Raw genomic sequence first — 72089 nt, 5'->3', positions numbered from 1 at the left:
GTTCCCTTCGAGACAGCAGCAACTCGTGCTCCATTCCCGACTCGCAAGTCCACATCACCTTTTTCGAGAGGTATGATGTTCTTTAGGCCCTGCAAATGATTACACAGATGAGAACCACAACCAGTATCTAGTACCCAAGTTCCGAAACTTGCATGGTTAATCTCAATCATATGAATATAAGAATACATACCAACAGGAACGACGCGGCCTGCTTTGATGTCCTCACGGTACACGGGACAGTTCCTCCTCCAATGTCCAGTCTTGTGACAATGGTGGCACTCAATGTCACCGCCCTTGCTCTTTGCCTTGTCCTGTGAGCCACTAGTCTCACCAGGCGCACTCTTACCGTTTCCTGGCTTTTTAAACTTCGGCTTACCTATAGCTAGGTCGCCATGAGCCTTGCCCTTACCTTTACACTTGTTGTAAATCATGAGAACATCCTGCTTCATGCTCCCACTCAATTTCATATCCTTCTCGGTCTGTACGAGAAGGGAGTGTAGCTCATGAGGACTCTTTTTCAAGTCATTCATGTAGTAGTTCACCCTGAAAAGGGCAAAACCATCATGAAGAGAATGAAGCATTCGGTCTATGACAATGCTCTCACTGATTTTACAATCAAGTGCCTCCAGCTTCTCGACATTCTCAATCATGTGAAGAATGTGTGGGCTAACCGGTTGGCCTTTCTGGAGTTTCGCATCAAAGAAGCGACAGGTACGCTCATAAGTAACGATTCTCGGTGCTTTTGAGAACTCGTTAGTGAGCGTGGTGAAAATATTGTTTGTACTTTGAGCAATGAAGCGTCTCTGCAAATTGGTTTCCAATGCAAAGATGAGTACGTTCTTTATCGCACCCGCTTCCATAACGAAGTCACTATAAGCAATTGACTCGTTGACTCCTGCATTGGGGCCTGGGTTGACCGGTATTGGCTCAGTTAAGTACTTGAGCTTACCGTCAGCAATGGCAGCATTCCGTAGTGCCGCCTCCCATTAAGAGTGAAGACGAACCCGGACTGAGATTTTGAATCATCTCGATCCGTTTGGAAGCTAGCATCTGCGTAACCGATTGCGCATAGCTTAGTATCTCCTCCATAAGTCAATACCCAATCCTTAGTCCTCCGTAGGTACTTGAGGATATTTTTAACAGCTATCCAGTGTGTTTCACCTGGATTGCCTTGGTACCGACTCGTCATACTCAATGCATATGCCACGTCTGGACGTGTGCATATCATGGCATACATGATCGATCCTATTGCAGATGCATAAGGAATACGACTCATGCGTTCAACCCCTTCAGGCGTCGTGGGTGACTGAGACTTGCTCAACTGCATTCCAGACGTCATTGGAAGGTTCCCCTTCTTGGAGTTGGTCATGCTGAACCTCTCAAGAATCTTATCCAAATAAGACTCCTGACTAAGTGATAACGTCCGTCGTGATCTATCTCGGTAGATACGGATTTCCAAAATGCGTTGTGCCTCACCTAGATCTTTCATCTGGAAATGGTTCTTCAACCATCCTTTAACCGAAGATAGGAGAAGAATGTCATTCCCAATCAAGAGTATGTCATCGACATACAATATTAAGAATACAATCTTGCTCCCACTCGACTTGATATATAAGCATGGTTTCTCGACCGATCGAGTGAAACCATACTCTTTTATCACCTGGTCGAAACGATGATTCCAACTCCGAGAAGCTTGCTTAAGTCCATAAATGGAACGCTTAAGCTTGCATACTTTCTTAGGATGTTCAGGATCTATGAAACCTTCGGGTTGCACCATGTACAACTCTTCCTCCAAATAACTGTTTAAGAAGGCGGTTTTCACATCCATTTGCCAAATTTCATAATCATGAAAAGCGGCAATCTCTAAGATTATCCGAATGGAACGTAACATGACTACGGGTGCAAAAATTTCATCATAATGCAATCCGTGCACTTGAGTGAACCTTTTGCCACAAGTCGTGCCTTATAGGTATCTGGTTGCGCGTCTACAGAATGCTTTATTTTGTAAAGCCATTTGCACTGTAGAGGTTTTACCTTATTAGGTAAATCAACTAGATCCCATACGTTATTCTCATACATGGAGTCCATCTCGGATTGCATGGCTTCGAGCCATAGCTTTGAGTCGGAACAGGCTATAGCACCTTTATAGGTAGAGGGTTCATTACTCTCTAGGAGTAAAACGTCATTCTCCTCGACCATACCAATGTATCTGTCCGGAGGATTAGAGACTCTACCCGACCTCCTAGGTTCCTCAGGAATATTAACCGTATCATCAGTTGAAGGAACAACTTCCTCCATCCGTTCCTCGATTGTTGGTTCTGGAATCTCCGACAGCTCAAAGGTTCTATTACTCGTCTTGTTCTCGAGAAATTCTTTCTCTAAGAACGTCGCACTAGCCACAACAAAAACTCGATGTTCGGTAGGCGAATAGAACTAATGACCAAATGTTCCTTTTGGATAACCTATAAACTATATCTTGACCGATCGCGGGCCGAGCTTATCCTCGTGTCTCCACTTGACATAAGCCTCGCAGCCCCAAACCCGAATAAAGGACAAGTTAGGGACCGTTCTCTTCCACATTTCATATGGAGTCTTTGTCGACTTTAGTCGGACTTGTTAAGTATAAGAGCGGTGACAAAAGAGCAAAACCCCACAATGAATCAGGCACTACCGTGTGACTCATCATGGATCGAACCATATCAAGTAAAGTTCGATTTCTCCGTTCGGACACACCATTCAATTGAGGTGTTCCAGGCGGAGTTAACTGCAAAACGATTCCACAGTCTTTCAGGTGTTGATCAAACTCATTTGAAAGATATTCGCCACCCCGATCTGAACGGAGTGCTTTAACCTTTCTACCCAGTTGGTTCTGTACGCTGTTCTGGTATTCCTTGAATTTCTCAAAGGACTCACTTTTATGGTTCATTAAGTATACATATCCATATCTACTTAAATCGTCCGTGAAAGTGATAAAATATCTATAGCCATCTCTAGCGGTAATTGACATAGGTCCACAAACATCAGTATTTATGAGTCCTAATAGGTCACTAGCACGCATTCCAACACCTTTGAAGGAAATTCGAGTCATCTTGCCAATGAGACATGATTCACACGTGCCATATGTAGAAAAATCGAATGCGGGAATAGTCCCATTATCGACGAGTTTCTTCACGCGTTTCTCATTTATGTGTCCCATTCGACAATACCATAGATAGTTTTGATCTTTGTCACCAACCTTTATTTTCTTATTATTCACGTGTAATACTTCCGTGGTTTGATCTAAGATGTAAATTCCATTCATGGAAACTGCTTTGCCATAAATCATTTCATTAAAAGAGAAAATACAGCTATTATCCTTTATTGAAAAAGCAAAACCGTCTTTAGCAAGTACGGAAACTGAAATAATGTTCTTAGACAAACTGGGTACATAGTAATAGTTATATAAAAATAACTCAAAACCACTAGGGAGTTGGATTACGTATGTTCCCTTCGAGAGAGCAGCAACTCGTGCTCCATTCCCGACTCGCAAGTCCACATCACCTTTTTCGAGAGGTATGATGTTCTTTAGGCCCTGCAAATGATTACACAGATGAGAACCACAACCAGTATCTAGTACCCAAGTTCTGAAACTTGCATGGTTAATCTCAATCATATGAATATAAGAATACATACCAACAGGAACGACGCGGCCTGCTTTGATGTCCTCACGGTACACGGGACAGTTCCTCCTCCAATGTCCAGTCTTGTGACAATGGTGGCACTCAATGTCACCGCCCTTGCTCTTTGCCTTGTCCTGTGAGCCACTAGTCTCACCAGGCGCACTCTTACCGTTTCCTGGCTTTTTAAACTTCGGCTTACCTATAGCTAGGTCGCCATGAGCCTTGCCCTTACCTTTACACTTGTTGTAAATCATGAGAACATCCTGCTTCATGCTCCCACTCAATTTCATATCCTTCTCGGTCTGTACGAGAAGGAGTGTAGCTCATGAGGACTCTTTTTCAAGTCATTCATGTAGTAGTTCGCCCTGAAAAGGGCAAAACCATCATGAAGAGAATGAAGCATTCGGTCTATGACAATGCTCTCACTGATTTTACAATCAAGTGCCTCCAGCTTCTCGACATTCTCAATCATGTGAAGAATGTGTGGGCTAACCGGTTGGCCCTTCTGGAGTTTCGCATCAAAGAAGCGGCTGTGTACGCTCATAAGTAACGATTCTCGGTGCTTTTGAGAACTCGTTAGTGAGCGTGGTGAAAATATTGTTTGTACTTTGAGCAATGAAGCGTCTCTGCAAATTGGTTTCCATTGCAAAGATGAGTACGTTCTTTATCGCACCCGCTTCCATAACGAAGTCACTATAAGCAATTGACTCGTTGACTCCTGCATTGGGGCCTGGGTTGACCGGTATTGGCTCAGTTAAGTACTTGAGCTTACCGTCAGCAATGGCAGCATTCCGTAGTGCCGCCTCCCATTAAGAGTGAAGACGAACCCGGACTGAGATTTTGAATCATCTCGATCCGTTTGGAAGCTAGCATCTGCGTAACCGATTGCGCATAGCTTAGTATCTCCTCCATAAGTCAATACCCAATCCTTAGTCCTCCGTAGGTACTTGAGGATATTTTTAACAGCTATCCAGTGTGTTTCACCTGGATTGCCTTGGTACCGACTCGTCATACTCAATGCATATGCCACGTCTGGACGTGTGCATATCATGGCATACATGATCGATCCTATTGCAGATGCATAAGGAATACGACTCATGCGTTCAACCCCTTCAGGCGTCGTGGGTGACTGAGACTTGCTCAACTGCATTCCAGACGTCATTGGAAGGTTCCCCTTCTTGGAGTTGGTCATGCTGAACCTCTCAAGAATCTTATCCAAATAAGACTCCTGACTAAGTGATAACGTCCGTCGTGATCTATCTCGGTAGATACGGATTTTCAAAATGCGTTGTGCCTCACCTAGATCTTTCATCTGGAAATGGTTCTTCAACCATCCTTTAACCGAAGATAGGAGAGGAATGTCATTCCCAATCAAGAGTATGTCATCGACATACACTTTGCACTGCTGCAATTACCTCCTGCCCCACAATGGGCCAACATTCTTTAAAGAACTGATTGTTGTACCCATCTGGGCCAGGGGCCTTAATCCCTGGAATAGAGAAGACAACTCTCCTAATCTCTTCACTAGTTACAGGTTCCATCAATACCTCACAATGATGCTCTGTAAGGCATTTGCATGTCTTAACAATCTTCTTATTAACATAAGATATAGGAAAAGATGTGTCACAGAGGGAGATATAGTACTCCTCAAAGGCCTGCTTAATCTCATCACTCTTAGTACACATCTGTAGATACCTCATTTCTGCACCTCTCGCAAACCACCCGGTGATGATTAGGCCGCATGTTTGCTACGCGGAACGATTTGTGACAGTTCGTAAGTTTATCGTCAAGTGATTGCTCAAACACTAATGTCTACCTCTTAGTTGTCATCTACGTGCCGATACGGTCGTTTTGACAGTAATTAGAGTACATTTGGAGTCCGGGCCTAAAACCGTCTTCATTTTCTGATAACCGTTAAATCCCGAGTCAGAATGTTCTGGAATGTTCCGGATATTTCTATTCCATATTTTTATAAATATTTCACAATCTTTATTCTTTGGTAAACAATTTCCCGTAATATTCACACAAAATATTAAGGAAAACCAAATTATTCCGTCCTTCCATAACCTAAACACGGAAATCTTTCTTCCGCAAGAGGAAACCACTTGGGAACAGACGGAGCAGGTGCTGCGCCTCTTCCAAGAGACGCAGTGGCTGCTGCGCCTCTTCCCGGGTCCTTTTCTGCGTATTTCTCGTATCTTTTTCATATCTTTCCGAGATTCACTTCCAAAGACTCTCTGAAACCCTAATTCCTTCACGTGATTAGTATAAATAGGAGCCTTCGCTCCTCATATTTCTCACGCGAGTGTCCGCCCTTCTCTTCTCCCTTTGCATTCTAGACCTTTGTTCTTACTTTTTAGCGTCTACGTGCTTGAACATTCGACCACGTAAGCTCGGATCCTTCTGAGTACCAGCCTCGTTTGCATGACCGACCAATTTGACCAACTCCACAACGAATCAACTTAATTAATCTAATCGTTTTCCTCTTACGAGGGCACTTTCGTCTACATTCGAGTCGAGCATCACTAATCGTAAACTTAGTTCATCTCGTTTCGTCAAACATGTAAGTCTGAGGGTGTAAAATCTCTCTTTTATTACTGTTATTTACTTTTTGTATCACAATTATATGGTTTATGTTGAAAATACTTATTAAAACCGATTTCTAAAACCACGTTTAAAACCTCTTTTTACAGATTTCCAGAAGACAAACCGTCGAGAAAGGACGCAGCAACTGCTGCGCCTCTTCGAAGGAGCGCAGTGCCTGTTGCGCCTCTTCGTGAGGCTGCCGCAGTTCCTGCTTCCTTTCTTCTTCCTTCGTCCTCTGTAATTCGTTCGTTTTGTTTTATTTCGTTTGTTTCTTGTTAATTCTTTGATACAATAGTCTTATTAATTTCACATGTATATTATTATTCATCGTTAACACGTTTTATCCATCATAAATTCGGCTTAAATCCCTTATAATCTCATATTTGCGGGTTTTCGTCATTAAATTCAATCCGGGTTGTAGAAATTCCATTTGTTCATATTGGGTTTCTGGAATTCAACCTTTGATATATTTCCATATGTCTTTTGTCATATTCGTCATTAATTCGTCATTAATTCATCATGTTTAGCTTATTTCATTCACCCATGTCACTAATCAATCGTTCGTTCATGTAAATAATTCATCTTAATTCCGTCTCATCCATGTTTTATTGCTTTTACGACCATTAATCACATGTAAATAACCCATTAATCACTTCCATCCGAGTAAATATCATAATTAACCCATAAATTAACCGATTAATATTAACGATTTGCAGTTCCGGCTTCACAGCCAGAACTAACCCTTGGAACAGACGCGGCAACTGCTGCGCCGGCGCCAAAATTTGATACTGTCGTTTCTGTACCAAAAATAAACCTAAAAACAACTAACAGTAGCTAGCAGCAAGTAGGGTCGATCTCCACGGGGAGGCTATTTTGCTAATTATCTGTTTAATTCGGTCTGTCAGGGTGTCACAGAAATGGGGGTTTTGATTGATGACTAGACTAATGAGGCTAAGGCAAGAGGTAAAGGAATGCAAGAAATTAACAAAAAGAGAAGGGAATATGCTAGGAGTCGGTCTACCGTGGCAGCTATACTATCGAGAATACTGAGACGATTAAACTATTGATGAGAAGAGCTATGGTCGTCACCTTTCGGTCCTTAAACCACCCTAGAGCGTAAATAGCTTAGCTTTCGCCCTCACTACAATACCCTATTGTAATTAAGCAAGCCTTCCCTTCCAATCTTTCGATCCAGGTCGGGGTTAACTAGATTTATTGGTCTCCTGCATGCATTCATTCGACCTGATAACAATTAAATTGCCTAATACAATTCTTATCGCAAGACTAATCTATTCAAGTCAATTAAAACATGCTACCACGGCTTCCCTAATCCTAACATACTAAGGAAATTAGCTAGACATAAATAAGGGGGAAACGAGAAATAAAGGAAGAACAATAAACATAAATAATAATTAAAGAAGAAAAGAAAGAGAAAGAATTAATACTGAATTATTGATCCGGAAATTAAGAACAAAGTAGCAGTGTACAGTAGCCGAGTAAAGGGAGAAAAGAAGAGAATCAGAGAGAGAGTTTATAATGACATACTGACTTCCTATTTATAAGAAAATAGGATTAGCTAAACCTAATGACGGAATTAAACCTAAAAAGCCCAGCCCGTAGCAAAACCCACTCGATCGAGTGGAATAAAACCACTCGATCGAGCAAACCTAGCCAGAAACTGCTCGATCGACCGAGAAAATCACTCGATCGAGTAAAGGCATAAAAAGAACTGGTCGATCGAATGAATAAACTACTCGATCGACTGGTTATTGAATCCTAAACCACTCGATCGACTAGAAAAGCACTCGATCGAGTGGATCTTGACTTCAGCAGCTCATAATTCACGTTAGTTTGACTTTGACTTGTCCTTTTAGCTCCCGAAACAGCTTCACGCATCCCAAGACAGCTATAATTCCCACTCCAAATCTACTCTTCCTCCAAATGCATGCAAAACGGACGGCAAATGGCTTGATTTCACTCCTTTTGGGTTCATTCCTGCAATTAGGACAAAATACACCAAAGTAGCATATACGGGGCATTTCGTAGCATAAAACCACGATAAAAGCATAGAAATACGTGCATGAAATAGGCTAAAAAGACTATATAAAATGCACGTATCATAATATTAACGATTTGCAGTTCCGGCTTCACAGCCAGAACTAACTCTTGGAACAGACGCGGCAACTGCTGCGCCTCTTCCAGAGGTCGCAAGTCCTGCTGCGCCTGTTCCAGGATGAGTTCTGTATCTGAACTCCGTTGTTGCTTGACCTAGTTTAATTAGCTTACGTATAATGGACTATTAACCGTATTATCACCTACTGATCTGTTCGTTATTTCTTTCTTTTATTCGTTTTCTCAAATTGTCCGTTTTAAAGGTATTTTCGACATAAATCGCTTAATCCATTGTAATTATTGTAATTTTCGTTATTGTAATTTTATTTATTTTCTTTATCATATTTCTTGTATCATTTGTATGTTTTCACATGTAATTGAGCAAGAAATCCTATTTCGACATTAATTGTATGTTAAATTAATTGTTCACCGACTTAGCTAATTCTCGCATGCTAGGATTAAAACTTGGATGTTGCATTGCATGCATATAATCGACGATATATCGAGTATAGATGATGTCCCTAATCATTAGTAGAGGCCGCTATCGAGGCGGGCGGGATTAGGTGTTCGATCAAAAGAGCTTCCTAATACGTACCCTCACCCCTTACTCCAGATCTCTGCGAACATCCGTGTTCATTGGCATCCACGAGAGTCATTCTAGATATAGAATGCTAAGGGTAACGATTGCTTGGTGTTCATGTCTCTACTTTGTGTCTTGACATGGCACGAGGTATTCGAACGGTTCCAATTTCCCATAAAAATTGGTGGCGACTCCACAAAAATGCAAACGCTTGTTCTCTCTCCCAAGGGCCCCCGTGGGCCCCCATTGTCCACAGTTTGGCAACTCCGCTGGGGATAATACACTTACGCGTAGCCAAGGGTGAAACTTGAACAAGGTTAGGGAATAATTTGTACAAGACAATTGTCGGTTTTCATAACTTGGTCTTCCTAGACCGTTTTATTCGGCTTTCCTAGGCCCAGCCCAACCAATTTGACCAATCGTCCCGTCTAAACGGTCCTAATTCTTATTTGGGCGTAAGGATGGATAGCGATTGACGTCATCCATACCATGATGCTTACTCTTGTTTGTATCAAGGGCCTTCACTACTTGAGGAAATGGACTAGGAATCGGCCTTACTCTTGTTTGGTACGGGCCTCTCCACAGACTTCGGGTTTGATGGTTCGGTATGGCAACCCACCCTTTAAACCAAAACTCTTTAAATGCACTCAGCATCCCGTTATAATGCTTGTATAAATGTTTGTACCTTACGTGATCACCATTTCTAAACGAAATCATGACGATTTTTGTAAAAATCAAAACTCCCTTTTTAATGAAAAATTTCGAGAAAAAGAAAAGGCCTTTGATTAGCGCAAAACCCAATCGAAACTCTGTCCGTTTGTCGAGTCAAAATTCGGGCCACAAGCCCATTTCAAAACCTCACTTCGAGTCCACTCCTACAACTACACTATAGTTGACTAGGATACACATTTTCAAACCTTGTCTTTTCTTCAAAGCTCACTCAGCACAAGTGGCACACACCCACTTCACGAGTCAAAACATTTCTTCTTTTAGCAAGTGTGTTAGAATGGTCGATCGTGTTTTGATTCGTCATCGATCTCTTATCCAGTTTTCAAGATGCATGGAACCAGCGACACGAACCTCAACCAACTTCAGGATGGTAATGATCGAATCCTAGCCATGCTAGCCAAAATCCAAGTTACCCAAGACCAAGTGTATGATCGCCTTGACACCATCGAGGGTCGGATCTACGCCGTAGAGGGGAGATTGCCTCCTCACGAAAGTGAAGTAGTAGGTGACTTCGCGAGTGAATCCAAGGACGAAAATCCTCTCATGGGAATGATGTGAGCGAGAAAAGACTCCAATACTTAGAGGAGCAATTGATGTATCTTAAAGGGGATGACATTTATAGGGAGAATAATCGCAAGTATAAGGCCGTCAACTCCAAATTGCCAACCAACTTCAATATGACGGATATCCCTAAATTCAAGGGGCACGAAAACCCTTTGAACCACATCCGTGCCTTCAAGGATTACATGTCTATCAAAGGCATCAAACCCGAGATGTTCTTAAGGATCTTTCCTTCATCTCTTGACACCATCCCAAAGCAATGGTTCTACTCCTTAGAACACAAGAAGATCGCTACTTGGGAAGACGCCGCGATCGAGTTTGCTAAGCAATATGCGGATAATGCCGAGATCCAAGTTAACATGCGCACCCTAGAGGTTCTTACCCAAAATGACAAAGAAGGATTCACCGACTTCCTAAGTAGGTGGAGGAAGACTAGTACCCAACTAGTTGAACGCCCGGATGAGGCTACCCTTGTGGAGAAATTCGTGGATAATCTCAAACCTATCTATGCCAATCATTTGAGATACCAAAACATCAAAACTTTCAAGGACTTAACCGTACTAGGGACAAGGATTGAAGATGACATCCATAAAGGGCTCTTGTCCAAAACGGTAGGTCGAGGATACCAAGGCTCAACAAATCGTTCATACGGCTCCACTAGCAAGACTGATGAAGTTAACCTTCTCGAGCCATCTAAGAAAAGTACCCCACCAAGGAAATTCACAAATCTTGGAGATACTTACTCCAACGCTCTAAAAAGGTTAATGAAACAAGGCAAACTCCAACCCATAGGACCTACTCCCGAACCTGAAAAGAAATCCAAATTCTGGGACGAGAACTCGTACTGTGAATACCATAGGGGCAAGGGGCATGACACAGAAAAATGCTACAAAATGAAAAATGTGCTTCAAGACATGATTGAAGATGGTCTACTACCAATACCGCCGGGAGGTAAACCCAACAACACTCAGAACCCTCTTGGGATTCTAGTGATCACAAGTGAAGAATCTACCTTAGATTGTTCACACCTCATTTCTCCAATTGAAGATGAGATCCATGCGATCGAGAATGAAGGGTTCTACTCTACTATCTCCCCTACCATTTCCGACTTCATCACATGGGCAAGGAGTGTGGATTGGCAAGTTTGGGAATTGGAAAGCGTGGTGACAACTTTACACGACCCAAACGCAACACCCAAGGAGCATGTGCCACTAATCTTCTCTCAAAATGCTACTATGCAAGAAATAGTCGCCGTGGTCGATAAACTAGTTGACCAAATCATACGACTAGAAGACGAAATCATGAGAATGAGGGAACTAGCTACAATCAATGGAGTTTGGGCCGATGATGATGAAGACGAGTATCTCATTGGAAACTCCCTAGTCAAAGAAATAGTCCAAAATGCTGAAGACCAAGATGTGGACCACCTAACTCGTTCGGGGCGTCCATATCAAAACACTACTCAAAACGGTCCAACAAACGTTGTCACACCAAATGATAACGAAGATGACCCCACTGACCATTTGCTCAAGCAATTACAGAAGACAAAGGCTGATCTTTCAGTCTGGCAATTAGTAGCAAGCTCATTCCCACATCGCCAAGCTTTGCTGCAAGCTTTGGCCAAGCTAAATGTAGCACACAATTCCACACTCGAAGATGTAGTCAACTTGGTCTTCCAAGAATCACCGAAGCTAAGTAATCCCATTAATTTCTCAGACGAAGATTTGCCACCTTTTGGCGCTAGTCACAACTTGGCTCTTTACATCACTGTCATTTGTCTAAAGAAGAACGTGCCAATGACCTTGGTAGATGATGGCTCCGCGGTCAACGTCATACCCCTCAAAACGGCATACAAATTAGGCATGAAAGAGTCGGTTGGACCCCTACCAATCAAGGTGTTCGCGCATATGATGGTACACGACGAAAGGTAGTAGGACTTGCTAACCTAACCATAGCCACAGGGCCAATTGAGCGAAAGGTTAACTTCCAAATAGTGGACATTGAAGCTTCCTTCAACATACTTCTAGGAAGACCTTGGATTCACGCTTCCAAAGCGGTGACATCCACCCTTCATCAAAAGATCAAGATCCCACTAAATGGCAAAGTGGTGACGATCACTTCGTCACCCATCAAAGCAATAATCGAAAAGAAGTCAAACAATCAAGTCTTTGCAGACCCAGTATATGAACTTGGGGGCTTCCAAAGCATAAGTGTCATAGAAAGCGAATTGGCACCCTTATACTATAGTCCATACTCCAACTTGGTGGTCAACCACATACTCAAATCCCAGGGATACTTCTCTGGAATGGCTTTGAACCCTATCCGAAGAAACACCTTCGCACCATACAAAGAAGGCAACTCAAAAAGGATACCACTTGGACTAGGGTACAAACCCACTAAAGAGTAAGTTCTCGAGATGCTTGCTCAAGTGCAAAACCGTAAGTATGTAGGAGTCCAAATGCGACCCTATCTCCCTACCCTAAATGGGTACTTTGTTAAGGAAGGAAGTCTAGAACTCTTTCACGGATTTCTCGAGCCTTGGCATTATCTCGAGAGGAAGCTAGCCAGAATCGAGATCTTTCGCGATTGCTACTTCATCTCTCCAGAAACGGTTCCTACCGTCAAAACCCGTCAAGCACCTTGCTTAGACGAACAAGTTGTTAGTCTATTGTTCGAAGAAGATCGATTTGTTAGAGTCGCGCAGGATGAGATCATTACCATGATACTTTAAGACGATCGCTTCAACCCCACCGCGTTAATCACAGAAACTAACGCGAGTCAGCAGAAAGGATGGAGAAAATCAATTAAGTGGACCAACAATCAAGGAAGACTCTTCAAGCTCACCACTGGAAAAGGAGAGATGTTCAAAGGAGAACCAGAAGACGATGAGTTCGAGTCAGAGTCAGAGTCTAGAGAAGTCGCTAAGGAGTCAACTCCTGTCGTCATCCTTATTCCCTTTGTTTCTCCTAGCTTAGCCTCGAGTACTAACAGTAGTTCGGGAAATGTCCCAACCACTGTCCCCTTGCCGCCACTGACCACAGATCAGATGGATTCTTTGTTTCAACTTTTCTCAAACTTTAATATGAATAAATCAGGTTCTGCTTACTCTTTGTGTTATCTTGAGTGCAATTCTGTTTACAATGATACTGAGGATGACCAAGACCCAGACTCGATCGAAATACCTCCTTACATAGCCAAAGAAATACTACAGGAAGGGGAAGGGGGACCAGTAATAGAGGACACCGAACCCATCAATGTAGGAACCGAACTAGAACCCCAAGAACTTAGGATAGGGACTACCTTGAGCTCTACCGAAAGGGCCGATTTCATAGACCTCCTAAACGAGTTCAAAGACGTTTTCGTTTGGTCCTACAAAGACATGCCAGGGATCGACAGGGATATCGCCGAACATAGAATCCCAATTAAGCCAGGTTTCAAACCTGTAAAACAGAAGCTTCGTCGAATGAGAACGGAATGGGCTCTCAAGATTAAGGAAGAAGTTGATAAGCAATTCAAAGACGGGTTCATCAAAGTTTCCGAGTATTCTGACTGGGTAGCCAACATAGTACCTGTACCAAAAAAGGATGGGAGAATCCGTGTTTGTGTTGGTTTTAGGGACTTAAACAAAGCAAGTCCTAAAGATGACTTCCCTCTACCACACATCGACATATTGGTAGACAATACTGCATACCACGCATTACTATCCTTCATGGATGGGTACGCGGGTTATAACCAAATCAAGATGGCCATAGAAGACATGCATAAGACCGCCTTTGTCACTCAATGGGGAACCTATTGCTATACGGTAATGCCGTTTGGGTTAATCAATGCCGGAGCTACATATCAACGCACCGCAACTACACTCTTACATGACATGATGCATAAAGAAGTCGAGGTATACGTAGACGACATGATTGTCAAGTCCAAGGATAGAGAGGGGCATATTGCGAACCTTCACAAATTTTTCGCAAGGCTACGAAAGTACAACATGAGGCTCAATCCTCAGAAGTGCGCATTCGGAGTAACGTCTGGCAAACTCCTGGGATACGTCGTTAGCCAACGAGGTATAGAAATAGACCCTTCCAAGATCAAGGCTCTGATCGAAATGCCACAACCTCAAACAGAAAAAGAAGTCAGAGGATTCCTAAGGAAAGTGCAATATATAAGTCGATTCATATCGAAACTCACCATGATTTGTGAGCCTATCTTCAAGAAGTTCAAGAAAACGGACCACACCATGTGGGACGATGATTGTCAAAAGGCATTTGACCGAATCAAATAGATATTGGCTAAACCACCAGTGCTCATGCCACCTCAACGAGATCAACCTCTTGGTTTATATCTCACAGTAACCGAAACAGCCATGGGTGCCATGCTAGCTCAAACTGTAGGAAGTGAAGAAAGGGCTATTTACTACCTTAGTAAGAAGTTCTTGGAGTACGAGTGCAAATACTCACAACTCGAAAAGACATGCCTCGCTCTTGTGTGGGCAACGAAGAAGCTACGCCATTACATGCTTAGCTACTCCGTCAAAATATATTCCAAAATGGATCCAGTCAAATACCTCTTCGAAAAACCCGTCCTCAACGGACGCCTAGCAAGATGGACCTTGATGCTCTCAGAATTCGATCTCAAATACGTGCCTTTGAAAGTAATAAAAGGTCGCGCCGTTGCCGAATTCTTCGCAGAAAATCCCATCAATGATGCACAAACGATAGACACTTGGTCATTTCCGGACGAGGATATACTCCAAACTGATGTAGACTCCTGGGACCTTTACTTTGATGGGGCATAAAACTTAAAGAGGATTTGGAATAGGAGTGTTGGTCATTTCTCCTGAAGGCGAGCATACGCCAATCTCTGTCAAACTCGACTTCGAGGTGACAAATAACGCTGCAGAATACGAAGCTTGTCTTATTGGACTACAAGCGGCAGTGAGCTTAGGCATTAAGAACCTCCGAGTACATGGGGACTCATCCCTGATCATCAATCAAGTTACGGGATCTTGGAAAATTCGAAGCAAAAGCCTAGCACCTTATCAAGCCAGAATAGACCAAGTTGCCCAATTCTTTGATCACGTGACATATCTACACCTACCTCGGGAAGAAAATCAATTTGCAGATGCTCTTGCAAAACTCGCATCTTTGATTAATATGCCAGACGACATGGTGGAAATGCCTTTGTGCATCGAACGACGGTCAGAGCCAGCTTATGTCCACCAAATCACCGATGAAGAGGAAATCGCGCAGGAACCCTGGTTCCAAGCAATCCTGAATTTCAAGCTCAATGGTACCTATCCACCTGATATGGACAAAAGGGGTCAACGTGCTATACGCCTACTAGCTTCCCAATACGTTCTCATGCAAGGAGAGTTATACAAAAGAACACCTCTTGGTGTAATCCTACGTTGCCTTGATCATTCACAGGCACGGAAAGTGATGGAAGAAGTACACGATGGAGAATGCGGTCCTCACATGAGCGGGCCCATGATGGCAAAGAAAATCACACGTTTGGGGTATTATTGGACCACAATGGAATCCGATTGCATCAAATACGTAAGACATTGCCACAATTGCCAAATTTTCGGGAATGTACAACATGTCCCTCCTTCATTGCTCTATACAATGACGTCTCCTTGGCCATTTTCTGCCTGGGAAATTGACATAATCGGCAGGATAACCCCAGCCGGAACGGGAGGTCACTGTTTCATCCTAGTGGCAATCGACTACTTCACCAAATGGGTAGAAGCGGCTTCCTACACTAGTCTCACAGCTAAAAACGTGGCAAAGTTCATACAAAACAACATCATCTGTCGATACGGTTGCCCACATCAGATCATTAGCGATAATGGATCATATTTCCAAGCTGAGACTGAGCAATTCCTAGCCAAGTACAAAATTAGGCATCACCACTCTTCGCCCTATAGACCACAGACTAATGGGGCGGTAGAGGCAGCAAACAAGAACGTTGTCACAATTCTCAAGAAAATGATTGACAACTATCGAGATTGGCCAAGCAAGATACCCTTTGCTTTGTGGGGGTATCGCACATCTGTCAGGACGCCCACTGGGGCCACTCCTTTCTATTTGACCTACGGCATGGAAGCTGTACAACCAGTCGAGCTAGAGATACCATCCTTGCGTATTTTACTCGAAAGTCAAATCCCAAAAGCCGATTGGAAGAGGGATAGATACGAAGAACTCATCCTCCTGGATGAACGTAGGCTACGCGCCTTACATAATGTTCAAACATATCAAGCACGTATCAAACGAGCTTTCAACAAAAGGGTTAGGCCAAGAAACATCAAGGAAGGAGACTTAGTACTCAAATCGGTTAGAGCTCTTTTACCTGTCGACCCGCGGGGAAAATTCAAACCTAATTGAGCCGGACCATTTCTAGTAAAGTCCATACTTCCAGGGGGTGCGGTTAGAATCACAGACCTACATGGGAATGAGTTTTCCAACCCGACAAACCTTGACCAACTAAAACGATACTATGCCTAGAATAGAAACAAAAATGCGTCTCGCGTAACCTCACGTGTCGCTCTTGTGGCACTAAATAAACGGCCCCTGGCCAAGCTAAAATAAGCTAATGTCACTTTGCTCTTGCATTTTGACAAATTTGTCATGCTCATATCATCGAATAAACTAAACTGCACCTTCAGAGTAAGCAAAAGCTCATGCTTATTTTCTAAGTTCATTACAAGCTCTTGCTTGAACAATTATTCTTTTACATTTACTCGAACTACGCGCAAGGGTTTGATTTTATTTTCTAAATGAATACGTAGGCAATCCTTTACGGGATACAACCCATTATTTTAAAATGTAAATAGAAGGACATTTGCATTGCATTTGGAATTCGACAAGAAAAATAAATAGAAAATCGCAACGGTTTCATAACCATTTAACCTTTTTATTTCATTCATTTTCTAATAATAATAATACGCTACATAATAAAAAAATAGGCTAGGATTCTAAAAACCCCACCTTTTTATTGCAACAATAATAATAATAATAAATAATAGTAAAGACTCGGGCTATTCTTTCATCTTCCCTTTGCCCTTGTCATTCTTATCATATTTCTTATCACGACCTCGAGCCGGACGCTCTTGCACCACTTCAGACCTAATCACCAACGGTCTTTCTCGAGGCCTAGCCTTCCCATTCTTGTCAATCACTTTGTCCACGATAGGAGAGGTTTTCGGTTTCTTCGAAGGATGAACAACTCGAAACCCGACTTCTTCCTCTCCCTCAGTCAAATGCTTCTCTTTCTCCTTTTCCACCTCGCGCACCTTGTAGTCAACGGGCTCGCGCTTCCTCAATCTCTCGCGCTCTTCCGGAGTAGTAGCCTTCCTCCATCGCAGATAGGAATCCGACACTCATAAGGCATTAGCAGAAGAGTTAAAGAACCAAACGTTTCTTTGGGCCCATTTAATGGCCCACTCCCTTCGGCTCTCTCTAGTAAGCGCCACGGCAGTCTGCGGGACGGTATCAAGCTTCGGGATCGTCTGCCTTAGTTCGACCTGTCTCATCAGCCTTTCCGGGAAGATGCACACCATGAATTCCAAGCCAGGAATGCGCACTGATCGAGTAGGATCCAAAGAAGACACTCCAGTGACATATTTGAGGTGCCACCACGGTACACTCCACCTAATAAAAGGGCCATCATCACTCTTCAGTTTGTTCTCCCAATAATTGCAGACTCGGGTGAAGTCCACCATGTAAAGCCTGGTCCTCATTGCAATCGAACGAGCATGATAAAAAGGAACATGAACTGGGGGCTCGATCAATCGAAGCCGTTCCATAAGCCAAACCTACCAAAAGCGGGTATTAGACATCAAAAAAAGAAAAAAAAGAAAAAAAAACGAAAAAAAAAAGAAAAAAACGAAAAAAAAAAACGAAAAAAAAGAAAAAAAAGAAAAGAAAAGAGAAGAAGATGTTCTTTTACCTGCAAAATGGCGGGACTTCCCAAATACGGTTGGTCGCGGTTGGCTTTTCTATTATCCAAGCCCAACATGATCTCTCCTAAGCATAAGCAAGCTGGGCTCCTGCGCAGCTCCATTTGCTCAAAAAGGCCCAAAAGACGAGGATCACCTCTCAAGTCTTCATCAACATGCCCTTGGAAGACATACACATGCAACAAGCAAAACCCAAATGCCCTTCGCCTAGCAACATAAGAAACGGTGGGGTCGGCCCTGTTAATAAATCGGTCAATGAAGTCCAACATTCGCACTCCCTTCGAGGTCACTAGACGGTCCACCTCGAGCCTAGTCAACCCAAGCAAATCTCTAAATTTGCTCTTATACCCTTGCGAAGTAGAAGGAATGGCAGGCAAGTGTTCAGGGTCCCACCAACCAATCGCAGCAATTTCTTCAGGAAATGGGCAAATATCGCCTCCAGGGAACGCAAAAACATGATAATTCGGGTCCCAGTAATCAAGACAAGCATCCAAGAATGGTTTGACAACCTTGATAAGCTTCAAACTCAACAAAGATCCAAGATTATAGGCGCCCATATCATATTTCTCCATGTTTGAAAACTCGTTAGTCCATTCTTTTAAGCGAATCTCTAAAGTATTCATGATGAGGGATTATTTTGAGAATTTTATGTAATAAGACGAAGAAGAGACGAAAGAATTGTGGGAATAAAAGCTCTATCGACGTCTCTATTTATACTAAAATCTGTTTCCAAAAATCTACCAGAACAGAACCACCTGGGAACAGGCGCAGCACCTGCTGCGCCTCTTCAAAGGGACGCAGCTCATGCTGCGCCTATTCCTTAGCTAGGTTTCTGTGATTTTCCGCGTTGGATCTTTCCTAATTCCTCGATGAATAATTTCCTATTCCTACGGGTTATTATTTTGGTAAATACATGGAAGTTACCATATTTCGTGTTTCCTAATTTCGCGGGCACGCATTTCGAGACGACATCGACATTTTCGCCATTTTACCACACTTGCACATTTTCATTTTAATATAATTCATTTTAGGAAATAATTTTCATTTTAATATAATTCATTTTAGGAAATAATTTTCATTTTAATATAATTCATTTTAGGAAATAACTTTCATATTAATTTAATTCATTTCAAAAATTATATATTTATTTCATTTATATTTCATTTATTCATTTTTTCATTTCATTTCTAACTTATAGGTTTCTATTTTTTTCTTTATTTTAGGGGTAACCCTCCCTACCGTCCGGTCATTTTCGGCAAAATTTTTGCATTTTTGCGTACTTTTGAGTCATTCGTTTTGCGCTAATTCAGGCCATGTGTATATACAAATGTATGTTCTGCGTGATTTCTATGTAAATTTCGGCAGCATGACGGCGTAAACCGTCATCTACCAAACCTGTTCAAAGCTAACCTGCAGCTACAAGCAACACAACCCAACAGCACAGGCACTCAGGCCATCTTATATACAACTAAAAGGGAAATGTACAACAAACTGGGGCTCTCGCCCCAAACAAAGTCCAAAATGTTCAAAATGAAGGTCCAAAATGTACAAATGTGCAAAATACAGCCAACAAACAAACAAAAACAAAACAAAACTACTGCCGGTCGCCCTCTAGCTCCGCAACTCTTGCCGCGAGAGCAGCAATCTCGGCGTCTCGAACCTTGAGCTCCCTCAACAAGCGAGCTGTCTCCTCCCGAGACTGGGCCAACTCTCGCTCCAGCTCACGGTCCCCCCGTAAACAACAAAATTGGCTCATGTCGATCGTTCCAAGCAACTACAAGAGAAGTTGAAAAATCAAAATTCAAAAATGAAATAGACACAAGGTTCATACCTGACGACCTCGACCGCCGACAAGTGCCTCGACGGCAGTAGCTCGCAGCCGGTTGGCCACCCTCCATAATGCCACGAACCGAGACGGCACGACCTGCATTGTCAACAAGAAGTTCTTAATAATTGAATAAACTCAATCAAATGTGTTCCTACACAAAAATTATGCAAAATTAGAGGCTCACCCTCCGAATCAGATGCTGCCAATCGTCCAGGCCAGCATCCGTCACAGCCACGTCAAAGTCACGTAGCTCGGAGATCATCGTCCTCCCAGTCGTGTCAGTGTACTCGAGGGTCTCGGGGTACTCTGGGGGCTCGATGCCCGCCGCCTCAACCTCCTGCAAAGCCAAATATTTCTCATTAATCGATGATCTTTCATCGTAGTTCTCAAAAATCAAGAATAAAGGAGAGAAAAGATGCTCACCACAACCGGACAGTACGCCAACCTCCCGTAGAGGAACGCCGAGTAGTCCTCGCCAGGAAGAAGGAGGGCGTCACCACCAACGCCAGCCAAGTCGGCCTCCTCTCGGCCTCGAAGGCTCCCTGGACATCGTCCTAGGAGGATCGATGGGAACCGTCAACACATCCCGAGAGCACTGACGAGCCAAACGCTCGCCCAAGTACCACACAGGACCCATTGACGTCCTCAACAGCAGCCGGCTCGAGCTCCTAGGTCGAAGGACCTCAGCCACAAAAGGATGCGCTCCAGCGTACTCCGCCCAAGGCCTGGGCACCCACTGGGACAAGATAAATAAGGAATCATTATTATGATCGATTTAAAAGCAATGTAGAAGCAAATGAATATAAGTGAGATGCTTACGCTGTCTAGCTGAAGAGCGTTCACGTCCCGTCGGTAGACACCGTGAGAAGAACGCTTGCTCTTCGTCCTGCACATCACCCAATCCCTCACCACGGGATAGGCCTTCTCCAGCGGCTCCGTCCTCTTGGGCGCGAGGCCCGGAAAGTAGGAGTACACTCACGCCTATAAAGCGAGATAGTCAATAATGATATTTCGTAATTTGATAAAGAAAGGATTTGATTTTAGTCTAAATGAAGGTTCATACCTCCAACAGTAGTCCAGGTCCGACAGCGCCAGGAGAAGTCCCCTTCTTCATCAACTCCAGACGAACCATGACCCTCATGAAGCGGATGAGGACCGCCAAACCAGCAGTGACCCAGTCTCAACGCCCTAGGGATCTCAGATCAGGAAGGAAGGGAAGAAGCTTCGTCGACAACCTCTCTCCCTTGTCTCCGAGGTAAATCGAAGACAGAAACCACCAAAGCCACAAGCGGGCCCTCTGCTCAGTAGTACAGGCAGGAGGAGCCGTCTCTCTCCCGTCAATCGTCACCAGCGCCGGGATCTTTCCCACGAAGTAGTCTCGAACGTAGGAAGTGGGCACCAAACCAGGCACTGTGACAGCCTTCGGCAACAAGTTCCAGCCGATAAACCTCCTAGCCTCGGCCGAGTCCACCCTCATGGCAGTCTCCGACCACTCCACAGCCTCAGACCCACACGGCAGACCAGAAATTATGCCGTAGTCCTCCAGAGTGACTCCCACCTCACCAAAAGGCATGTGAAAAGTGGAAGTCGTATTCCAGAATCGGTTCAAGAAAGCGCGGACCAGGCTAAGGTTAGCCCGCAGCTTCCTCTTCGCGATATCCCTCCAGGCCTGCACCAAGGCACCAAACGCTCCACGATCGATCATGGCGCGCTCCTCCGCCGACAGCCGCTCGTAGCACTCCATCATTTTGTCGTGTAACCCGAGAACGACCGATGTTCCGGCCTCCTATTGTGATTTGAAACAAAAGCTATCTTTAGTTTTGAATGAAAATTGGAAGAGATATGAACAAATGAATGAAAGAAGATGAGTGATGAGTAGTGAATTCCTATTTACCAAGCTCTTCACCGTCCTGTAGGACAGGTGACCCTCTGCAGCCCAAAGCAGGTGCCTACTCTCCCAGGTCTCAGCCCACGCGGGTGCTCCCTTCAACTGACGACCTCCTCGCCCAACGTTGGCCCGTCTCGGGGCCTCCTTCTCCTCAACAGCCTCCTCCTCGTGGACCTCGTCCCCAGCAGCCATCACCGCAGCGGTGAAAGCCTGCTCCAAAGCCTCCTCGACCACGGCAGTGTCTATCTCCATGGGAGCTCTCCCAGAAGTAGAAGCCTCATCACCTGCAACATTAAAGCAAATTTAGGCCGCGTCACGTGACGACGAGCCTTAGTTAAGGGATTTTCGAGCCTTCGGGAGCCCTGAAATTGCTCTTTTCTCGCCATCTTTGGCCATATTCTCACAAAACCGATCACTCATGTGGTAATTAGGGTCAAGTCAAGCCTAATTTGAAGCCTAGTCATGGGTTCGAGTCGAAATTTCGGCAGCATTTCGTTATAACGGCGATTATGCCCTAGAAAAGTGTCCTGAAAAAGCCGTCACAAACCGAAATTCCGAGATGGTAGGAAGTTTACCCATCATCCAAGGATCCCAAATATCAAGTTTCATCGCAAATGGGCAATCCTAAGGCTATTTTCGAAGCAATTTACGGTCTAACTGTGAAACCGTCTCAATTTCACTCAAATGCTCAAAATTCAATGAAAATTCGGAACAAATACATGGTTATGTTCCTTATATTACCAATTATTCGTTTCTAATACCAATTTCACAAGGCAAATGCGTTTGGGGGAAAAGCCCCGAATTTTTGAATTAATTGGGTTGAAAACCCTAATTTTTTCGATCCAGATTGAGAAAATATGGAAGATTAATGCAAGAATAAGACACATACCTCGATTAGTCATGATTAATGCAAGCTTTCGGATCAAACCTTGGCGAAAATGGTTAAGATTTGAGAGAGTATTGTGTGATTTGTGATTCGAAACAAATGAAATAATCCCTCTGTTTATCGCGTTTTTACGCAGAAAATACACCCTTGGGAACAGACGCAGCAGGCGCTGCGCCTCTTCCAAGAGACGCAGCTCTTGCTGCGCCTCTTCCTGGTATTCCCTCCTCACGAGTTTTCAAAAATTCGTTATGAGTTCGTTATTTGTGGGCCCATCTTTTGTGCGCCTCTTCCTCGTTGCTATTTTATCTTTTTGGTCCGTTTGACGATTATCTTTCGTTCCGGCCCGCATTTCCAAGCCAACAGCAAACTATTACACGTTATTTATCACTTTCAAGACCTTGCTTGTCACACCGAACAGATATTTCTTCACAGGTGTTTCGATACGCCTTCATTATATTTCCCCAACGAGAGTAAGCGGATAGACTTTCCCTCTCGAGACATGGAGATTAATTCCCGATTATGTTCCCCAGCGAGAGTAAGCGGATAGACTTTCCCTCTCGAGACATGGAGATCAACATCAGCCCCTATTTCTTCCAAAGTTTGTTTGAAGCTGAACACAAGCAGATTTCTCCCAGCAGTTCCAGACTTTGTCCTGCTGTCTTTCCTCATTATTTCCTTATAATTCTTCAGACACCAAGTTATCTTCAGACCCTAGAGAGTTTTGCCGAAGCGTCTTCAGTCCCGTTTCGTCCAGAAGTCTCAGGTATGATCTCTTCTTATGGCTGGCGAGCCTCCTTACGTAGTCTAATGGACTTTTAACGACCCTCCCCGATAGTCGACAGACTTTAAAATGTTCCCGGCGACAGGTCCTTGGCTCAGACCACTTGAGCCGCCTCGCGTCGCCATAGTCGTCAGGTTGTAATCTTCGATTGACCTGATGGCTATACTTTGACTTTTGCCTTGTCCAAGCCTCAATCAAAGTGGGGGCTCTGTAGATACCTCATTTCGCACCTCTGCAAAACCACCGGTGATGATTGGGCCGCATGTTTGCTACGCGGAACGATTTGTGACAGTTCGTAAGTTTATCGTCAAGTGATTGCTCAAACACTAATGTTTACCTCTTAGTTATCATCTACGTGCCGATACGGTCGTTTTGACAGTAATTAGAGTACATTTGGAGTCCGGGCCTAAAACCGTCTTCATTTTCTGATAACCGTTAAATCCCGAGTCAGAATGTTCTGGAATGTTCCGGATATTTCTATTCCATATTTTTATAAATATTTCACAATCTTTATTCTTTGGTAAACAATTTCCCGTAATATTAACACAAAATATTAAGGAAAACAAAATTATTCCGTCCTTCCATAACCTAAACACGGAAATAATTCTTCCGCAGGAGAAAACCACTTGGGAACAGACGCAGCAGGTGCTGCGCCTCTTCCAAGAGACGCAGTGGCTGCTGCGCCTCTTCCCAGTTCCTTTTTTGCGTATTTCTCGTATCTTTTTCATATCTTTCTGAGATTCACTTCCAAAGACTCTCTAAAACCCTAATTCCTTCACGTGATTAGTATAAATAGGAGCCTTCGCTCCTCATATTTCTCACGCGAGTGTCCGCCCTTCTCTTCTCCCTTTGCATTCTAGACCTTTATTCTTACTTTTTGGCGTCTACGTGCTTGAACATTCGACCACGTAAGCTCGGATCCTTCTGAGTACCAGCCTCATTTGTATGACCGACCAATTTGACCAACTCCACAACTAATCAACTTAATTAATCTAATCCTTTTCCTCTTACGAGGGCACTTTCGTCTACATTCGAGTCGAGCATCACTAATCGTAAACTTAGTTCATCTCGTTTCGTCAAACATGTAAGTCTGAGGGTGTAAAATCTCTCTTTTATTATTGTTATTTACTTTTTGTATCAAAATTGTAAGGTTTATATCGAAAATACTTATTAAAACCGATTTCTAAAACCACGTTTAAAACCTCTTTTTACGGATTTCCAGAAGACAAACCGTCGAGAAAGGACGCAGCAACTGTTGCGCCTCTTCGAAGGAGCGCAATGCCTGCCGCGCCTCTTCGTGAGGCTGCCGCAGTTCCTGCTTCCTTTCTTCTTCCTTCGTCCTCTGTAATTCGTTCGTTTTGTTTTATTTCGTTTGTTTCTTGTTAATTCTTTGATACAATAGTCATATTAATTTCACATGTATATTATTATTCATCGTTAACACGTTTTATCCATCATAAATTCGGCTTAAATCCCTTATAATCTCATATTTGCGGGTTTTCGTCATTAAATTCAATCCGGGTTGTAGAAATTCGATTTGTTCATATTGGGTTTCTGGAATTCAACCTTTGATATATTTCCATCTGTCTTTTGTCATATTCGTCATTAATTCGTCATTAATTCATCATGTTTAGCTTATTTCATTCACCCATGTCACTAATCAATCGTTCGTTCATGTAAATAATTCATCTTAATTCCGGCTCATCCATGTTTTATTGCTTTTATGACCATTAATCACATGTAAATAACCCATTAATCACTTCCATCCGGGTAAATATCATAATCAATCCTTAAATTAACCGATTAATATTAACGATTTGCAGTTCCGGCTTCACAGCCAGAACTCACCCTTGGAACAGACGCAGCAACTGCTGCGCCTCTTCCAGAGGGCGCAAGTCCTGCTGCGCCTGTTCCAGGATGAGTTATGTCTCTAAACTCCGTTGTTGCTTGACCTAGTTTAATTAGCTTACGTATAATGGACTATTAACCGTATTATCACCTACTGATCTGTTCGTTATTTCTTTCTTTTATTCGTTTTCTCAAATTGTCCGTTTTAAAGGTATTTTCGACATAAATCGCTTAATCCATTGTAATTATTGTAATTTTCGTTATTGTAATTTTATTTATTTTCTTTATCATATTTCTTGTATCATTTGTATGTTTTTACATGTAATTGAGCATTAAATCCTACTTCGACATTAATTGTATGTTAAATTAATTGTTCACCGACTTAGCTAATTCTCACATGCTAGGATTAAAACTTGGATGTTTCATTGCATGCATATAATCGACGATATATTGAGTATAGATGATGTCCCTAATCATTAGTAGCGGCCGCTATCGAGGCGGGCGGGATTAGGTGTTCGATCAAAAGAGCTTCCTAATACGTACCCTCACCCCTTACTCCAGATCTCTGCGAACATCTGTGTTCATTGGCATCCACGAGAGTCATTCAAGACATAGAATGCTAAGGGTAACGATTGATTGGTGTTCATGTCTCTACTTTGTGTCTTGATATGGCACGAGGTATTCGAACGGTTCCAATTTCCCATAAAAATTGGTGGCGACTCCACAAAAATGCAAACGCTTGTTCTCTCTCCCAAGCGCCCCCGTGGGCCCCCGTTGTCCACAACATCCTGCCCCTCATATCCTTCACCTGGAAAACCTTATTCCTTCTCCTCCTCTTTTTTATGCTAGCATGAAAGAATGCAGAATTCTCATCCCCATCCAGTGCCCAAGAGAGTTTAGCTTTCTGTTGTAAGTACTCAGTTCTAGCCTGATGCAGCCATCTAACCTCCTTAGCACACTCACTCTCAGCCTGGCATAAACCTCATTAAATGGATCATTTCTGAGCAAAGTTTGAAAATGCTCCAAGGACAATTCAGCAACTCGAGTAAGATTTTCTATATCACTAAACTGTTCTTTGTTTAAATTCTTCAACACTTTTTTCAGCCTCTTGAGTTTAGTCACTACTGTAAACATAGCAGTGCCTCTGACTTTTGGACCCCAACTATTTTGCACAATTTCCATAAAATCAGTTGCCCTAGCCCACATATTGAAGTATTTAAAGGGAAGTTTTCTAAGGTGAAGAATCTCCTCAAAACTAATTAGGCAGCAACAGTGATCAAACAATCCTTCAGGGAGGAAGTTTGCATAACTGCTTGGGAAAACATTCAACCAATCTTCATTAGTGAAAACCCTGTCAATCCTACTATATACCTTCCCCCATGTCTCATGTTTGTTAGTCCCTGTATAAAAAGAGCCACATCCCTTAAGCTCATACAACTCACAGTCATGCACCAACTGTTTAAGGGGTCTGATATCAGCAGTGTAACTGGAGCTCCACCTATTCTCTCATCCACTGCCAACAAAGCATTAAAATCCCCACAAGTAATCTAGGGTCCCTTAATGCTATGATGATACTTCCTGATCCTATGCCATAAACTCTCCCTTTCAGTAGGTTTATTCAATCTATAAATCATAGTTAACCAAAAAGTGATATTCCTCCTCCTATCAAGGACCTGAGCATGAATACACTGAGCAGTAATCTCCTGAATAGTCATCATAAACATGCCAGGATCCCAAATCAGCCATACTCTACCTCCTTTGTGACAGCTAGAATTAGTGCAAACAGACCAGTTCTCACATAAGCTACTACTCACTTTATTCCAATTCATAGACTTAACCTTAGTTTCTAATAAACCAAACAAACCTACTTTATTTTGGTTGAGAAACCATTTTATTTCATTCTGTTTACTAGCCCTATTCATACCTCTAACGTTCCAAAAGCCCAAACTACCCATTATCAGTATGATTTTGACTAGGTTCCCCTTTTTCAGACAAAACTCTTTCAATCAATCCAGCTTCAGATATTTGAAGGGATAAAGTGAGTGACTCCATAAATGATAACCCTTTGGGGTAAAAAGCCTTCTCTCACCATTATCTCCCCTTATCAATCTAGTTAACATTTTCCTGGGCATTGATTGCTCACTTACATGACCCTTAGACAAGACCACTGGAGGAGCCCTCTGTGCCACAGGAGTAACCACCGGTGTAGTAACATTTAGTGTCACAGGCTTAGGTGGAGATATTCTCTGTGGAGCAGTCTGGTTCTTCTGAGGCTGTGGATCCCCTCTTTTTAATCACCACCTGTGTCTGTTTCTGCTGAGTAGGTGCCTTAGGTTTCCACACCCTACGAGTCCCAGCAGCCACTTCCCCCTTCCTGCAAATATCAGTTGTGTGTCCCATTCCTTGATAAGTAGTGCAGGTGGTGGGAAGCCAATCATATACCAGCCTGGCTTTCTGAATCTTACCAACTTCATCAATAAAAGACAATTCAGAGGGGAACTGCTGACCAATATGTATTCTATCATAACCCTAGCATACCCCAGGAAGGCCCTAGTAGCAGTAGCGTCATCACATTTAACAAACTATCCCACAGCTCCACTCAATTTCTTTAAACAATCAACACCTCCAAAACTTAATATCTAAGCCATAAATTTTCATCCATATTGGCACCCTAGATACATCGTGTTTGAGTAACTCTGCATCAGGGGTCCATTCTTTGATTATGACCGGCTTATTATCAAAAATGAGGTGACCATTTTCAGAACAGCTTGTTGTTGCTCCTTTGTCTTAAATCGAACCAAAAAGATCCCATTAGGAAGAAAAGAAACTCTATCTACCCCATTAGACTGCCACACCCTCTTTACAAAACCACTTATGACATTACTCGGTGGATTCGCTCCAAGAATATAGCAGTAAACAGAAGTAGACCAGAACTTTACCTCCTCCGCTACATCCTCCTTTGTAATACGAAGCAACAGCGGTGAAGATGTTCTTGGTTCATCCTGTTCTGAGATTTCAGGTTCCATTTCTTCAGATTCAACAATTGATTCTAAATCTGCTTCAAAATCAGCAGACGAGAAATGAATATGTCGCGCTGCTGATTTCCCTTTGCCTTTAGAATGATTAATACCATCGTTTTTTTGTGATTTTCTTCCTGTATTAAGTAAAGGATTATTATTAATGTTCTTGTTTTTTGATCGAGCCATTGCAACTAATCAAAACAATTACTGTAGAAAAATTAGGGTTTCACTAACTTTCTCATTCATCCTTTCTCTCTCTTGTTTTAGAAAAAATTGCGATATTGAAAAAGTTTAATCAATTGTATTTTTGTTCTTGATTTTCTAGAATTTTTCGTGTATATATTTATTATTGCCTAAAATAGATTGAAGACTGACATCAATTATTTGACGGCTATATTATTGTGTATAATATTATAGAAGAGAATATTCCATATAGGGGCATAATAATTGACGGCAATATATTATTGGCTATAATATATTATTATTATTATTAATTGACTGACTACAATATATTAGAAGGGAATATTCCATATTGGGGGAAAATGAGCGGGAATAACACAAATGTGTTATTCTTTTAGTCTATAGAGGATTACTTGTTCGCTCTGCGGACTTTTTCCTTTTTCTCCCTTCATAACCGTAAATTCTAGCTCCGCCACTAAATTACCTATTTACTTGTAATTTTCATATTACTTACTCTATATTACATTTATTATAGTTTTTAGTTTATATATTAATTCTTAAATTATACTTCCTCAATTCAACTCCACTCTACCTATTGGCAAAAAGCACAAGTTTTAAGGGTTTATTAAAAAATGAATAGAAGTACAAATGGAGTTGTGTCATTTACTTTATGGAATCAGAATTTGTCAAGTATTAGTGTGTTAAACAAACACTAATTTTCCCACCAAAATTACAAAACTTCAAAAACCCCATCAAACACTTTATTTCCCACCAACTACATATCACATTTTTCATATGTATTCCATGACCTTTGAAACTTCTTTGTAATTAATACGTGCATTTTATATAGTCTTTATACGCCTCTTATGCACATATGTCTATGCGGTTCTCATAGTTTTAGGCTACGAAATGCTCCGAATATTCTACTTTGGTTCGTTTGGCTTTAGTTGCAGGAATGGACCTGAAAGTAGCGGAATTGAGCCTGGAATTATCCCGTTAGCATGCATTTAGGAGATGGAAGAATTGGAGCGGAGATATCAATGTCTCGGGAAGCGTGAAGTCATCTTGGAAGCAATTCAACGTCCAAATGAGCTGGTGCGGTGGTAGTTGATCGATCGAGAGCTTTTGCTGGCCATGTCACTCGATCGATAGCCTATGGATGATGAACAGTCCTCGATCGAATTCGATCGAGAGGTGCTTAATTGGAGGTCCTCGATCGAGTAACTTAAGTGCTCGATCGAGAGGTTTTTGCATGAAGTTGTTCGATCGAGCTATTTCTATGTGCCCGATCGAGTACTTTGAGGTCTGACGTGAGATTTTCTCGCATAAACTTATTTACTAGATAATTTAAGTTATATCTTAGGTTAAATAAAGTATTCTGCCTATAAAAAGGACGGAGTGAATTAGGTTTAAAATGATCTGGGATTCGACTTTTGTCTCAGTTTTTGGTTCGACGGTACTCTTTCAATATTTTCGGGATCTCGTTTGTGTAATCTTTCTCTTACTTTTTTTCTATTTTATCTAATTCTCCTTTGCACACCTCTTTCTACCATGTTTGTTCTTACTTTATCTTTCGTTCTTGTTTTATTTACATTTATGCGTAGCTAATTCTTTAATGCTAGGATTAGAGGAGCCATGGTAGTAAAGCAATGATGCGATAATTGGTTTAGAAGGTTTTTGTTGTGAGAATTGTTTTATAGCAATATAACTGTAATTATTAGGTTGAATGCATGCAACTGAATTAATTAAATTGGTTAAATTCAGATCTAGATCGAAAAATTGGAATGAACAGACCTGTTATGAACAATAGACTACATTAATGAGGGTGAAAGCTAAGTTAGTAGTATTTTAGGGCGGAAAGCAGACCAGAAGGACCTTTCCACTACCCTTCTTACATCAGACCGACTGACCTACCTTTAGCTGACTTGTGTAATATCATGGTGAACTGACATCCTGGCATATTTCTCTCTTTCTGATTAATCTCCTATCCTTGCTTTTATTTCAGTTCATTAGTTTAGTTCAAACAACTCAAAACCCCCTTGCTTCGTGACCACAGATAGACTGAATAACAAGTAGATAGTGACCGCCTCTCCGTGGAGTACGATACCCGACTTGCCTCTGCTGCATTAGTTAGAGCCGGTTAATTTTATTTTTGATAGGGTTGTGACAGCCGTGTCAATAATTATATATTCATTCAAAAATGTTACTTTTTCATATGTATTCCACGATCTTTGAAACAATAAGACGTTTTTATATTAATGTTGCAAGTTGAGGTATTGGGTTTCTATAAATCGTACTCCGTAGTTTGACAATTTTAACTTAACACCAAGGTAAGAACGAGCTAATAGTACAATTCAATCCGTGAGACCATAAGCCATGCTATCAAAGACGAGAAATCATTTTCCACATTAAAAATTTAAAACATATGAGGCTTATAAGACTATATTTTTGAACAATAAACCATCTTTATTTATGTCAAAAAAAATGAAATTGACCTCCAAATCTCCTGTATAAGAGAATTCCTCTCTATACTAAGAAAATCAAACTTCTCAAAAAAAAATTCCTTCCAAAACGCAATTTCTAAATAAGGATGTGATGATTATTAAGTGCATTCATTTAAATAAGAAAACGAATAATAATAAATTTATTTCATTAAACTATTATTTTTTCATTAAAATTATTTTTGCATCAAATTATATTATTTTCATTAAACTTTAAACTATAATCTTCTAACTAAAATAAAATTGATATACGCTAATTTTTTTTTTTGATGTTATTATTAGAGAATGATTCGACTCGTACTAGATATAAAGCAAAATTGTAAACTGCTATTATTAGTTCGTGACAAAAAATGGAGAAAATTTATAAATTGAATTCACTGACTTTGTTGTATAAAAACATATTTTCATTAAAATACATTTCAGGGCAATACTCAATTCCCTAGATTAGTTTTCAGTTCAAACATTTCTTTTTCAAATCACTATATATGGTGCATGCATTGCACGAGATCTAAACTAGTTATATTTCAATAAGTAAGGTTGGGGGGTGCATTTCAACCTTAACAAACATGTAAAAATTCGTATGACAAGTAAAAACTTCCAACTTTTTTTTAATGTAAAAAAGAACACAAACACCTCAACATAACGGTATGTACATGGAAGTGATCTTTAATGGGGGTGTTTTTTCTCCATACACAAGGCAGTTGCTTTTTTCTAATTTTTTTTTTATTTTTACAGCTGTAAAGAGAGGTTTCTACAGTCTCATGGCCTGACGGGTCAGGCCATGTGCTAGAGTATTAAAATGTCTCGGAATAAAATTAATACATAAACAATGAAATAAGCCGAAGGTGCCCCTCATATCTGCCAGCAAATGATCTTCCTTTTCCACTCCTGCAATTTCATTGATAAGTTAAAGACAATCCGACGAAATATCCAGATGTAGGATGCCCTCAGAGGCTGCCCATACGAGTACATCGCGCATTCCCAATGCCTCTGCTTGTAGAGCAGCTTCCGCCCTAATTTTCACACTTCGTCGCAAAAGTTCTTGTCTCGTCGAGTCAAATGCCACCCACCCAAACGCCGCCATATAGGTTTTATCCCAGCTAGCGTCCACTTTAACTCGTATCACCGCACAACGATCCTGCCTACCAATTAAGTAAAGAGGATATCCTTCCTTGATCCTCCATCTTACCGTATCCATCCTTTCCTCGGGGGATCCCTTCATAACAGCCCTAAACTTTCTTCCTTCAACCTGCTCATTGAGGACCCGTACCTTTTCCCCAATATTCACATGGAAAAAATCCACGATACTCCGCCAATTCAGCTCCAGGCCCTCAAATTTATACCTATTCCGAAGATTCCACAAGCCCCACAGAACTGCAACAAACATTATCGCCCTCCTTTCACCCCCTTCTTTGCCAGAAAGAAGCTTGATCCAATCAATGATACAGTCAGTGATGCTTAAGGATCCAACATTATCCACCCTGATTCCTAATTCCGATCCTGCCCAAATCCTTCTTGCACTTTCACAATCTCGAAACAGATGTTCAACTGCTTCCAAACTTCTATTAGAAACCCCACACATGCCACAGAAGACATCCATTTCCAACTTTCGTTTATAAAATTCCATACCAACCGGCAGGGTACTGGTAATAATCTTCCACACTAGGATTTTCCATGTATTTGGGATAGGAAGATGCCATAGTCGTTTCCTACAGAACTCCTTTCCCCGGTCGCCAATCCTCGAATTATCTTTAGGTGAGCCCCTCCTATGAATGTATTCATCAAAGAGTAACCCATACCCACTCTTTACTGTATAAATCCCATCCTTAGTGAGCGGCCAAAAAACCTCATCAATATGCCGTGAATCCCGTAGCTGCATTGCCAAAATCCATTCCGAATATTCTTCCTTGAAAAGTGCCCGGACATAATGCTCATTCCACTCACCATTTGGCATAAGGAGTTGTCGCACCTGCAGATTAGCCATCTGGGCCTCATTAAGACCCAGCCAACAATCCTTTGGTTCCGGCCTAGAACCCCCAACCCATCTAGCCAGCCAAACATTGAGCGTTGAGTTCCTGCCAGGTTTCCAACCAATATTATTCCGAATTATTTGGAGCCCATGAATAATGTTGCGCAGCCCCCACGAAATACCGGATTCCTTGGTTTGACGACTGCTAAGAGTAAAGTTATTTGTCCCAAACACTTTAACACGAAAAATCTTACCAAACAAGGAAGAGTCGCCAGAAACTAGTCGCCATCCATGCTTGGCCAACAGGGCTTGATTCAAACACTCCACATTTCGGATTCCTAAGCCTCCGCTACTTTTAGGAATACTCAGGAAATTTTTACTACACCAGTGAACATTTTTCCCCAATTTACATCCCGTCCACCAAAATTGCGTCAAAAGAGAGTTAATCTTTTTTGCCACACTTAACGGAATTTTGAAAACCGATAGAAAGTAATTTGAGAGGTTTGATAGGACTGATGAAATTAAAGTAAGTCGTCCCGCTGGTGATAGAAAAATCCCATTCCATGAAGAAATCCGTTTAGTAATGTGTTCCACTAATGAATTGAATATTCCTTTTTTCGATTCCTGAAATTCTGCCGGTATTCCAAGGTACTTTCCAATTCCTTTATTGGTCCTAATCATTAGAGTTCAAAAGTTTCTGAACATTCGCTAACGTAGTATTTGGACTGAAGATGATACCTGATTTTTCAGGGTTGATCCTTTGTCCCGAAGCCTCACAGTACTCATTAATAAGGCGCATAAGGTAAGCAGCCGTTCCCCCTTTATCTTCAAAAAAGAAAACCGAGTCATCAGCAAAGAACAAGTGTGTTATTGGCCGGACTCCCCTACAAAGCCGAAAACCATGTATCCTTCCAATTTCATGGGCATGGTCCATATTAACAGAAAGAACCTCCATGCATAGAATAAATAGGTATGGGGAAAGCGGGTCACCTTGTCGTAAACCACACATCGGCCGAAATTGAGGCAACGGTTTTCCATTAAAGAGAATTTCATAGCTCACTGTAGTAACGCAATTCATAATGAGCCTTATCAGCTTCAGGGGAAAACCAAATTTAAGTAAAACCGATTCCAAGAAATCCCACCTAATCCTATCATATGCTTTACTCATATTAGCTTTAAAAGCACATCTTCCATGTTGCCCATTTTAAAACTTCAAAATATTATGTATAGCCTCATGCGCCAGCAAAATATTATCACTAATATTCCTCCCCGGTAAAAAAACGTTTTGGGTTTCACTAACAAGAGACCCCATGACCTTTGACATCCGGTTGGCAATGCATTTAGTCACAACCCGCATTATCACATTACAGAGGCTTATGGGTTGATAGTCCGAAACCCCTTCCGGTGTATCCATCTTAGGAATCAGCGTAATAAAAGTTCTATTTACCTCCTTTAAGACCCTGCCAGAATTAAGGATAGACAGCACCGCACTCGTGAACTCATCTTTGATCATAGACCAACATTTTTGATAAAAACAAGCCGGAATACCATCTCGGCCAGGAGATTTAAAAGCACCCATTTGAAACACAGCTCCCCGGACCTCTTTGGCTGTGAAAGTTTTGTCCAGATAGTCCACCTCATCTTGTATTACGAAATGGTTAATGTACCCGAGAACATGATCGAAAGTAGATCTATCCCTTACCTCCAGGCCATCCCCTGATGCTCTATAAAGATCCTTGAAAGTTCTTTGGAATTCGCCACTTATCAGCTCTTCCTCATAACACCATTCCCCATCCTCTCCCTTCAATCCATGAATATGATTTCGACCTGCCCTACCTTTAACCCAATTGAAGAAGAACTTAGTACATGTATCCCCATCCACCATCCACTTAACCTTTGCCCTCTGTTTCCAAAACATCGCCGCAGCTTTGGCAAACTCCCGCACCTCCTCATTTACCCTAGAATACTCCTCATCACCTCCCCCTGAACATGCTAAATTCATTCCATGCTCTAATTTTCGATCAAAATCCTCCCACTTTATCTGCCATTCGACTTTTTTATCCAGAGTCCATTTTTTAACACTTGTTCTAACTCTTGCCATCTTCCTGACAAGGCGGAAAGCCGGTGACCCTCTATCACTTGTAATCCAAACCTTGCGAACAGTCTCCAAGCAATCCTCGTAATCCAAAGCCCAAGCATCAATTTTAAACGGTCTTTTTCCTCCACTTCGTGTAAAATTCAGGTCAACTTCGATGGGGGCATGTTCAGAAATCTGAATAGGATAGTGCTTAATACCCGTATCCGGAAATAAAGATAACCAGTCCTTAGACCCCATAACTTTGTCAAGTCGCTCATAAACTCTCTTATCACCTTGACGATTGTTGCACCATGTAAATCGGGGTCCCTTAACTGGGATATCCACTAGCTCATTTCTTATTTTCGATAAGCTGAAGTCCTCTGCTCCATCAATTTTCCTTTGACTTGTACTTAACTTATCACAACTAAATTCCACTTGATTAAAATCCCCTACCATAAGAAATGGGTATTTACATGTATCAAACCATTGTTCTAGATCCATTAGGACGGCTGCACGCATACTAAGATTCAGTGCACCATAGAAAAGCACAAGATATCATAACCTTCCGTTATATTTTTCAACTACTAGAATGATAAAATTATTACAAGCCTTAATCAACTTCATCCTAGACTCCTTTTTCCATCCGACCCATAAACCACCCGATGCCCCCACGGCATCCACACCAAAATGATTAACAAAACCTGCCGACCTAAAAATAGGGAAAACTTGGCTTGCACTACATTTCGTCTTGATTAAAAACAAGAAATCATAAAACTTACTACCTAATAACGCCCTTATTTTAGGAATTGTAGGGGAGAGCGTATTATTTAGGCCCCTACAATTCCAGATAAGTCCCATCATGGTGAGCGAGGAGGTTGTGAAGGCCCGACCTCCGCAAAGCCATCCACGTCAGCTGCCATACCATTGACAGAAGGTTCAGAGGAGTCACTAGAATCCAGCATAATAACGTCATCAACATTCACCCTAAAACCCCAGTTCATCTGCTGCTTCTCCTCCCTCTGATTTCCTTGATCCCAGCGTCCTTTCTTGGCCAACCTCTGTAAGTACTTCTTAGCATTGTCCAAAGACAACCTAGCTTCCTCAGGAATGATATAATCCCCAACTTCCGTACAACACTTCCTTTTTCTTGCAGCAGAGATTGCCTCCTTGTGCTCCTCACGCAAATCAGAGGCATGATAAACATCAACTAGCCCCAAGAAACCATCAGATGTACTCCCAACAGGTAGTACTGCAATTTGCTTTGATTTTTTCTGGGACGTCAAAAAATTTAATTCCCTGGTGACGAGAAGGCTTCAGGCCCCTCACCAGCTCCAGCTCCTTTTCATATGCATCTTGAACCAATTTTTCCAAAGGGACTAAATTTGACGACCCCTCATCAATTTCCTTGCCCTTTCTGAGAATAGCTGCTGAAACCAGAGAGGTTTGTCTGCCAGCAATCAACTCATCGCCATTTGAATCCTGTTGCCCAGTTTCAGAGCCTTGATCCCAGCTTTTTTCTGAATTATAAGTCGTGTATTCACATTATTTCACACTGCCGACAACAATACTGTTACCAAGTTTCGTATGGTATGGGTATCAACTTTAAAACGCATACATTAATGAAACCACATGACAACAAACCGAATGATCAAAGATACTAATCGAATTAAAGCTATTTCCTTTCTTATTCAAACTTTATATAGAGTTCTTTAAAATGTGACATGGGTTTTCATTCCATGTGTGGCATTTAACGCTTTTCATCCCTTTTGTTTGGTAAGTATATAAAAACAATAACAATAGTGATTCTTATTCTTGGGTCTTCAATAAAAATCCTAAATTATAAAGTTCTTCTATTGTAACTAAAAATTATTCTTAAAATAAAGAACCAAGTTCTAAAATAAGAACTTAGTTTGTTACCTATTGGAATTTGGTGACCAATAAATATGACTTTGAAATTTGTGAAAGGTCAATTACATATAATCTATTTTCAATTTAAGAACGTTATATAAATGAGATTTATTGTAAACAAAAGTTCTTAAACATTGAAAAAACTAAAATATGACATGACAAAAGAAGAACTTTATATAAAGTTCTTTTATTTCTATTGCTCTAAGAGGGGCAAAACCGCCCCGAAATGATTAACTAGTAATAACGCGCGGGGTAGCTACCCCAAAAACATCTTTACGGAGGATTTGACGGTTTTGACCGAATCTATACAAATAATAAAACAGAAACCATCCAACATTTTTTTTCCCTCCAACTACACATTTCAAATTTAGAGGAGTATAAAATAAATTAAATGGGTCATATCTTTTCACCCAACATACGGAGTATCTCTTAACCCTATTTTTCCCACATACCCACATTCCTGGCCTTCCCTTTGGTCTTTGTCATTCCAACTCCGTCATTTTTTTTATTATAAAATAAATCGAGTCATTCTATATCTCTTATAATCTTATCTTAACTATTTACTCCCTCCGTTTAACTCCACTTCGCATGTTTGCTTTTTGCACGGGTATTAAGGAGCGGATTAAAAAAACTATAAAAAGTACATAGGGAAAGAGAATGGTGGGATTAAAAATATTAAAAAAAATATAAAGGTGGGGTTTTATGGTGGATTAGTGTGGGGTATGGATGACATTTTTTGTAAATATGGAGTGTGAATAGGGATAGAATGGTCATTTTCTTGGCCTAAAAAGAAAACATGTAAACTTTTCCCCCTACAATTTCAACATTTTATGCCTTAATATTTTTTTTATTTGGCAGAATTATTTGGGTATAAAGTACAAACGTGTATTGCTCTTTGTCAACAGTAGATTGAACATGCAAGTGTGCATTTCAAGTATGATGTCTTGCAAAGCTAACGATTATAATTTGAGATTGGATAAAGATTTTATAAGACGGTATTGCATAAGTATATTGTAAAACAAATTTGTTAATAATTATTTGCAAATGTGTTTCACATTATATTTGTGTAGAAATAAAATCACTCAATGACCACTGTAGAAGTTCATTTTTTTTCTAATACTGTAAAGTGGCACAATAATCACTTTAATCTTATTTTAATTTTTTTTCGAGTAAGATTATTTCTTTATTCTTTTGAGAAAATAAAAATATTGTCTAAATACATATAAAATCTTTTTTTTTTTGGAATCAAATCATGCTTATGGGACATAAAAAAAATTATGCAACAATCATTTTTATAGCACCGTCATTTTTTGTTTATGTACCATCAAATTTATGCATATGTACCATTCAGTTCATAATTTTATTGTCACAAATTTGCACGGAGAGAATAAAACTTTAAAACAAGGGAACAACTTCATATTTTTCAAAATCAACCTATTTTGTAATTTCAATTAAAAAATATTACCACAAGATATACATCCAATACATTGAAGTCAATTGCTTAAGAATTATTTGAGGCATTGAGGAAACGAATTGTTCAATTATTTGACAATGATTTTTTTTTTAAAAAAATTTAGTTTATCAAAATTTGTGTTTTATAAAATAGTTATTTCCTCTGAAGTTAACCTGTTAATCAGGTAAAAGCGAAGAAAAAATTGACGAGTAATCCACCAAGTTTATGCTCATCTACCCGTCTAATTAGTGGAAACAAAATACATATAACTTTTAAAATTTGTAGTGAGTAATCATGAGTAGCTGTAGCCTGTATATGACTATTTGACTTAGATCTAAATTGTACCGTTTATTTTACTATTTTCTCAATTTTTAATATTGTAAAAATGAACATTTCAAGACTTATATATACGATAGGTAGAATTGTATCACATTTAAAATCACCAATATGCTATAACACAAAAGTTAATTTTTTAGTACAAAATTCTCATTTAATAATATTGATTGTTTATTATAGTTATACTTTTAAACTAATATAATATAATGGTTATAATATAAATTTCTACAAAGTAATTACATATATTATTTATATATGTTCGTGTAACTTTGCACGGGTCATAAGCTAGTTACTTATATTACGTTGCTCATTAATCAATTTGCTAGTCAAATGGATTTATTCGGTGGAATTGAGGGACTAGAATGTCTAAGAAATAACAGAGTAAAATCTAGGCTGCGGGACATTCTGATTCCGGTACTTCGTACCAAAGATCAGCTGCCATAATTATCTAGATGACGCCATTACAATGTAGTAACGGTAACATTTTATAATTAAGCGTAGAATCTGGATGATACAGATCTTTACAGTTCTTTGTAGTCTTTGAAACTTTTTTAAGTTTTGGTTTCTTTTTATTTCTTTATCCTGCTTCCATTAGCTAAAGAACCTGCAAGTTAAGATTGCCCCATTTGACTCCCAAAGACGGCATCTTTCAAGAGGTTGAAGTCCTTAAATCCTTAATTCAACACTTGGGTCATGATTCATGGACAGTGTACAGTTAGATGCACTAGAAAACGATATGCAAACATAGTTACATGCCCATTAGACAAAAATCTTCCGTCTAGTCTAGTACAAGACTCACTAATAATTTCGAGTTTCAAGTGTCCAATCACATCTTATACATAACATCACAGAAACTTAATTCTATGATACTTTGACACTTGACTTTGTATGTGTGTCAACATGAAACTCTATTTCAGGCAAAAACATGAAAAATTCCCCAAGAACCGAAAATTTCAACCAAAAATACAGATTAAAATCTGGTCATTTTCCTGAATCTGACACAGGTACCTGGGATGGAAGAAGGGTGGTTTTATCGTTGTCCTCAAAAGATTCACCAGGATTATCCGATTCTGGGAATTGCAGTTTAGAGTCTCCTTCACTTGTGGGAAAAGATTCACCATCTTCAATGAACTGCATTTCAGACTCAATCAAACTTTGCATCCTAGCCCGCTCTCTGTCTCTAGGATAAGTGCAATAGAGGAAGGAGTAGATGGAGGTGCAAACTGCCATAGGGATTCCAATTGCAGTGTAAAGCGCCTTGGCTAGAGATACAGCATTCTCTCTATCAGTTTCAATTATGGCATTATCAGATGATCCTTTAGCTGCTGGTTTATACCCATATACATTCTGAGCTAGGATTCCTACTACTGGAGGAGCAAATGAAGCCAGTATCGACTCGAATGACCGGTCCAGTGCGTATATGCTTGTTCGATGTTTCTCAGGGACTATTTCTGCAAATATTGGACTAACAAAGCAGATTGGAGGGAGGTCAGTAATGTGCCTGATTTAGTGATTGCAACTTGTAAATCTGACAAATTTTATATAGCAGGCCGGACTGGGCCATTTACCACAACCGATGACCAAAACTTTCTTCAATATGCTGTAGACCTACAAATGAACTAAAAAAATAATTGATTTATAACCACAACCCAAAATGACCCTACGTGTTACTACGCTCGAAATTAGCCAACAACATAGCACCCTAAATGACCCAAGCTTGTAATGACTCGTACATGAATGACTCATTTGCCAAGTGTAGTACGTCACTGTACGTGATTTTGTAAGTTGACCCATTTAGTTAAAAATGTGGCCCATTAAGGATAAAATGTGAAGTGAAGTTTTCATATGTATAGAACAGACCGTCTTGTATGAGAATTTGTGTACTTACAATATTGCAATATTTACCAGATTGTGATTCAAGGTCATACTATACACGCCTAATTTCCTATACAAAAAGAATGCAGTCATGATGTAAACATACTTGTTGGTGGCAGCAGCATTCCAAGATATGATGAGCCCCATAATAAACAGGACTAAACCGTGCAAAAAAGCAGTCGAAGGATCATCAGGCAATCCCAAAAGCAAAATTGCTGCTAATGGAATGGCAGAACCAGCACTGATCTGAGACAGAATAATCCGTCCAGAATTAGGAAAACGGATCGAAAGAAAATCACCCATTTTCCCACCAAATAAACCTCCAATTGAAGTAGCAATGTTGAAAACAGCCATAAGAAACGCGGTAGTCCCATGGGAGAACCCAATGAGCTCTAACCACATAGGCGTAAAAGACATTGCAGACCATGGAAACGAACCTGACACACCTTGAGCCACAATTATCTGAAAAGATGGAATTCTAACAACTGATTTAGCTTCTTTTAGCACCTCTTTTACCTCAACCCAAAATGGTGTTTTCGAATTCATTTCTTTAGGCTTGCCATTTTCATCAACATAGTGTGGATCATTGGCATAGAGACGAACCAAAATGCCGACTATGACACTGACTATACCAACCAAATGGAAGGCTATTCTCCACCCAGCTATTCCCATTATAGTTTTAGAAGCTATTAAAACCGCAAAAATGTTGCCTAGGAGCGAACCCATGTTCCCTGTGAGCTGCAACCACCCGAAGGCCATTCCTCGGTTGTGGTCATCGGTTGAATCTGCAATTAGTGATTGCACGGCTGGGGATACAATTGCTAGGCCTATACCGTTCAATGCTCTTGATACAGCGACCTAAACCGTGTCAATTATTAAATCAAATGACTAATGAAGTGATCATATGCAAATGTAATACTTCCTCCGTATAAATTAGTTTAATGGGTGAAGTTATTATGGAGCGATACTAACGGAGTCCAGTATATTGTTGTCATATTGGGCCTAGGTTAAGTAATACTCATGATCTAAGGTTCCAAATCGGAAGCATCAAAATTGCACCAATCCGAATTAAACTACAATAGCAGTGGTATTCAGTATTACTGCATTTGGTGAAATTCCCAACATTTTCAGACAATACTATACTGGTGAAGTAGCAATATGATGTTGACGGGGTTCGATCCCAGGTCATGAGTACCACCCCTGTAACTTTACCAAGTAAGCTAGTTGACATTGGCATATGAAAAGTCAGTATTAGACATAAATATGGGCAGTCTAATTTGAATTGAATTGATTGTCACTAATTTTGACTTTCCTTGGAAAGAAAGTCAAAAGTCATCAAAACACCATTGGTGCAACCCCAAGAAGAGGTTGGCATCGATTTACGACAAAAGTCAATGCAAGCAAGATCAAACCAAAAGCGTACTAGGATAGGACGGTCTTATACAAGCATTCCGTTAAAACAAACCTGAAAGAAGGTGGAGGAGAAGGCAACAAGAAAAGTGGCAGCAGACCAAAGGAAAGCACCAAGAGCAATGACATGGGTACGGTTATGGCGGACCGCTAAATAGGCAGCAAGAGGGTAGCAAGCAGACTGAACCATGGATCTGAAAAGGGTGAGTGAACCCAAACCAGTAGGGTCAGTATGAAGGGCAGCACCAACTTCTTTGTATACACCTGGAAGTAATGACTCATCTGCTCTTTCCATTATACCTGCCAAATTAACCAGAACCAATGTTAAGGTTTCTGGTTTCATTTTGGATCTTGTTTGGTCAGCTTTTTCTTGTCTTCCTCAGTTGCTGTTGGTTATGAAGAATGGAAGAAATGTCGTTGGTCGTTGCACTCTCGTCATTTGGTCTATCGTTATTGGCTTAGTTGGATGTTTGGCTCGTATAGTTATTTGCCAATTCCGTGTATTTTAAGGTTTCATTTTCAATGTTTAAGCATGTGCATATTGCATCCTCGTGTGAATAATAGCGAAAGCTTTAACCACCTTTTTTTAAAGAAAAATAAGCTAATTAGTATTCCGATTAGTCTCACTATAAACGGATATATCCGTCTAAAGTGAAAGACGGGTCAAATATGCTTAAAGTGGTGATATTTTTGGGCCCAATCATGCAACTTGTTGCTTGTCTTTTATTTAAAGTGGGTGGATATTTAGCACCTCTATAACTATAAACGGATATCTCCCATCTATAATGAGAATTTGTATTAGTATTCAGTTTTTGTTTTTTCGTGGTAAGCTTTTTTACTTTTCACTAATATTTTTCCAAATATTATAAATTATACTCCCTCCTATTCATTTTAACTCTCCCCTTTCAAAAGGGCACGGAAATTAAGGAGATGGTTATTTTATTGTAAAGTATTGTGGTGGTGTAATGTAATTAGAGAGAGGGAAAGTATTATTGTGGGGTAAGATGATTAAAATAAGTATTGTTATGGGGTAAGGTGATTAAAATAAGATAAAGTATGAGTTTTGTGGGGTATTGTTGTGGGGTAAGGTGATTAAAATAAGTATAAAACTTTACTAAGGGGTTGTTTGGTTGCCCTCTTAAATCATGGGAAGTAGAAATTCCCATGAATTGCTTAAATATGATGTTGTTTGGTTGCCCATTTCATGGGAATTAGAACTTCCCAAGGAACTTCAATTCCTCCATAATGTAGAAAGTTGCTTACCTAACCCCCCCTTGGTAAGTGCAACTTCCCACATGAATTCATTTCCCACATGACAACCAAACAACATTTTTACAATTCACATGAATTACAAATTCACATGAACGTAACTTCCTAGGAACTTTATCTTCCCATAGTGAACCAAACAACCCCTAAATAAGAAAAGGGGAAGAATTATATGAATAGATGAAAAAGGAAAGGGGGGGAATTAAAATGAATAGGAGGGAGTACTATGACTTTCATTGAGAAAAATTATTTCTATGAGCTTATATTTCCTAATAGTTAATCATAAATTTGTGAGAAATTAAAAAAATAAATAAATGTCTCAAAATATGAGAATGATTTACATAAAAAAATTGACGGCGTAATTAGTAGTTGGGTTTGTAACACCCCCATCTACCAATGAGCCTTAACAAGACCTTCTCTAGCAGATACGGGCATTACCATCTCGGTTGCCCGAGGAATAATATATCACGACGTCAATAAAAGAATTATTAAAGTTAATTACAAGCTTTAACTCAACAAAAGAAAAGATACAACTGATGAAACAAAAACACTACAGTGAGACTATCCATGCCAAGACTCGGTGAAAGACACGTCCCTCCATCGCACCCAGATAGGCTCCATATATCAACACCTGCTAAGACTGACTGCTCACCATAATGGATCACCGCAGACACATAACAAGAAGGAAACACAGACAAAACCACACAAGGTCAGTAACTGAAGAACAACATACAAAGCATAGTACAATACTAGCACAAACCTCCAACTCCAATAATCCACCAATCACCTGAGTAGTCCGAAGGTATAGTCCTGCCAGATTACCAATCGCAACCAGTAATCCACACCGCCAGTGGGGACCGCAGCCTTACCACCTAAGCCCAGCTCAAAACCATAGAGCGAATAACCGAATGACCATTAATGTGCACATCCCCTTGTGACGGGAACCACAAGAGGCGGAATAAGGGCGTGAAGCCATTCCCGAAAATGACTCCACTCAGCCGAGGGAGCACCTCGCGAACCACATACAATTACAACCACATAATCAGAAACACCACGCGCCGCACATGACAACTAATCAACAGTACTGAGTAGGAAAACCTACCTTTAGAAATCAACAACAACATCGCATACATCCATATGAAGGCAAGACAACCTCCATCAACACCTATCACCACCAGGAGGAAACCCCTATTACTAACAACCACAACCACAACGAAACCTAAGGATGATGATGATGACTTACTTATGCTTGGCATTCCGGCGACAAGACCGCGACTCGACTCAAGCCTCTGTCCTCATGGTGTCTCCAAGTGTGAGGGATCCCAAAAGATTGAGAGATAGTGAGGGAGAAGATGTGTCGTCGAATAGGTTTTGGGAGACATGAAAAATGAAAACTAATTTGGGTTTATGACTTCACGATATAAATAATAACGCTGAACCCGCCATACTCGATCGAGTATGGAGCCTAATTGATCGAGTAGTCTACACTAGATCGAGTTCCCAACTCCCAAAGGTCACTAAGTTCTAGGTCCGTTTGTTTACAAGGTTCCAAGAGGTCAAACATGTGTCTAAGGTCAGTCAACAGGTCCCTAATAGGGCGGGTATTACAGGGTTCACTTAAAATTTGTCTTAAAGTTGCAGCATTCTGTAATAGATTTTAGAAAAGTTGTTAGTTCAACATGGGATTGGAGCATATGTGTTCAAACTAAATTAAAGCCTTCTTTTTGAAAAGTTATTAGTTTTTCAAAAAATTAAAGCCCTTTTATGAACCTACAACTAAACAAGTTAAACGATGATCCGACGCGAAAAATGAACCAGAACGCTCTCGGAAAACCCTCCCGAAAATAACCCGACCTCAAAAGCGACCTGACTTGATAATAACCCGCACATTTAATAACCCAATAATTGTAATAGACCCATTAGATTTTAGGGACACTCGATCAAGTAGAACATGGGCACTCGATTGAGCGATATCTTTAATTATTGGCTTAAGTGCGATTCTGGAAAAGCCACACTCAATCGACTGATTGGGCTACTCGATCTAGTCGGTCTATTCTTACAACAATACGTGATTTTTAATGCGTGTTTGGGCTCATAATTAATGTCATGTTAAGACCTATTATTCCTAATGTTATTCTAATTATTACTCTAATACCTAAATAAGCTTAAAAATCAGATCCTAAACACACTTTTGTCTTATAATTCTAAGCTCCTAAAACCTTGAACACATAATCTAGAAAGAGAGAGAGAAAGAGATTGGGATTTTGGCTTGTTCTTCAATTGAATTGAAGATTTCTAATGATTCAAACCTAGAATCAAACCTTGATTTGTAAATAATACACTATCGTTGAAGAGTTTATCGATCCGAAATATTCAAGAGGGAGGGAGAATTGAGTATAAATAAAGTATGCCCGTTTTTTGATTATCCGTATGTAGCGTGTATGTTTGCAGTTGTTAGTGTGAATTTACTGATTAAATTCAACTAACTTAATTTCTCGTGATGTAAATAAACGAAATGAAACGAAAAGAAGAATGCAAAGGACACGAGGGGTTTTGAAGTTGTTTAGTTTCACAAGTCGAAACCTACGTCCACTATTCTCGATTAATTATTTTAGTACTTTTCTACGGATTACAAAATAACTAACCCACTCGTACAACTAAATCTAGTTGTAACTCACTTGAGTATCGTGAAATACTCGACTAACTTACGTTAATAAGAAAGCACTTGATTGTTCTTTGATGTTCACACAATTGAACGAATAAGAATAATATTAAGCACTATTATCCTATAACGTTATTTCAAAAGTAATTGCAGTATGAACTATGCGACTTTTCAAAACGATTTTCAATTGCAAAACAATGATAAACTCGATTTGTTGGCAAGGATATTTTAAAGCTCTAGAATGAAAAGTATTTTAAATGAGTGTGAGGCAATGAATTTATAGTATAGGAGAATATTTAGGTTCGATCCAAAATCCTAGAGGTGTCGTGGAGTTTCTAACAAGAAACAAATTCAATCCTCTTTTACTTAATTCAATAATATCTTAGTAAATAATTAAGAATAGATCTAAATAAGTATAATGAGATACTACTTATTCTAGATTTAATCTAATCCTTTATTTGCACAAGATATTTCGTGTGGATAGTGTTGGGAATCATATTTTAAATATCACATATTTTAGTTTAAAGTTTTAGTCATAAAAATTTAAGGATCTTATGCATGCAAAACATATAAATAAGTGTAGAGGAAAACCAGTTCCTTACATTGAATATTTCAGTTTATGGGTGTAACACCCCGGCCCAAACCGGGTCGGGAGCGGTTACTTATGATAGTTCACCAGGCTGTGTACATGACCCACAAATCAACACGAGTCCTTTACAGCGCATTTTGTCCTCACTCATGCGCATCCCGGAAACCTTCCCAGGAGGTCACCCATCCTAAGACTACTCCCAATCAAGCACGCTTAACTTTGGAGTTCTTTCGCATGGATGACCATAAAAGAAAGTGCACTTTGTTGATATGAGTAGTACTTCCAATCCCTTTAAGCACTAGTCATTTAAGCCTATCACTGGACCTTTTCAATTACCGTGGGGTGTTACAGTCACCCCCACTTGAAGAACGCAACGTCCTCGTTGCGCCTGGGAGCATAACCGCTAACCGTAATCCTCCCCGCTAGGTGTGTGATCACAATGGAGCGTATAACCACTGCCTCCAGGAGCGTATAACAACTGCCTCCGATCACCACACGGTCGCAGGGTTGCTCTGATACCAACTGTGACACCCTCATTTATTGCGGAAAAGTAAACACATAATTCTAGATAAAAACTGCATGGATATGTTTGTAATAGGTTCATTTGGGTGAAAAACGTAATTTTTAAAAACCCGAACTCGTTATAAAAATATATCCAAATGGGAAGGTGTCAAACATGCAAGGTCTAAAGTAAATCTCATAAATAAAACATCGCTAAAATCGCGAAACAAAGTTATACAACCCAAATATGAAAAAGGGAGACATATGTCCCTAAAAAGTATGACATAAAAAGTGTTTAAGGGTCACAATAAAACAAAGCCAATCTAGGTCCCAAGGTTACTTTGCTCGCTAGCTCGTCCATGTACCCCATATATGCATCACCTACCTGTCAATCGCATTTTATACAAATACGAAAGCCACAGTCAGTGGGGAGTAACTCTGAGTTCTCTCAGCCACGAAATGTCATAATTAATATAACATGTAAACATAAGAATATGAATATGAATAACACATAGCCTTAGCATATAGATGCTAGACAATTGTACTTATCATGTGAATAACAATAAAACAACACATAGTCCTAGCATGTGAATACTAGACCGACTCATACTACACTATCATGTGAATCACATAACATCCAGGAATCCAAACTCTATCAACCATAGCCGGCTTGCATCTCACCATCTATGATTCATAGAATCATCAAACAAGAAAGGACAATATATCTAGAGACATGCATAAGTTCTTAGGACAGTCAATAGTCACTCTGTAACTCGAGTCTATACCACGAGGTAAGGTAAACACCCTAGTCCTAAACCTGCGCAGACCTAGCGACATGCGGAAACTACCGCATCGTCCAAGACCCATGATAACACCACATGAGTACCCCTAAGGAGTCCACCAAAGGGTTGGCTAGTACTTAAGCTGACCACATACTTCTACGAGTACGTCAGGAGGTCATGCCCTAACTTGGATATAAACCCACCAAGCTAAGACACAAAGGCTATTAAGCTGTGAACATACACTTGTCAAAGACTATAATGGCCTATCTATGATGAAGGCCGAAATACTCACCTAGGACCTAGTCCCAGCTTGAATACTTTAGCCCACATCACACAAGACAAGTAGGACACCCAATTAACCATAAGAGGGGCAAAGAGTCCAAACTTGCACACACAAAAGATCATACACACCCTAGCATATGAAAGGCTACGCAAGAGCATATTCAGCTGACAATCCAACAATATCTCCAATATCAATAATAATCCAAATTCCAGCTAACCAACAGTACCATAATCCATGAGAACAAGCTAAAAGGGCAAAGAGGCAACAAGACTCAAGCATAAGACATCCAAAGCATCCAACAACCAACATGTGAAATGATAATTACAAATATCAAGGCATAACATAAAACCTCCAATAACAACCAATCTCACCTCAAAGACAAACCCTCGACCCGAGTCCCGCGACGGGTCATCGGTCAAATCGAGGCTGACCGGTTTAAACCTAGTTTGACCAAACTCGTTCGGTCAACTGCCCACTCGCAGTCTTGGCCTACTTTGGCCCAAATCACAAAATTCATCACAATATCATTCTCATGCCATTTCCAATTTCTATCATGTGAAAGACTATCAACATAAGAAAATATATTCCAACTTACAAAATAACTAATTTCACAAAATTCTCGCATAATAAAATAGCATAAATAACCGTCTCACACAAGGGTAAACTTTTCTATAAATTTTAATCGATAAAACGACGCCATTTACTCATACGGACTCCGAATTGAGTGATTCAAGTGGCTAAACCACCTACTTTTTCGACGCCGTTCAATCTGTCATATTTTTGGAAACATTGGAAACCGTCTCGGTCTGGTACTGACGCGTTCCAGCCAAAACACGGACTTGTCACAACACATAATTCCTCATCCAAATTTGTTCCAAACAATAATATACAAATGGGTAACATAAATTAAACATAAGCATACTCATCTTACTCCATTCATTCATTTATCAACAAGATCGTCTCAAACAACAACAAACAACAACAAACAACAAATACAACTACTAATGTGACATTAATTCGTCGAGTAACTCGGAATAGTTACCTTAAGCTAGCAAAGAGACAAGTAATAACTTGAGAAAGCTTCTAAAACCCAAAATTACTCTTCATCTTCAACAACATATGAGTCACCTAACTCATCTTCAAATTCTTCACCTATAAGAACAACAAAAACACAATTATTAAGCTTAAATTCGAAACCCTAAAAAAAAGTGTCTTAAACAAAAATTGGGGGAAATGAAAATAAAGCTTACTAGTAGATGAAGGATGAAAAGAGGATTCCAAATATATAATTTTTATGCAAATTGGTGGAGGAATGAAGGATTTAGGGATTGTAAGGAGGATTTTTTTTTTAGAGGATTTTGGTGTTTGGTGAAAGGAAGAGAGGGAATGAGAATTGAGGAAATGAAAGATGAAGAGGAGACCCATGGAGGATGGAGGGTGCATGGTTTGGGTTAGGGTGTTTGGGTGAGTTTCAATTGTTTACGTTTTGGTTCGTTTCGACGGAAATTAGAAATATTCGTCGAACGCGATTTCCGAGAATATTAATGTTCTTAAACACGATTTTACTAAAAGATTAAGTACTCATATGCCCAATATCCAAACTTTTTTACCCGACGACCGTAAGAAATGGGAAAATCCCAATTTTACGACTTTTACCCGAAATCTATTTTATTAAAGGAAAAGGTTAAAATATAGTTTAAATCACTTTTAAACATTTCTAAACTATCAAAAATAATAACATTTCTTCAAAATAAAATAAGATTATATTTTATCAAATAAATTTTATTTCAAATAAATTAATATTAAATTAAAATAGATTAAAATATTACTTTTAAAATATAATAAAGGTCTTCAAATTTACGGGGTGTTACAATCATCCCTCCTTTTAAGAAGTTTCGTCCCCGAAACTTAGAAGAAGGAACATTGTATATATGTAGGTCTATCTCTTTAAAATCAAGTAAACAAAATCTTCAAAATATGAACGTATGGAATATAAGTGTCTTTTCAATGGAACGGAATATCTCGTTACCGTTCAAGAACATCAACATTCCAAATCAAAGACATAAAAATATATATTTTTACACCAACAAATGAGAAAACCAATTATCAGACGTCTCCAATAACGAGCTTTACCACTCATTGACGTTAAAACCAGTGGAAAACATTAAAACATTTTCAAAAATCTTTAGTTCGAACCTCTATAATAAGGATAATAACTCCACTAGCTATGACCAAACTCTAACTACGACTTTTAAACAACTAAGCAAGGACTACTAACGCGGAGAGTATTTAAGAGAAGGAGAGGGAAACACTCGAAAGGATAGCTAAACTTACAAGAATTAGATAAAGGAACGGAAACTACCTCACGAGAAGAGTTCGGGATATTTAGCTAACATAGAAGATTCAGGCTCCCAAGTTTCTTCTTCGACATTTCCACAACGCCAAAGGATACGAACTAGGGGCACAACTTTGTTTCTAAGTTGCTTGTTTGATCTTTCGAGGATTCGGATTGGCCTTTCTTCCAAAGTTAAGTTAGGTTCCAAATCTGGGATTTCTTCTTGAATAACATGGCCCGGATCACTAATGTACTTCCTCAACTGAGATACATGGAAGACATTATGAACCTTGCTCAAATTCGAGGGCAACTCTAAACGGTAAGCAACGGGACCAATCTTCTCAAGCACACGGAAAGGTCCAATGTATTTGGGACTCAACTTTCCTTTCATGCCAAACCGTTTCACCCCTTTCATAGGTGACACCTTAAGGAATACTCGATCATCAACCTCAAAGGCAAGTGGTCGACGACGGACATCGGCATAAGATTTCTGTCGGTCTTGAGCGGTTTTCATACGCTCTCAAATGATCTGAACCTGATTGATGGTCTCAGTCACCAAATCGGGTCCCAACACATGAGCATCTTGGACTTGATCCCAACAGACTGGACTACGGCACTTCCTACCATAAAAAAGCTTCATAAGGTGACATCTTGATAGAAGTATGATAGGTATTGTTGTAGGAGAATTCAACAAGAGGTAAGCACTTCTCCCAAGAAGTGTGGAAGTCTAAAGCACAAGCACGGAGGAGGTCATCTAAAGTCTGGATAGTCCTCTCAGTCTGCCCATCTGTAGCGGCATAAAAAGCGGTACTCATCAGTAGCTTACTACCCATGGCTTCTTGCAAAGCAGTCCAGAAACGGGAACAGAATCTCGGGTCACGATCTGAAACTATATCCTTAGGCACTCCATGGTAGCGTACTATCTCCCTCACATAGGCCTCAGCTAGGACATATAATTTCCATGTCTCCTTGATAGGTATAAACCTAGCACATTTGGTCAATCGATCTACAACCACCCAAACCGCATCTTTTCCGCTAGCAGTCTTAGGTAAAGCCATCACAAAGTCCATGGAGATGGACTCCCATTTCCAAAGGGGAACATCCAAAGGTTGTAGCAAACCCCGGGTTTCGATGCTCAATCTTCACTTTCGACGGGTAAGACACTTGCTAACATACTCTAGGACATCAATCTTCATCCTAGGCCACCAAAACTGTAATCTCAAGTCTTTATACATCTTGTCACCACTAGGATGAATAGAGTAAGGAGAAAGGTGAGCTTCATCAAGGATCTTCTTCCTCAACTCGGCTACTCTCGGAACATACATCCTACCTTGGTAACGAAGGTATCCATCACTATCCACCACACAATCCTTAGCTTGCCCAAGTTGGATTTTTGCTTGAATGGACTTGAAAGTAGCATCCTCAGGTAGGCAAGTACAGATCTCACGGTAAAAGTCGGGTTCTGCACTCAAGGCACTAAGATAGTCAAAGCCCTTCCCAACAAGGCTTATCCCTAACTTTTGAAATTCTGTGGTAAGTTCATCAGGTAACACACGGATAGTGCTCAAAGAGTGACTAGTCTTCCTACTCAAAGCATCGGCCACCACATTTGCTTTCCCTTCATGATAAATCAACTCGGCATCATAATCATTCACCAACTCTAGCCATTTTCTTTGCCTCATATTCAATTCTTTCTGGGTAAAGATACACCTCAAACTCTTATGATCGGTATAAATGCGGCAATTAACTCCAATAAGGTAATGCCTCCATGTCTTCAAGGCATGTACCACGGCGGCTAATTCAAGATCATGAGTCGGATAGTTCACCTCGTGAACCCTCAGTTGTCGAGAAGCATAAGCAATAACCCTTCGGTTTTGCATCAAGACACAACCTAGGCCATGCTTCGAAGCATCACAATAAACATCGTAGTCCACACCATCCTCAGGTAAGGTCAACACCGGAGCGGTAGTCAACCTAGTCTTCAACTCCAAGAAGGCATTCTCACACTCATCGGTCCACACAAACTTAGACTCCTTCTTCAACAATTGAGTCATCGGTCTAGCTAACTTAGAGAAATCTTTCACGAACCGACGGTAATTAACCCGCCAAACCGAGAAAGCTTCGAATCTCAGTCACATTTTTCGGACTCTTCCAATCAACAACGGCCTCAATCTTAGAAGGATCTACCATAACACCATCTTTGGATATGACATGTCCAAGAAAAGTTACTTGATGCAACCAAAATTCACATTTCGAGAACTTAGCATACCACTTTTGACGATGTAGAATGTCTAAGATGACACGGAGGTGTTTGGCATGTTCTTCATCATTCTTTGAGAAAATCAAGATATCATCAATGAACACCACAACACACTTATCGAGGTACTCACTAAAGGTACGATTCATTTGATCCATGAAGATAACAGGAGCATTAGTCAATCCGAAAGGCATCACTTTAAATTCGAAATGACCATATCTCGTGCTGAAAGCAGTCTTAGGAATATTGGATTCACGAACCGGAATTTGATGATAACCCGATCGGAGGTCAATCTTGGAAAAAGTAGAAGCACCACGTAATTGGTCAAAGAGATCATCAATTCGTGGAAGAGGATACTTGTTCTTGATTGTCACCCGATTGAGTTCACGATAATCAATGCAAAGTCGCATAGATCCATCCTTTTTCTTCATAAAGAGGACGGGGGAACCCCAAGGAGAAGCACTAGGCCTAATAAAGCCTTTCTTAATCAAGTCATCAAGTTGAACTCTCAACTCCTTCAATTCGGAAGGTGCCATACGATAAGGAGCTTTAGAAATAGGACCGGTTCCGGGAACAAGGTCAATAGAAAATTTAACATCTATTTCAGGAGGAATCCCGGGTAATTCATCGGGAAATACATCCGGAAATTCACAAACAATGGGAACATCCTTCAAGGGAGGAAGAGAAGGAGAATTAGAAGTAGTCACTACACATAGGAATGCTTGATGACCCTTCTTCAAAGCATTCACCATCTTCATAGCTGAGATCAACTTCACACCTGTTTGCTTTCTAACCCCTTGATAAGATACGCGAGTACCCAAAGGGCTTTTAAGAACAATCTTTTGATCTCGACATTCAAATCGAGCATGATAGGTAGATAACCAATCCATGCCCAAAATAAAATCAAACTCCTCAAGTGGAAATCGAAGGAGATTAGCCGGGAATATAGATCCCGCTATCGATATAGGGACATCCTAATAAAAATAAGAACAAGAGAAGATGTCGCCGGAGAGTAAAGATATTGATGTACTATCTCCAAGTGAAGGTTCAAGAGGTAACTTGTCGGAGAATTTCATCGATATAAATGACAAAGAAGCACCGGTATCAAATAAAACCAAACAAGGGACATCAAATATTAAGAACGTACCAGTGACTATGTCTGGGTATGCCTCAGCCTCAGCACGGCTCATCACAAAGATGCGACCTCTCGGCCTCTCAGGGACAGCAGGACTCATTAGCCTTATGTCCAGGCTTGTTTCAAGAGAAATACACAATTTGCTTATCAAAGCAACGAATTCCGGGATGCAAAGGCTTCTTACAATGATAGCACATACGACCCTTAGGATTTTTGTCGTTGCTAGGAGATAGAACACGAGCGCCTTGATTTGCTTGTCCACTCGGAACAAACCTCTTCTTGTTAGGATAAGAGGGGGAAGAAGTAGGCACAAAGGGTCTAGAAAGAGCAACATAAGGCCTAGAAGTGGAGTAGAGTGGCCTCTTGCCAAGGGAAGTACGAGAAGCACGGTCCTCTGCATCAATAGCCCGAATAGAGCTCTCGGCCCATAATGCATCATCATAGATTGAGACAAAGGAAGTAGAATCCCTACGGATCAAGCTCTTAAGCTTTGGAGTAAGCTTGTCAAGGTAAAAGAAAGCCTTTTCTTCTTCATTTTTGACAAGTCTAGAAGCATAATGAGCAAGTTCATTGAACTTGTCGGTAAAGGCTTGGACAGAAAGACTTCCTTGCTTCAAATTCATAAACTCTTTAAGCCTTTGTTGTTTCAGCTCTTTTGGATAGAACCTAGCCTCAACTAGATCCTTAAAGCGATCCCAACCAAAGCCAGGCTCAAGAGTGGAAGTAGGACTAGTCATGGACCACCATCTATCAGCTTCTTTCACAAGGAAATGAGAAGCCAATTTTACTTTGTCTTCTTCACGAACATCATACAAGGCAAAACTTTTCTCCAATTCACGAAACCATTCGGTGAGTGCCACCGGGTCTACTTCACCACCATAAGTTTGAGTCTTGTTTCGAGTCAATTGACTTGCCACCCAAGTGTAAGAACCGGGTCTATCACCTTCTAGAAACTGAGGATGGGGAGGAGGAGCTGGTTGGTTTTGCTGATTCTGAAGAATCTGAGTAAGAGCTTGCAAGATTGCATTATCAACGTTTCTTGTAGGAGCCATCTTGTAAAAGAGAACATTGGTTAGCACCTAACAAATAGCAATCACAAAGAGACTACAACATAAGGTCCTAAGTCTACCCATCCTACCCATCTCTCAAGTTTATTATTTTAAGGTCAAGTTATTTTTATCGGGGGTGCACAAACGTGCGTCGGGAGCAAATATTCTCTGATAACACTTGTAACACCCCGGCCCAAACCGGGTCGGGAGCGGTTACTTATGATAGCTCACCAGGCTGTGTACATGGCCCATAAATCAACACGAGTCCTTTACAGCGCATTTTGTCCTCACTCATGCGCATCCCGGAAACCTTCCCAGGAGGTCACCCATCCTAAGACTACTCCCAGTCAAGCACGCTTAACTTTGGAGTTCTTTCGCATGGATGACCATAAAAGAAAGTGCACTTTGTTGATATGAGTAGTACTTCTAATCCCTTTAAGCACTAGTCATTTAAGCCTATCACTGGACCTCTTCAATTACCGTGGGGTGTTACAATGGGCACAAGTGAGGTCTCCTACCTTCACTTGTTCTTGAGCTATGATGAGTAATAGGATGATCCTCCAAAGACTTCAAGTATAGAAGCCACTCCTCTTGATTTCACCCAAGATTATCCCTTATCTCTACTAAATAATATGTGCTAGATATTTGTTTAGTAGTTTACCTTAAAATTGATTACTAATACTCATATATTACAGTAATAATATTAGTAATGTTTTATGAACAATCTGAATCAAAAATCTCATGTTTTGATGAAGAAAAAGATGAATATGTGAGAGAGGATAACTTTGCATGTAATATATTAGAATGAATAATAAGAGAACTAATTCCCTTAAATTAAAGGAGGGTTCACGGTTGGAACATCCAACATAGGGCATCTTACTTTTCTCTTTTTGTCTTCAAAGAATTAGGTGTGTAAGATGTGTAAGAGTAGGTGTAAGGCTAGTTGTAGGTAGGCATCATCATGCTACTTTATCAATTAAAATAAAAAAACCAAAACACACTAATACTCCCTCCTTTTTCGGTCCATCCTCCATAAAATGGACTACCATTTTATTTTGTCAATTGTCACACAATAGGTCACATGTAGTATGTTACATCTTATTAATTAATTTAATGCATATTTATCACATAAATATCATATTTATAAATTAATTAAATTATATTCAACAAATTGACTAGTGATACTTGATCACATAAATAAAATGGGTCATTTAATTATAATTCACAACATCTTGTAATTATAATCAACCATTCATTCTTATCTCTATTGTTTCTCAAACAATAAACAATTTTAGTAATAAAGTATTTCAATTACTAAAATAAATCTTATTTAATCCCTTTACAATAAGATATCAATATTCTCTCTCACAAATTGAATTGTTCAATTTTAAGGAATTGATTAACTTGCATCGTCATACAATTAATCAACTTTACAGATTAGGGCATCATCCTTTAGCTGTGACCTTAAGGGATCAACTGACCACCACCGTCCCATTTACGATAACGTCAAACTCTAGCAAGCCAATCGTTACCGATTAATGTTGATCAGTTGACTATAAAATGAATCATCCCTTACGTATTCTTAAAAATGAGATTTAAACATGTGATCATCATGATCGACAATTGTGATCGCATTATTGTTGGGGACACTCCAACAATCTCCCACTTGTCCTCGACAAGTGTGCGTCATCAATTGTCTTATCCTATTACTATCTCCCACTCAATACAAGGTGTCTTGCAGGTCGTACTTGTAAGTGATCATATCCAGAGTGGTTTCCTCGATCTGGAGAATAACTCAATACTATAGTAGCTCTCGCCACAACCAGGCTATATAAATTTGCCAGAACTCTATAAGCAGTCACTGGGCCCGACAAAGTGTTCCTAACAGTCTGCCTATGTGATCGACTAGTCATCTCATATGACTCTATGGCACTTGAACTTGCCATCAATCATATCACACTCTAGTCCCTTCGAGACGTCACCTCATACAAGTGACTATGGGCAAATACCATGTTAATCCGAGTTCACTTTAACGGGGTTCAATATTGTCTCCACAACCCGTTTGGATGTAACAAAGTATAAAAGGAGTTTTTAGATTTAAAAACTCGAACGACAAATGTGATTATCTCATATGAATAGTCAATACCTGATTACTACTTCATATTTTTATAATCAATTTTCATCTTATATGTAGTTGTTCATCTCAATGCAATTGAAATGACATATGACATGACTCATCATGTTAAGCCTATGAGAAGGCTTTGGTTAGTAGGTTTTATCAACTTCTTGTACCTTACTCAACTTATTACATACTCGTTTTCCTTTGTAATGTATACATTTGCATTACAAAACTTTCTGAGTACGTGTCTAGATCCAATCTAGACATAAGCTCTCTAGCCTTAGAATAGCTCCCACTGTTTTCACAGTGTGCGGGATCCATCCTCTTGCACATCTCATGATTGCAAGTGTACTCAATTTCCGTTGTAAGCATCTCTCATTGTTCTTTATTGCCTAGAACAATTCTAGCAAATCCACTTCTTAAATAACATAGCCATAATGGTTCCTTAACCATCTTTAGGTGTTTCGAATACGGTTTTTGTCCAAAACCTTATACAATCTCAACAGTCATTAGTGTAAGCCCTTACACAAATTTGTGAATTGCAAAAACACTTAACTTTGCATCTTTAATGCTTCTTCAAGCACTTAAGAATAATCAATATGGCTATTTGGTAACTATTACTTAAATTCGATTTGAAACAATTCATCATACTCAAAGTATATGAAGTGTTATATATCATTACTCATTTAATTGATCCGGCAGCGGAAGCAAATGGAATCAATCAAATATGTTCAACTTGATTGAACTAGTCATGAAACTTATCAACATAAGACTTCTTATTTGACGCTAATATCATGTGGATTTATCTCCATAAATCTGGATATTAAAGATGTATTATATATCTCCAAGTCTTAAATCATTCCCAATTATCAATATTTTATCCACATATTAGACTAATTAAAGTTACCGTAACTCCCACTAAACTTTATGTATAAACACAACTTCTCGACCTATCGAGAAAAGTTTTATAACATGATCAAAACATTGATTCCAACTCATTGATGTCCTACTTAAGACCCTCTCTTAAGTTTCACATTATCTTAAGATGACAAGAATCTACAAAACTCAAGACATGTATTGAATACATTCCTTCTAATTGAAGAAGTGGGTTTTAGATTCACTCGCTATATATCTTATAATGAAACACAATCCCTAAGAAGATCCAAATAGACTTAAGCATTTCAACTAGTGCAAAACCCTTTGCTACCAATCAAGCTTTGATATCTAATAATTCACTTGTAATTTATTTCGGATTTTCATGGCTCTAAGCCTTGTATTGAGTTGTGACTTAAACACTCTCATGTAAGTCATATGTTCATTACTTTCCAGAAGTAATCAACTTGAATCAAACAATTTCTTTGTAAGTTGTAAGCTCTTTACTTTCTTAAAAGTAACATGAATTCATCATCTTCAACAAGTGACGACTTTAACCTCCTAGGTTTTGAAGAAACAACGTCTTACACAAAACGTCTCATGTAGCCAAGAAAGACCAGTTTCTTGCGACATAACATTCTTTGTGGCTCTTGAATAATTTCTCCCACTCTGTCTTCTAGAAATAAACTTGTATTCTAGAAAGATAGCTTCACGAGTCACAAACCCGTTGTACTCGTGATTATAGTAAGGAAAAATGAGCATTTATTTCTTTTGAAAACTTACAAACATGGTACCCTACCATTTCATATCTCATATGATTCGTTTTAGATTTAGTGGAAAAATAATTTTGACAAAATGATAAAATCCCCAAAAGGATCAAGTAACTCAAAGTAACTTGATTGAAGTCCAAACCATATCGAATAGCGTTTGATTTCTTTATCCAACCACACATTATCCCATGATGCGTGCTAAGAGAGATTAATTTGTGATACTATATCACATTTCCTTTGGCTTATATCAAAGTCTTCACTTTGATAATCCCATCACGACTAAATCGTGATTCTTTGAACTCTTTGAACTTCTTCAAAGATTTATCTATTTACCTTATTAAGTGAAAACATTAGCGTCAACTTAAATCGTTGGTAAAAGAAAATGATCAACCTATTTTGGATCAATGATTTACAACCTCGATCTCCTTTTCAACCAAAAGGCACGAGACATCTTGCTTTGAATACAAGATACGCATATACTATAATATTAACAATCTAATGGTTTCAAGAGTACTCGATAACTCTTTGCGTTCATCATTCCATAATTTAAGGTTTAATCTTGGGTTACCAATTTGAGTCTTGCATCATCTACATGATATATCATTCTAGTTTGGTTAAGAATATAATCACCTTGATAATGGGATAGCCATACATCAAATCATGGTGTATAGGGTCACAAAAGTGAAACCTCTTTTGTATCTTAACAAGTTTATATTCTTATTTAGAGTTTATTCACTTAATAGTCATAATTAAGGTATAAATATAAACCCAAAACTAGATTGAGTACACAATGACTCTATCTCTCGACATCATTGTTGCTAGTCGTCATATTCTAATCCTCCTATGTATCAAATACAATGATGAAAACCACCACCGGTTTCTAATATTGACGAAGTAGTACTAGCAAAATTTATGTTAATCGAATAAATATTTAAAGAAGGTCACATTAGATATCCCACAACTAACTTGCTGATTCTTCAATAATTTGGGGTAGTTTCCTTTCTAGCGTCCAACAATTAAGACAATGGAAACTTTATTGGTCGGGATTGATAGGTTTAGTATCTTTATTCTCAATAACTTTACTTTTAACATTACCTTGTATCAATTCCATTCTAATTTTACTTCTTTGAACCTCGTCCTTTTCTTAACGGTTAAGAGAATGCTCCCACTCATTTCAATGAGTCTTTGCTTAGAGAAGCAAAATTGAATTTCATGAAGACTACTCTTCAATTCATTTGTTTAGTCTTAAAACTTTCATTGAAGTGGTTGCGGTATTTTGGTCAATTTTGATTTCCAACAAATCTAGCTACCAAAATGATGTAACGTTTCAAAGTACTTAACTCAATTAAGCATATGAGAAATAATTCATTGTAAGTAGATATGTTAGTCAAGAATCAAAAGCCCTTTTGATCACGAATAACTTTTATCTATACTCTTCACAAGAGATCCTTACAATGGATAATACGAGGTTTTTAGAAGAAAATTCAAATTTTGTCTTTAGTTACGATGTTTTAATGGAGATTTGAACTAAAATCGAAATGATATCATATATAATTTGAGGTAAAGAATTAGAACAATATGATTAACGGAATAATGAAAACAAAACATTTATCGTTATAATAATACTTGTAAATAATTTAACAAGTAAAACATTTACATAGTGACCTCTACCCAACTATGATAAATGATTCCAAGATTCCAATTCATATTAACTTGGGCACGGTGTAGCCGATTCATCCCTTATCAATATAACTCGGTGGATTAACTCTTTAATCGATTCTACTTTTAGAACTCTTGGTCGATAAAATTACATTAATATTTATCTTTAGCCCAAAACACATCCGGCTATGGTCGAGAATACTTTTGTTGAGTTCAACCCAAATTTCGAATAAATGTGTCCATGATCCAAATTCACATTAACTTGGGCACGCTTTGGCGATACAACCCTCATCAATATGAATTCGGTGGATAGACATTTATCACCTACTGCCCCTACGTAATAAGGTTTGTACCCCGGTGTGGCAGAGCGCACTCCCTCACGAAATAGGTTTTCATGGTTTCTACTTTTTGGTAAGGCTAAGTCTCAATTGTTTATTTTAGCGAGAGGTCTTGTCAATTTATTATCTATCACGTTGTAAGTGAACTAAAGCGGTGAACTACGATAATTGTAATTGACACGGTCGATAAACTCGATTTAAAATGCATGTTTAGTTATGGCGATTTAGCGATGCATGCAACATATAAATAAAATGCAAAGCATAAAAATAAAATCCTAGTATGGCCTTCCTAAAATAGTAAATCTAATAAACTATTACAAATTCGGAAACCAACTCCTTTGGTCCCTTGAACTTCGATCTTGGCACGCACTTCAAGGCAACACTTTCTTTGATAGACCGCCTTCTCGAATGGCACCGTCTTCAAGGAACTCCGGAATAATTAAATTACAAAATTGAATTACTTAATTTCCTATTATACATTTGTAATAAAAATAAAAATAAATCTATTAAATTACAAAACGGTGATACGAGATCACAATAATTACAACCGAATCGATATTCCCATACATTTCGGGTAATACCAATTAAAAACTAAGGTCATACTAAGTAAAATTACATAATTCAAAAATTACATAAAATTAAAATATGACAATCATAAATAAAATGCAGCATTTTAATATGTATGAACATGCTAAATTTTATGCTAAATCGCCTTTTAAGAGCCAATATCGTATATTAAACGATTTTTACGGATTTGCGTGATTTAACTTATTAAAATCACAATAATTACATAAATTCATATTTATGTACAAGTTAACTACCCTAACCATCTTAGGACTCAAAACTTAGTCTTCACTAATATTTTGACAATAACTCGACTTGATTTCTTAATATTGTTCATTATGGACCAAAAATACAAAATTTATGCTATAAACTTCAAATTAAATTATAAAAATTTCAAATAATTTCAAAATTTGAAATTTGAAATTTAAACTCATGAACATTCTGGAAAAATACCATGACACTCATAATGTTCAAAACTTAGGTTAAAAATTTCGAAAATTTATCGAGAAAAAAACAATGTTTCGGTTCATCGGTTTTAACAAATATGACCATAAAAATATGAGAAAATTTGTTTTCATCAACTTTTCGCTTTTAGATCTGAAATATATGATAAAATGCAACATGTGACTTTTTTCCCAGTCATGAAGTATGTTTTAGCATTATTACTAATTATAGTCACTATTTATGTGATTTTTCATCAAAAATTCATAAATCATGCAAAAAGACTTCACTATAACCAAATATTTTACACACATCTTGTAAAATTGCATGAGACAACATACTAAATTTCCATGACCAGATTCGAAATATAACTCATATTAACCTATTTACCCATTTAAATACGACTTTAACTTATAAAATTCATATTTCGAGCAAAACAACTTATTTTAATATGAAAATTTACAGGCCATCAGTATGTATTACATGTGAAAACATATCCAAAAACCACTGGAAAATTCGAAGCTTAGCTATTTTTCGTCCAAAAATGCATTTTTCTCATAAAAATCATATTTTAATGCCAATAATATATAAAATGAACAATAAAAATCCATAAATCGTCCCATATGACCTAAAATCCATTTAGGATCAGAAACTTTTAACATGTAAAATTATTTCGTGATTTATCAACATAAAACACAAATTTCAAGTTTTATTCGTTAATCGTATTATCTCGGAAAAACGATCCCAATCTTGCATGCAACAACCATAAAGCTCTGATACCACTTTAACGGGAATCATATTTTAAATATCACATATTTTAGTTTAAAGTTTTATTCATAAACTCTTAAGGATCTTATGCATGCAAAACATATAAATAAGTGTAGAGGAAAATCGGTTCCTTACATTGAATATTTCAGTTTATGGGCACAAGTGAGGTCTCCTACCTTCACTTGTTCTTGATGTGACACCCCGCGATAAAGCAGAAAACATAACTTATAAATTCAAGCGGAAATTAGGAAAATTTTTGAAACTTTTAAAATTTAAAGCGCGGGTTCATTAAAATCCAAAACATAAATAAAGAATGCGGAAAGAAAGTTTAAATTATACAAACGTGGTAGTCGAGGTGAGGGAAAATATATCCCTCGAATGACAATACAATAAAAGGTAGGTCCAAACAATCCTAATAAACCAACTACTAGGCCGAAGTGCTCGCTAGCTCACACATGTCTTCACCCCATGAATGCATCACTAATACCTATCATTCATGTAAAAATGAACGCCACAGTCAGTGGGGAGTAACTCAAGGTTCTCCCAGCCACAATATGTCGAAATGCAAGTAACAAACAACACTTAATCAAACATATTAATCATGCAACATAGGTGAACAATGAAGAATAAGGAGATATAATGATCAATCGTGGTGAAACAGACATAATACTTCCTTAAAAGAATAGGCATGATATGCTAGAATAAACATGCAATCAAGGGCATGGAGCAACCAAGTCAACCAACTCATATTGACCGACTCAACAAGTGTAAGACCGACACAAAGTGTAGACGGAGTATCCGACTCAGAGGCTACCTTTAAAGCATGTCCGAGATACCACACACAAGACTACATCCTAGACTCCAACCTCCTGGTAGGACGACGATCATAATACGGTCCTAGTCTAAACCTGGACCCAGACTCTCGGGATGGACGTCACCCGATTAGACATACGATATACCAATCGTATCCAAGACTCGAAACATGGCACACACTCGTAACTAAAGGTCGAGTAACCTCTAATCGGAAACATGGCACACACTCGTAACCAAAGGTCCGAAGAAAGGCGGAAGGATATCCTAATCCGGAAACATGGCACACACTCGTAACCAAAGGTCCGAAAGAGGAAAGATAACCCAATCCGGAAACATGGCACACACTCGTAACCAAAGGTCCGAAAGGGGAAAGATAACCCAATCCGGAAACATGGCACACACTCGTAACCAAAGGTCCGAAAGGGGTAAAAAGGAAAGTCAAGTCGTCACACAATGTAAAACGTCACACTTGAGTCACAATAAGAGTAAGAATGATCATGCAAACATCATATGACACGGGACCGTTAATGTCACATTCATACTCATGGCTTGCATCTCACCATGAGTACGGATGGGAACATCAATCCCGACGATCATATCGCAACTAAAGGGCTTATAGCTCACCCCTAGTATCCGATAGGACCAAGACTCTCACAACAGACAGTACAAGGCATTATCAAGAATACGACTCACTAGAAGTAACTACTTATAATAAAAATCTCATACTTGTATCATATTAATAAATATTTAATTTTATAATTTATCATGCCGGTTAAATAAAATATAATAAGTGATAATGAATAATCTAAGTTATGTGAAATCTACACAATAAGATGTGACCAACTTAAGTGACTCAATTATGAGTCCAATAAACAAATTATGAGGAGTCCAACAATTGAATCACATTAAGCTCAACAAACAAGACATGTTAAACCCAACATATTACTCATGTAAAATCCAACCATTAAATCATGTGAAACCCAACAATTTGATCATGTGAGACAAATACATATAATGAACGATATTTAACGGATTATGTTATACTATAAAATATGAGGCAAAATTTAATTAATTTAAACCAACTACGAGACAAACAAATATGGCCCCCTAACAAGCATATGAACTAGTCCAACAGATAACATGTGGTGAGCCCAAGTACTAACTTGTAATGAGCCCAAAAATTAGAAGGTAGAGAGCCCAAAATACATACTCATAAAAATTGTGAAAGAAAAACAACCAAGAGGGCAGGGGAATGTCACGACTCCTACCCCATGACCACAACTCGACACCCCCATTTCGACTGCCCAAGCTGATCCGAATGGCCACATAAACCGCACTACAAATGGTACCAAAACAATCCACACGACCACCCATTTCACGACTGCCAAACAGTCCGTAAAACAACCACAAAAACCGTGACCAAACCCGTATCACATCGAGACAACACCTGTAAAAGTTGTTAGAACGGAACCCAACCAGACCGTGACGGCCACCACACCACCTCCCACGACAAAGAGAAGAACAGAGTACGGACACTCCTGCTTCAGCGCCGTATCCATCTATCAAGCAACCCAAAAACGACTCCCAACGGAGCATGAAAATAGTCCAAATCGAGTCACGATTAAGATGGCATGGAAGACAAGTTTGAGACGGAAACAAAATGCAACTAGAACACGAATAACCACCATAACCCTCATCCTAACAATACTCGAAAAACCCATGTAAACATTCCGTAAAACTGCATAAAGAGGAAGACAGGCAACAAAATGATACCAGAACAGCCCGTTCCGGTTCCAAAGTAGTTCCTTGCAACACATCCACGAAACCGTTCCAAACAGTCCATTTCAACCATCGAATTGAGACGGAAAAATTACCATACAAGAAAGAAAAGAGTAAAGAACCAAACTTTATCACTCAAGAGTATATAAAACAACAATAAGACGGAAATTTAGACATTTGTCGAGTAACCTATCCCCGTTACCTTTATCCTCGCAAATTCCAGAGCAAAACGTCCAAAACACGAGCCTATGATCAGTCTTCAACTAAAAAGGAAGAAAAACGAGTAACATGGGTCACAAAACCGGGTTTGTAATAAGGTGCCCATTTCGAAAATTCAACAAGAATAAGACTTTCTTACCTAGAAATGAGGAGGAAGAAGAGAGGAAGCCAATGGTGTAAAAATAATGGAGTTTGGTTGAGAAATAAAGGAGAAATCTGGGTTTTGAGATCGAAAGAAAATGGTGGACTGAGTTTGTTGTTGCTGGCTTGCTGCTGTCGTTTTTTGCAGGGAAAAGAGGAAGAAGAAAGGAAGGAGTGAGGGAGTAAATAATAAAAAAAAGGGTGGGGACGGTATCATGAGTACACAACAACAATAAATAAATACGGAGTACACATAATCATAATAATATCTAATAATAATAATAATATATATAATAATAATAATATAAAAGTAGAGTGTGGGGTGGATAGGATATGTGTTGTCGACATACGATTGGTCCGTGTTAAGATAAGATTCTCAAATAAAATGTGACGGTCTAATGTTAGACGGGATTTAAGACGGGAATTATTACTATTACAGTCATTATTATTATCCGGCCAAAAATACGTATACATATATTATTATATAAATCGTGCCTTAAAAATATAATTTAATCGTACGTATTTTTTTATAAAAAAGAGCTTTTATATAATACGTTTATAAAAATCGTGTTTGACATAAAATTAATTAAATAAAATAATTCAAAAATATATAACAAAATAATTAAACGGTTTAATAAATTTTAACTGTCAGAAAGGGAAATTCGCGGGTGTTACACTTGAGCTATGATGAGTAATAGGATGATCCTCCAAAGACTTCAAGTATAGAAGCCACTCCTCTTGATTGCACCCAAGATTATCCCTTATCTCTACTAAATAATATGTGATAGATATTTGTTTAGTAGTTTACCTTAAAATTGATTACTAATACTCATATATTACATTAATAATATTAGTAATGTTTTATGAACAATTTGAATCAAAAATCTCATGTTTTGATGAAGAAAAAAATTAATATGTGAGAGAGGATAACTTTGCATGTAATATATTAGAATGAATAATAAGAGAACTAATTCCCTTAAATTAAAGAAGGGTTCACGGTTGGAACATCCATCATAGGGCATCTTACTTTTCTCTTTTTGTCTTCACAAGAATTAGGTGTGTAAGATGTGTAAGAGTAGGTGTAAGGCTAATTGTAGGTAGGCATCATCATGCTACTTTATCAATTAAAATAAAACAACCAAAACACACTAATACTCCCTCCTTTTTCGGTCCATCCTTCATAAAATGGACTACCATTTTATTTTTTCAATTGTCACACAATATGTCACATGTAATATGTTACATGTTATTAATTAATTTAATGCATATTTATCACATAAATATCATTTTTATAAATTAATTAAATTATATTCAACAAATTGACTAGTGATACTTGATCACATAAATAAAATGGGTCATCTAATTATAATTCACAACATCTTGTAATTATAATCAACCATTCATTCTTATCTCTATTGTTTCTCAAACAATAAACAATTTTAGTAATAAAGTATTTCAATTACTAAAATAAATCTTATTTAATCCCATTACAATAAGATATCAATATTCTCTCTCACAAATTGAATTGTTCAATTTTAAGGAATTGATTAACTTGCATCGTCATACAATTAATCAACTTTACAGATTAGGGCATCATCATTTAGGTGTGACCTTAAGGGATCAACTGACCACCACCGTCCCACGGCAGTAACGTCAAACTCTAGCAAGCCAATCGTTACCGATTAATGTTGATCAGTTGACTATAAAATGAATCATCCCTTACGTATTCTTAAAAATGAGATTTAAACATGTGATCATCATGATCGACAATTGTGATCGCATTATTGTCGGGGACACTCCAACAATAGATGACGACTTATATGTCCACCGTCCATGATATCGAAACCCTAGTTGAGATATTAGGTTACGTTGGATAGATTAGGGTTTGACGATAAACAATAGAAAACCCTAAATAGCATATCAAATAACAACTCATAAGTTGTTATATGTATAATAACTAGTCGATTGGGAAATCATATGCCTATACGATTTAATTAAGCCCCAAATCTCTTTCTATTATAAGCATGTTCCTCTTTTGAAAAGATCTTAAATCTAAGTCTCGAGAAACTAATTTAAAACGTGAAAGTCATTTTCTTCATACTGCACCCCAAGGTAATGGCTAAATCACCTATAACCTTAGCTCTGAATTGTAAAGTTATAGCTAAAACATCTATAACATTACTTACCAGAATTACTTCTCAAAACAACGTTAACAGATGACGTCCTATACTATCTAATCTTCTTGGAGATATAATATCAAATTATAGAACGTAGAATGCAAGTCGAAACATTTGTGTTCAAAGTTATAGCACCTAAGGACCTTAAGAGATTAAAGGTCTTGACAAGGAGCAAGCTTAGGCAAATACTACATCAAGATCATTTATTCCCCCTCTTGACATCATCGAATAGACGAGAACAAACATAAAATGACTAGAATAATATTATGTGAGGCAAGACATATAAAAGCATAACACATATTATAGCATAAAAAATTGTTCGACGAAAGCAAGTGATGCGTGCATTTTATATAGCCTTTTTAAGTCTTATTTGCACGCATTCCTATGCGATTCCCGTAATTTCATGCTAAGAAATGCCCCGAATAGTCTACTTTGGTTCGTTTGGCTTTAATTGCAGGAATGGACCCGAAAGAAGCAGAATCGAGCCTTTTACTGTCCCTTTAGCTTGCATTTAGGAGATGGGAGAGCTGGAGCGAGAATACCTTTACCTAGGGAAGCGTGAAGTGGTCTCAGAAGCTAAATTAATGAGCTATGTGCAGATTCAGTGGCTGTTAACTCGATCGTGAGCTTTTGTTGGCTTATCTGTTCGATCGAGTGCTTTTGGTTGCTGACAATCACTCGATCGAATCCCTGCTGCATTCCATCGAGAAGTAGGATTTTGAGGTTCCTCGATCGAGTAGTGATGTACTCGATCGAGAGGTTTTGCTGGACGATTGAGTCGATCGAGTGATTCCAATATGCTCGATCGAGCACTTTGCTACTGGACGCAAGATTTTAATATCTTTAATATCGTATTAGGTTAAATAAATATCTTTCCTTCATAAAGGAAGACAAATTTTAGGTTTGACGATCTTTATCTCAGCTTTTCTACTGTTGAACGTTGCTTTGCTTCTTCTTTTCCGGATCTCAACTTTTGTAATCTCTCTTTACTCTCTCTCCATTTAATTTAATTCTCTTTCTTGTTTGTCTTCATTTAGTTTATGTTATTTTCCTTTGTTCATCTTTACATCATAATTAGTATTGTTTTATCTTTTGTTGTTGTTTCATTTACCCTTATGCGTAGCTAATTCCTTAATGCTAGGATTAGGGGAGCCATGATAGTAAAGAAATGATTCGATAGTTGGTTTAGGAGTTTCTGTTGCAAGAATTGTTTGATAGCAATATAATTGTAATTATTAGGTTGAATGCATGCAACTGAAGTAATTAAATTGGTTAAATTCAGACCTAGATCGGAAGATTGGAATGAATAGATCTGCTATGAATAATAGACTGCTCTAATGAGGGCAGAAGCTAAGTTAGTAGTATTTTAGGGCGGATAACGGACCAGAAGGACCTTTCCATTACCCTTCTCACATCAGACCGACTGACCTACCTTTAGCTGATTTGTGTAATATCATGGTGAACCGACATCCTGGCATCCCTCACTTGATTTGATCTTAATCCTTTTCACTCTTACTATTTTAATTGCTTTTACTCTTATTGCTCTGTAGTTTAGTCAAAACAACTCAAACCCCCCGTTTTGTGACCTTAGACAGACTAGAATAACGAGTTGATAGTGACCACCTCCCCGTGGATACGATACCCGATTTACCTCTACTGCATTAGTTAGAGCCGGTTGGTTTTATTTTGGATAGGGTTGCGACAACCGTGTTAAATTTTGGCGCCGTTGTCGGGGAGGCAACTATTTTATTTACTTGTTTTATTTTTTGTACGTTTTTAGCCTCAAGGAATTTATTCCTTGAGGCAGTTCTTAACTTTTTTTCTAGTTTTGTTTTGATAGGTCCTATAGGTTCTACCTAGACAAAATTCCAGGAGAAATATCATCAAAGGGAAGGCTTGAGTACCTTTGATCCTTCTACCAAGGTGTCTAACGTCTCCAAAATTATAGCACAATTTGAAGCTCAGAATGCAAGATCTGACAAGCTGGAGAATAGGCAATCTTGGAGTGGTCCACCTCAGTTCCATGCTATGGCAAAACAGGTGGTCTACTATGAGAGATGTGGTGCTGCGGGGCATAATATTGTCATTTGTCTGGCGGAGAACGATGAAGTCTATGCGTTTAAGCAGCGTAGACAAGCTAGTCATTTCTTTGCACATGTGCCGCCACATCCGCTTCAGCTACGAGGCTATCAAAAGCCTTCATTTATTTGGCCGCTGCAACAACAAACTCCTCCTCCTCCTCCTGATAAAAAGAATGAAGAGATTGCTGAATTGACGTCCATAGTGAAGGCATTTGCACTGCAAGTGCAAGAGATTATGCAAACTAAAGACGCCATTATCAAGAGACTTGAGTCTATGCTGTTCGCACTAGGATTGATCCTCCCTTTGAAGGACCTGAGTTTCCTATTGTTGATGCCGATATTTATGAGTCGGAGACTAAAGTTACTGCTCATAGGGAAGCATCTTTTGTCAATTCAAGTGTTGTCACGACAGAAGAATTCGATCGAGCATATATTGGTGTTTGATCGAGCAATTTGGAGGAAGATTTACTCGATTGATCAGATGTTGGCGTTCGATCGAGCATTGCTAGAGAAAAAGCCCTCGATCGAACAACTTGTAGTCCTCGATCGAGCGATTTGTATGATGAAACAATTCGATCGAATGATTTACTTAATCGATCGAATTTATATTCTATGCAGCATGTCTTTGTTACTTCTTCTGCAGGTCTTGACAGGTTGACGGACCCAGGAGGCGGGCATCATACGTTGAATTTGGAGACTGGAGCTGTATGGATTGATGACCCAGGGGGAGGCTATGACGCTGCGATGAGTTGTTGTTCTTCAGTTGAAGCGATGTTATGGAGGCCTAAAGTCAAGCTGATGGACGCCGATGGGACTTCATTTGGTCAGCAGCATTGTTGTGGGCCATTGATCAGCGTGGGTGGATGAAGAGGAGAAGGTCGAGCTGGGACCTATCCGAAACTAGCGCTAACCGGGAGGCAACCCGGAGTTTAAATTTCTTTCAGTTGATTTTCAAACATATCAGTTTTTGTTGTGTGTGTAATAATTGGTTTTCAGACGACAGACTAGAACATTAGGCTTGTTTCATTAGTCCTGTGGGTCGTTCATTGCGTATTTGCAGGTACCTCACGAAGATCCTTCGATCGAGTACTCTTTGTTCTCGATCGAGCAACTTATGCAGCCCATTTACTCGATCGAGTACTTTTGTACCTCGATCGAGTGCCAACGAGTAGGCTTGTTTTGATTCGTTTCCAGTGATGTTGCTATGAAGCTATTAGCGACCTCCCTTGTTGCTGGCTGGTTTGGGGAGGTCCCTACTTCGCACGTTCTTGTAAGTTTACCGAGCTTCACTCTTCTTTTTAGTTTGCATTTCCTTTCCCTATTTTGGGTACAATGAGGGCATTGTACGGTTTGGTTTGGGGAGGGTATATGCATCCATATATGTGTCTGCATATTGTTTTGTTGTATTTCTGTTATCACGTTTAATTTTTGTATCCATTGTCTTTTATTTCCAAAAATAAAAAATTCAAAAAAATTAAAAAATGAAAAAAATGAAAAAATTCACGTTTATTTTTGCATATAGGTTGAGTCGGAACGGTGTATCTCGATGATGAAATTGCACTACTTTTTGTCCTTTTGCTTAAGCCTGGCATACAACCAATATCTTTTTAGCATTGTCTTACTGCATAATCTACGAGTTAATGCTAAAATTTAGCTGAACGAATAGACTTGACCTGAAATTTTGGCAACCTACTCATATTTTCTAAGTTTTAGAGCCTTAAAACTGGTGTCATTTGTGACCAGTTCACGTAGGATTGTGAGTAGTTATTCCTTGCATAACATGTAAATTAATTTGCACAAGTATGAAATTCAACTTATTGCCTGCATACATTCGGGTTAGTGGTTGGTGTCACATGTAGGGAGGTACTTACATCCCCTTTCTTCTATTTTTACCCATTTAACTCCACAATTAGCCAAATTTGCCTTTTGACCCCTTAACTACATCCCAAACATAGCCTGCCTTGTCAAGCTAGTTTAAATTGTTTCCGCGGGTATATTGTTTATTGTGCCAATTTGGTTTGTTTTGTAAAGATGGAGTTGGTTGAAAAGAAAGAAGAGGAAATGAAATTGAAAAAAGAAGTTGAAAAATGAAAAAAAAGAAGTTGAAAAAAAAAAAAAAAACAAAACCGAGAAGAAGAAACAGAAAAGAAAAGAAAAAGAAAAAAAAGGAAAAATTGAAAAAAAAGATTGATTAATTTCGGTTTTGCTCCTATGTTTTATTTTGATCTTATGAGGAGTATGTATTTGGTTGAGTGTGCTGTTATGCTGATTTAAGGACATTGTGCTTAATTTTGATGGATAAAGAAGCGGATATGTTTCATTTGGTTATGTTAGGTAGCTAGCT

The 72089-nt window shown here is 39.2% G+C and overlaps 1 protein-coding gene across 1 annotated transcript; it reads right to left on the bottom strand.

Annotated features, from left to right (window-relative positions):
• Positions 1 to 39596: 39596 nt before the first annotated feature.
• Positions 39597 to 42669, bottom strand: LOC141586891 (uncharacterized). The gene is made up of 3 exons (XM_074408287.1): positions 42200 to 42669; positions 40841 to 41592; positions 39597 to 40324 (listed from the first exon to the last, which is right to left on the bottom strand). The coding sequence occupies exons 1-3, from the start codon at positions 42485 to 42487 to the stop codon at positions 39841 to 39843; spliced, it is 1524 nt and encodes a 507-aa protein (XP_074264388.1). The 5' UTR covers positions 42488 to 42669; the 3' UTR covers positions 39597 to 39840.
• Positions 42670 to 72089: the final 29420 nt, after the last annotated feature.

Source organism: Silene latifolia, chromosome 6 (assembly GCF_048544455.1).
Source record: "Silene latifolia isolate original U9 population chromosome 6, ASM4854445v1, whole genome shotgun sequence".
In the NCBI taxonomy this organism is placed as follows: domain Eukaryota; kingdom Viridiplantae; phylum Streptophyta; class Magnoliopsida; order Caryophyllales; family Caryophyllaceae; genus Silene; species Silene latifolia.
This window is presented reverse-complemented; position numbering and strand designations above follow the sequence as displayed.

Coding starts and splice junctions, on each gene's coding strand:
- LOC141586891 (XM_074408287.1), bottom strand. CDS start 42,487: ATGAAACCAGAAACCTTAACATTGGTTCTGGTTAATTTGGCAGGTATA. Junction 41,593..42,199: donor TCTCCTCCACCTTCTTTCAG/GTTTGTTTTAAC, acceptor GACACGGTTTAG/GTCGCTGTATCAAGAGCATT. Junction 40,325..40,840: donor AATGCTGCTGCCACCAACAA/GTATGTTTACAT, acceptor CTGCTTTGTTAG/TCCAATATTTGCAGAAATAG.